Source organism: Budorcas taxicolor, chromosome 2 (assembly GCF_023091745.1).
Source record: "Budorcas taxicolor isolate Tak-1 chromosome 2, Takin1.1, whole genome shotgun sequence".
Taxonomy (NCBI): domain Eukaryota; kingdom Metazoa; phylum Chordata; class Mammalia; order Artiodactyla; family Bovidae; genus Budorcas; species Budorcas taxicolor.
The window spans coordinates 24415476-24487564 of NC_068911.1; the positions used below are offsets into that span (position 1 = coordinate 24415476).

The 72089-nt window shown below is 40.1% G+C and overlaps 2 protein-coding genes across 2 annotated transcripts; one reads left to right on the forward strand and one right to left on the reverse strand.

Annotated features, from left to right (window-relative positions):
- The first annotated feature begins 19989 nt into the window (after positions 1 to 19989).
- On the forward strand, positions 19990 to 24322 carry THUMPD1 (THUMP domain containing 1). Its single transcript, XM_052635957.1, has 4 exons — positions 19990 to 20254; positions 21516 to 21690; positions 22811 to 23059; positions 23567 to 24322. The coding sequence occupies exons 1-4, from the start codon at positions 20024 to 20026 to the stop codon at positions 23983 to 23985; spliced, it is 1074 nt and encodes a 357-aa protein (XP_052491917.1). The 5' UTR covers positions 19990 to 20023; the 3' UTR covers positions 23986 to 24322.
- Positions 24323 to 28199: 3877 nt separating this feature from the next.
- On the reverse strand, positions 28200 to 50720 carry ACSM4 (acyl-CoA synthetase medium chain family member 4). Its single transcript, XM_052652261.1, has 13 exons — positions 50520 to 50720; positions 48382 to 48592; positions 45043 to 45250; positions 39092 to 39235; positions 38206 to 38362; positions 35879 to 35958; positions 34164 to 34287; positions 33450 to 33530; positions 33211 to 33312; positions 32619 to 32746; positions 32427 to 32526; positions 29434 to 29553; positions 28200 to 28286 (listed from the first exon to the last, which is right to left on the reverse strand). The coding sequence occupies exons 1-13, from the start codon at positions 50718 to 50720 to the stop codon at positions 28200 to 28202; spliced, it is 1743 nt and encodes a 580-aa protein (XP_052508221.1).
- Positions 50721 to 72089: the final 21369 nt, after the last annotated feature.

The following is a 72089-nucleotide window of genomic DNA, read 5'->3' on the forward strand; positions in this document are numbered from 1 at the left end:
TGGTGATTAAATCCTTTTGTTTTGGTTTACCTAGGAAACTCTTAATCTATCCTTCTATTCTTTTTAATGATAAACTTCTTGGGTAGAGAATTCTTGGTTGGAAGTTTTTTCCTTTTAGCACTTTAAATAAGTCATGCCACTCCCTTCTGGCCTATAAAGTTTCTGCTTAAAAATCTGCAGATACCCTTATAGGGTTTCCCTTGCACATAACAAGTTGTTTTTCTCTTGCTGATTTTATGGTTTCTTCTTTATTCTTAACTCTTAACATTTTAATTATAGTGTGTCGTGATGTGTTTATCTTTACATTCCACTTTTTTTCCCCTGAGATTCATCTTATTTGTAATTCCAGAGTTTCCTGGTTCCAGATGTCTGTTTCCTTCCCCAGATTATAGATGTTTAGCCACTATTTCTTCAAATAATTTTTTCTAGACCTCTTCTCTTTCTCCCATCCTGTCATTCCTATATTGTGAATATTAATATCCTTGATGTTGTCCCAGAAGTTCCTTAATTTATCTTTACTTTTTAAAATTCTCTTTTTTATTTTTCTCTCTTGTCTGAGTTCATCACTTTGTCTTCCAGGTCACTTATTCATTCTTCTATCTTATCCAGTCTGTTGTTCAACACCTCTAGTATATTTTTCAGTTCATTATAACTTCTGTCTGATATTTTTAGATATTTTCTGTCTGTTTTTTAAGTTCTCACTTAAAATGTTTGTGTTTGTCCACTCATCTTCCAAGTTCAATGTACTTGCTTGGAAAGATTACCTTAAACTCTTTATTGAGTAGATTGCTTGTGCCTGTTTCACTTGGTTCTTTTTCTGAGGTTTCATTTTGTTCTTTCACTTGGACTGTATTCCCTCATCCCCTCATTTTTCCTAATTCTCCATGTTTGTTTCTATGTAGTAGATAAAGTCATCTACTTCTCTGAATCTTGAAGGAGTGACTTACGTAGGAGACGTCCTATGGGGTTCAGAAGTGCAGTCCCACCTGGCCACAGAGAGAGGTGCTCGAGAAGTATCTTTTATGTAGGCTATGTTCACCTTCCTTTGTGTAGAGTTGACACTGCTGCTGTGGGATGCTGGTGGGTGAGGATGTCCCCTAGCTGCAGGGCCAGGACATGGCTGCTGCCAGGTGCTGGTGGGCAGAATTATCACTCAGCAGGTATAAGGCCCAGCTGAGGCACAGATGTGTGCTGAGCTCTTGGCAGAGTGCAGGTACAGGTCCTAGCAGGGTTAGAGGGAGAATTTCAAAATGGCACCTGCCAGCTTCAGTATTAGCAACATAGCCTGGGATTGCAAAAATGATTTACACCAGTGTCTCAATCCCCAGGGAGCATGCCAACAGGTTCTTGACTCCCCAGCAGATGCTTCAAGATTAGTAGTTGCATCACATTCACCTATGATCCTTGTGCTTTTCAATCTGGTGTTCTTGTGCTGGGTTTTGGGTTGAGTGAACAAGCCCTTTTAAGAGTGGATTTTCTGTTCCATTTAGTTCTATAGTTTTCCTGGGTAGTTTCCCCATTGGTTTTCAAAGCCAGGTGTTCTGAGGGCTTGTCTCTTTTGTGTAGGATCAATGGATTAAGATGTCTCATGTTGAGCTCAAATCTCTAACTCCTGAGGGAAAATAAATACACTTTTGTAAGCCTTCCCATCTGTGGATCACCATGGTTAGGGTGTGGTTTTCTTCTTTGGTGAGTCTGTATCTGTTTCTCCTACCACCTTGGTACTGTCCTTTTACTCTTTGTTGTGGGTACTCTGCTTACCAAATTTTCAGGACCCTCTCAGGAGAGTGATAAAACTGCCTTAAAACTCAACAGTGAAAAAACTAAGATCATGGCATCTGGGCCCATCACTTCATGGCAAACAGAAGGGAAAAAGTGGAAACAGTGACATATTTTATTTTTTAGGCTCCAAAATCACTGTGGACAGCCATGAAATCAAAAGGCATTTGCTCCTTGGAAGGAAAGCTATTACAAACCTAGACAATGTATTAAAAAGCAGAGATATCACTTTGCCAACAAAGGTCTGTATAGTCAAAGCTGAGGTTTTTCCAGTAGTCATGTATGGATGTGAGAGTTTGACCATACGGAGGGCTGAGCCCTGAAGAATTAATGCTTCCAAACTGTGATGCTAAAGAAGACTCTTGAGAATCTCTTGGACAGCAAGAACATCAAACCAGTCAATCCTAAAGGAAATCGACCCTGAATATACCTTGGAAGGACTGATATTGAAGCTGAAGCTACATTACTTCGGCCACATGATGCAAAGAGCCATTCTTTGGACAAGACCAATGCTGGGAAGGTTAAACGCAAAAGAAGGAGGCAGCAGAGGATAAGATTGTTAGATAGCATCACCAACTCAATGGACATGAATTTGAGCAAAATCTGGGAGGTAGTGGAGGACAAGGGAGCCTGGCATGGCAGGCTGCAGTCCATGGGGTTGCAAAGAGTCGAACTTGACTTAGCAAAAGCAGTAACAGCAAACTGTGTTGTATTCATGAGCACCACCTTGAAACCCCCCTTTTGTATATTCTGTTCTCTTTCTGTCATAAATATTGGGTAATTTCTATTGCCCTACCTTCCAGGTCACTGATTTTTTTAAATGTTCCTTTCACTCTGTTTTTTAGTCCATCTAAATAGCTTTTTATTTCTCTTATTGTATTTCTTATTTGTAAAATTTCCTTTTGATTATTCCTTTTTTTTTTCATACTGAACAATTTCATTTATCTGACATGTTTGAGACAACATTACTACAGAAGTGGAAAACACATTACATAGTAGTTGTGGGGGCGCATTAAGGAGAGGGTCAGGGTGGGAGGTAAGGGATGTGGGTATAATAGGTCAACATGAGGGATCCTTGAGGTGATGGAAATATCTTTCTTGATTGTATCAAGTCAATATCATGGTAGTGACAAAATTTTGCACAATATGATAAAGTGGTAAAGGACAGTGGGTAAAGGATACATGACCTCTTACAATTCACATGACTCTACAGTTGAGTTCAGTTAAGTTGCTCAGTCGTGTCCTATGGACTGCAGCATGCCAGGATTGCCTGTCCATCACCAGCTCCCAGAGTTTGCTCAAAGTCATGTCCATCGAGTCAGTGATGGTTGGATGGCATCACCGACTTGATGGACATGAGTTTTGAGCAAGCTCCAGGAGTTGATGATGGGCAGGCAAGGTGTGATTCAGTCCATGGGGTCACAAAGAGTTGGTCATGACTGAGCGACTGAACTGAACTGATGCTTAATTCTAGGCTGAGAAATTTTCTTTCAGAAAGTACATCTTTCTAGAAATTATTAAAAAATTTATGTCTGCCAAATTACAGAATGCTAATGTAAAAAATAGTTTGTGATCATGTACTTTTTAGTTTTCATTCAAAATTAAAGATTTCTAAGAGTTAAAAATTCTAATATATGTGATTAAAGCTATTGGAAATTATAAGGGAAACATTTCCATGTGCATGGGAAGTAGGACATGTGTTTTCAGTAAAAGAAGATTTGTAACAAAGAAATCTTTGGAAAGGAATATTTTTGTGTAGTCAAAACTGGCTAAGATTGGAATTTAATTAAGTATAAGAGTTTTAATACCAAAAGTAAACTGCTGTAAAATTATCATTTGGTTTTCTCTCTGCTGTAAGGACAAAGTCTTTTGGGCTATTGGTTTGCTCTTGATAACAGATTACAAAAGGTTTTTATTTACCTTTCAAAATCATCTTCCTAAAACCAGGGATTCTGTGTTTTGTCAAATAAGTTTCTGTGTTCAGAAATCCTAATCTTCTCTAATAAAAGAGCTAAAGTTAAAAAGGAATCCATTTAACTTTCTGTATTTGCCTTAACATTTTCTGTTGTCACTTTAGTTGAATGGGTAACTAAGTGCTGTTTCATAGTGACCTATGATCCTATTTAACCAAGTATTTTAAAACCTTTGTTGAGATCTTGTGACAAATTTCTCCAAATCAAATTCTGTATGTAGTCCTTTTTGACCGCAAAGTATCTTTGAAATTTTCCAAAGGGTCTCTAAAACATTTCAAAAGATTTGTTCTCTCTCCTTATGAAAAGGTAGAGAGCTTTTTTAGGCTTATTTGGTATGTTAAGGGGCCTTCTCCTGATTCTTGGACAGCAATACCATAGAAATGAATATTGCTTCCATAAGACTTTAAGACAAGCAAAGCTTTTTATTAAAAGAGATAGCATGTGCTCAAAGGAAAAAGTGGGAACAGGAGTGCCAATTCGAGGGATAGAATGGGCAGGTTGCTTTTATAACAAAAAAGCAAGTCTGTCTCATGATCACTGATAATTTCCAGAAACTGTCAGACTTCTTGATCAGTAGTAGATGGCTTCAAGGTGGCTATCAGGAATAGGGAGTGTTTCTATTAGGGGAAAGGAGTACATGAGAATTTTCTGCAAGAAAACATCAAAAGACATAAAGTTAAAGTTTATAGTTGAATTTCTAGGTACACTCCTTAGTGTAACAGAGATTAAAGTTAATATTTTATTTCTGATTCTTGTCTCTGGGACTCAGACCCCAGGGCCTCTGTGCATTAGCTTCTAAGGCCTGTTTTGCCCAAGCCTGTTTCCCAGTTCTTTTCCAAAATAGCTATACTCTTGTCTTCCTGTCTCAAAATTACATGGGAAGTAGGGTCAAATAAGTAACACAAAGCCTTCTTCATGTTTTGTTTATATGGGTTAGATTTGTTTCAGAAACTGTATGAAATTCCTGGAAATCTGATTTGTCCTGGTAGTATCAGCCATAATTCTAGTTATCTTAAAATGTTGTTTGTCACAGATACAACCAAATTTCCTCATTAATTCCATTATAATGAACTCTCATCATAATGGGCATTTTAAACTCATTGTCATTTGCAGAGAATTATTGTTTTACTCTGATGCTTTCACAAAAGCACTCCTGAAAAAGTGCTTCATTCTCAAAGAGAATTCATGGAAAAGAACTTTGACAAGTGCAGTTTTCTGCTAACTTTAAGATCATGAAACTGAACTGGTAATTCTCTTTTCTTCCAAGTTTCTTCTAGAACCAGGAGGAAAAGAGGATTCAAAAATAAGAATTAATAACATCAGAGTGAATAAGCTGAGGAAGATAATTATATTTCTTATGACTTTTTTTTGGAAACATTGCCAGTTCTCTAATATTTTCCTATTCCAGATTTAAGTAAATGTTTTCTCCTAATCTTTTTGGACTTACATCAATTTGATAAAATATACCTTTGTAAACAAAAATGAAACATTTACTTTTTCTCCCTACCTGTCTCCAATATATGGAAACTGTTTAGTGTTCTTTTCTGGCAACATAGTTATTTACATAAGTTCAATAAAACTCTGCTATCCAGTAACAGGACAATTAGAAACATTGTAATTAGAAACAATGCTTTGAGTGTAATAACATTTGAAATAAATATGAATAGACTCAGGTATGATCAGACAGCATTAAGGACTTACTTGAACTTTAGTTTGGTTTCCTGGCCTTGAAAGTTTAAATTTATAAAAAGTTCTAGCAAAGCAGTCTTCAACGAAATTTATATGGCCAATCACTATTCTTACTGTATTTATGTAGGCTAAGTCTTATGTAAACAGATTCGTTTTACTTTAATTATCCTAGAAAAAAAGAAAAAAAAAACAGGAGCAATTGAAAGAGAAAAATTATGTTTAGACTTTTTTTTGTTGATGTTAGATTATAATCCTGTTAATCAACTTTGGAGTTTTCTTTTATACTTGTAAACTGGACTGGATTCTTTCTTTCTTCCTTTCTTTGGCTGTGGTAGTTTGTGGGATCTTAGTTCCTTGACCAGAGATTGAACCCAAGTCACCAGACTGAAAGTGCTAAGTCCTGACTGGACTGCTGGGGAATTCCCTGAACTGGATTTTAAATTTTTTCAGCTTCCTGAAATCTGGCTACAACTCTCCAAACAAACATTTACATTTTTTCCCCCCATCCTTCTGATTTGGGAATAGTAAGAACTAAGACTGCTCTTAAATCTCCTTGGAAGAGACTGTTTCAGGTCCTCTTCACTATCCAGATGGCAGCCAAACTTCAGGGACTTGAACTTTGTATGTACATCTCACAGCTAAAGAAGGCTCTACCTGACATCTGATCCAATAGAAATGCTGGAGAATGCCAAATCAAATTGACTGGGAAGATAAGTAGCTGACATCAAAGTAGACAGCTTCCTTCCAAGATGCCAGATTAAGACTTGATACTTTAACTAGATATAGTTAGACCACTTCCTTCCGAGATCCAGATTAAGACATGATACTTTTACGAGATACAAAACCCTCTCTTTTTCTCTTTCTTCCTTTAGCCTGGAAAGGTGACACCATTGATTGTATCTCCCAGGCCTTTGTTAAGGAGAGGGAGGATATAGGTAATTTCTCAGACTGATGGATTTGTCATTAAAAAAAAAAAAATCGTATCTGCCCTGGCTGCCAAAGAACCCCTATCTCTGCTTAACTACTGGAAACTTGGGGAATTTTACATTCAGGATCTATACAAAGAAAGGAATATAAAGTAAGGGTAACCAGAATAAAACTACCTGTGTGGCCTACAAACCCTTATACAAATTCAAATGGAAATTACCAGGAGGCATCAAGATTCAAAATTAGCTCCCTTTGATAGATTTCTTACTTCCCTACAAACAAGGAGCCTCTCCTTAACTCTTAAAAATGTTGCAGAATCTGCTGCATTAGCAATAATTGTCTAACGAAATCTTTAGATTCTTTGGCTAAAGTCGTCCTTGATAATAGGTTAGCCCTTGATTGCCTTTTAGCTGAACAAGGCAGCTAAAAGTGCCTTGTGTCTGTCCAAAGTGTCTGTGTTGTAGCCAACACCACCTACTGCATGTAGATGAACACTTCTGGGGAGGTTAAAATTCAGTTACACAAGACCACTGAAATGATCTAACTTGGCTTAAAAAGATGACTACTTCAGAGTCTTTTTTCAACTTATTTGATTTTGATTGGTTTGGTCCTTAGGGACCATGGCTCCAAAGTACCCACAAAATGTTGGGAATTATCCTGCTTATAATAATCACAATAATCTCCCTGGTTCATTGTAGTCTTTCAAAAGCTCACAACATTCTCCAAGAATGTAATTCTAACTGGTCAATAAGAAATTTGTTGATCAGCACCAATGAGGTAATCCTTTCCATCCCCAAAAGAAAAATGAAGAAAAATGAAGTCATCTGCCACTTAGACCCCTTTGTCCCCCACAGATAAATCTGAAGTAATAGTTTTTGTCTATGATTTCCTTGTCTTGCTTTTAAACACCTTTCCCTCTCTGTAGTTCTTTGGTGTTCCTCTCTGTTTGCTAGATGGGACACCTTTCAATTCATAAATTGTTCAATGAAAACAATTAGAGCTTTAAAATTTACCCAGTGTATTTTGTTAACACCTACATCCCTCATTTTACAGGGAGATCTGTTTTCTGTGGAAGTAGATCAGGTTTTCTTCTCAAGCATGCAACTCAAGTATAATAACCACCCTCACTCCAAGTTTAATCCCAGAGGCTAACCCATTGCACTTGAGTCGTCTTCTAAGATTATTTGAAACGAAATCTCCTGGAGAATTCTAATCTAAGTGATTGGAATCATTCTTATACCCACCTGTCTTAGGAAAAATCTGAATAAATAAATGGACTTCCCAGTCAACACCAGGTTTCTGAGAGATTCTTTTAACATACCTCCTTTTCCATCATAACAACAAGAAAATGAGTTTAGTGTTGGAACTGATATCTTACAGTGAACGGTGCTGCCAGATTCATGGTCTCCAAAGAATATTTACCACTGGGATCGAAGACAGACAGTCTCCGTCACTCAGAGCTTTGTGTAGATTTTTGTTTACAGTGAAAGTGACAGAAAAAGCTACTGACACAGACATTAGAAGGGGGTAGTAGAGTACCTGCCTCACTAAGCAGGGCATTACAAACTTCTCAACTGGCTGCTGAGAATAGATAAAAAGAATACTTCAAGGTTGTACAAGTTCCATTAGACCCTTTCCCAAGGCATTAATCCTGAGATAACTTCAGTACAAGATTAGTCAGAAGGAACGGGTTCTGGGCAACGTGTTTCTGGGTGAGATATATCGTTGCTGAGAAACAGGTTCCCAGGCAAGATTTGTTACAATTATAATTATTAACACAGAATCTAAGAAAAGTATTTCCATGAGTAAGATATTGTGCTGCATGATCGTGAGCTGGGGTACTTTGCCAACAAAGGTCTGTCTAGTCAAGGCTCTGGTTTTTCCAGTGGTCTACTGTATGGATGTGAGAGTTGGACTGTGAAGAAAGCTGAGTGCCAAAGTATTGATGCTTTTGAATTGTGGTGTTGGAGAAGACTCTTGAGAGTCCCTTGGACTGCAAGGAGATCCAACCAGTCCATTCTAAAGGAGATCAGTCCTCGGTGTTCATTGGAAGGACTGATACTAAAGCTGAAACTCCAATATTTTGGCCACCTCATGCAAAGAACTGACTCATTGGAAAAGACTCTGATGCTGGGAGGGATTGGGGGCAGGAGGAGAAGGGGATGACAGAGGATGAGATGGCTGGATGGTATCACTGACTTGATGGACATGAGTTTGAGTGAACTCTGGAAGTTGGTGATGGACAGGGAGGCCTGGCATGCTGCGATTCATGGGGTTCCAAAGAGTCAGACATGACTGAGAGACTGAACTGAACTGAACTGAAAGAAAGGCCAGTTCTTAGGCAAGATACGTTGTTGCACAAGGCTTAAGGAAAGCATGAGCAAGAATGCTCACCTCCTTCTTAAAGGGTCCTAAGCTTTAATTCCCTCAGAACATCTCTTACATAGAGTGGAAGAGGATTATCATTTCTTGAATGTTTTTCATAGGCCATATAGCATCTCTGTAAGGTAAGTAGAGCTATGCCCTTTTTTTAAAAAAAAAATGAGGAAATAATGTTGAGCAGAGAACAAATAACCTTAAAATAAATCATACAGCTTGAAAGTGACTCTGTTAGAAGGGTAATATCCTTCTACTTTAATGTCAAGTCATTTGATTACATTTAGAATCAACTTGATGGGAGCAAAGATTTTGATAATGAACATGTCGAAACAGTCCTTATGTTGCCTACCCATAAAGTTCCCAAGGGAAAAGAGAAGGGGGAAAGGCAAGGTAATATAACCAACATGTGATTAGACCCCATCTTTCCATTTTTATTCTTCCCAGTAGACCCTGACTCCTATGTAGACCAACTCTGGTATACAAAACCAGAGGGAAAATGGCAGGTCTTTTCTGAGCCCCACTGAGGTTTTTCCATCATTCACAAAGAGCTGAGTGTGTGTACTTTGTGGAACTGGCACAATTAAGTCAAATAGGGGGAAATGTTACCTGGAATAGTCTCCATCTTGCCTGAGTTCCTATTGCACCAGCCAAGGTTGGCTAAATATTTTCTCAAAATGTATTAGTAAAATAGTCTGAAGTTATGAATATATTCCCTAAATAATTTAAACAACAATAACCAAAAAATTCTTCAAAAATAAAACATTTTCATAAATGGTTCTACAGAAAAAAGGAAAAAATTTTTATAGAATTGTCTCAACCATTTTGTAATCTACTTCCAGACAGAGGTCTACTTCATATGCATTTTCTAAGGAGGAAGTAAGAAGTACAGTGTGGTGTTTTGGCAAGAAAACAGAGGCCTGGCTAACAGGCTAAAATTTCCCTCTGAGACCGCCAAAGAAACAACAGAGCTGGGCTGTCTACTGAGGTCAGATCTCAAAACCCACACTCTCTTCATTTTGTTATGAGGCCTATTCTTTTAATTTATCAGAAAGACAGTGTTCATAATCACTATAGACAATAAGACTTTAACAAGAATAGTAAAGACATTCTGAACAAACTTTAGATTCCCGGTATATTAGTTAAGGTGTGCTAGGCTGTGCTGCACACAGGCTTAGACTTCCCTGGTGGCTCAGATGGTAAAGCGTCTGTCTACAATACGGGAGACCTGGGTTCGCTCCCTGACTTGGGAAGATCCCCTGGAGAAGGAAATGGCAACCCACTCCAGTACTCTTGCCTGGAAAATCCCATGGACACAGTCCACAGGTTCACAAAGAGTCGGACACGACTGACCGACTTCACTTTCTTTCTTTCAGGCTATGCTGCAGAAACAAGCCCGGAACTCAGAGGCTTAAGTCTAATGCAGAAGTTCCTGGATGATGGACTTTCCTAGATGGCTCCACTCTATACAGTAGTCAGAGTCCTTATATTCATAGATTTCACTCTCTCCTAGACTTCCTAATATTCCTCTATTGGATCCTCTAAAATCAGCAAGTTGACAAGCAGGAGAGTAAGAGCCAGAGCAAGGGAACATCACAAGAGTACATTTGTGGAGGATCTCAGGAATTTAGGCCTAGAAGCATGCATCACATCTACCCATGTTTCTCCACCCTTACCTACAGGGGGCTGAAAATTAGTCTAGCTGTATACTCAAGGAGGAAAGAGAAATACTTTGGCGAATATCTACATCAAGAAAATGGCACTTTATTTTAACTTGTAAAAAGAACGTATGCATTATACATGCTGTATAAAAGATACAGAATGACATAAAGAATAAAGTCATCACCAAATGTGTTGTGAAACAGTGTGTGTGTGTGTGTGTGTGTGTGTGTGTGTGTGTGTATTTAGGGAGTGCAAGGGAGATATATATAGATATAGATATGTAAATCTATATATATTGAATATCTATAAAAATTAGTTAATATGCATATATTTATATGTAGCTTTTCAAACGACTCTTAACTCCAAATTATTTCCCCCTCAATTTCTGTTTTCCTCCTCAATATTCAATATCCCTTTTCCATCACTTAATGACTTCTTGGAGGGGGGTTGAGCTCAATATAGTGGAGTAGAAGGACATGCGTTCACCCCTTCTTACAGAAACACAAAAATCGCAACTAACTGCTGAAAATTTATTGACAGAAAGACAATGGAAACCTAGCAAAAAAGATACCCTACAACCAAAGATAAAGAAGTCACAACAAGATTGTCGAAGGGGTATAATCACAATAAGACCGAATCCCATACCTGCTGGGTGGAGACCTACAGACTGGAGAGTAATTATACCACAGAGGCTCTCCCACAGGAGTGAAAGTCCTGAGCCCCACATCAGACTTCCCAGTCTGGGGGTCCAACAAATAGGAGAAGGAGTCCCCAAAGAATCTGGCTTTGAAAGCCAGTATGGTTTGATTACAGGTAGCCCACAGGACTAGGGGAAACAGAGATTCTACTCTTGGAGGATACATGCAAGGTCCCATGCACACCAGAGAAAATAATTAGTGACCTCATAAGACACCAGGTCAGACCTACCTGTTAGTATTGGAGGGTCTCCTGAAGAGCCAGAGGATGGCTGTGGCTCACGGTGGGGACAAAGACAGTGGTGGTGGCAGTTCTAGGGAGTACACATTGCCATAAGCCCTCCCAGAGGCTGCCATTACCTGTACCCAAGAGCCGGTAGACTTCGGGTGCCTTAGGCCAAACAACCAACAGGACAGGAATACAGCCCCACCCATCAGCAGACAGCTTAAACTGCTTAAAGTTTTCCTAAGCATGGCCCAGCCCTTCAGAGGGACAAGACCCAGCTCCACCCACCCGTGGAGTCCCTCCCATTAGGAAGCCTGCACAAGCCTCTTAGACAGCTTCATCCAACAGAGGAAAGACAGCAGAAGCAAAAAGAACTACAACCATGCAGTCTTCAGAATAGAAACCACAATCACAGAAAGTTAGACAAAATGAGATGGCATAAGAATATGTCCTACATGAAAGAACAAGATAAAACACTAGAAGAAACGAAGATAGGAAACCTGCTAGGGAAAAAAATTCAGAATAATGATAATAAAGAAGATCCAAGACCTTGGAAAAAGAATGGAGGCAAATATTAAAGAACAAACAAACAGAGATGAATAAAACAATATCTGAAATGAAAAATACACTAGAAGGAATCAATAGCAGAGTAACTGAGGCAGAAGAACGGATAATTAACCCAGAAAACAGAATGGTAGAAATCAAGGCCCCAGAACAGAATAAAGAAAAAAGAATGAAAAGAAATGGAGACAGTTTAAGAGACCTCTGGGACAACATTAAATGCACCAACATTCACATTATAGGGGTCTTAGAAGGAGAAGAAAGTGAGAGAAAAAGGACCTCAGGAAATATTTGAAGCAATAATAGCTGAAAACTTCCCTGACATGGGAAAGGAAACAGTTACTCATGTCTAGGAAGTGCAGAGTCGCAAGTAGGTAAACCCAAGGAAGAACACACCAAAACACACAGTAATTAAACTGAGAAAAATGAAAGACTTCTTGGGATAGTCCTACAACTTTCCAATCACTTTCAGTTGTTAAAAGTTTGTCCACTCAAAATTTAAATCTCAAACACAATGTACCTTGTACCTGTTCCTCTCCCTTCAGCACAGACTTGCTCTGTGCTTCTAAGGACCAGCATTGGACAGGAGGGCTGACCACTATTTTTGCTGCTCCTCCAAGTCTAGCGCCTAGAATAGAAACAAGCAGTCTTGTCGATCTCCCACTTTTTCTCCCTTGCCAATTGTAAACTCTAGATATTCTCTTGTTGGGGATAAGGAAAAAATACTAGGGTAACAGGAGTTACCATGACAATGTGACTTTAATCCTCTATCTGTTGGGTCTACCTGTTTAAGCCCAAGTACTTTCTGGGAGTCTACTTGACACAGATAACTCACACATCTTTAGAATACTTTGTCTTGGGCTACAGTCCTCTCCTCTGTTGCTGTGTCCCTCCCCATTCTCCCTCTCTGTATCCTGCCACCTATCTCTTCTTGCCATCCTGGCTCATTTTCTCACTTAACCAGGTGGAAGGGTACATCAACTCAGGAATATGATGCCAGTTTCTTTTTCTCCCAAACACCTTTAACCTTTATAAGGGATTCCCTCTATGTCCCTCTCTGCAAAGGAGGTGAAAACATTCTTAGCAGCATTGACTAAAGTGGAAATAAGAAGTAGGAAAGGGAAGTGAAAGCACTCTCTTCTCTCCCCTCACCAGGCTTTGATGTAAATTGAGAAGCAGAGTGGTGTGGATGTAGCAGGGCTAATTAAGCCATCTTTTTCCAAACTTGGAGAGATATACCTAACTTAGTCTTTGTTTACAGTTTTTTTTACTCGAAATGGCTGAGACAGTGCCTCTCAATTCTTAGCTTTGAGCTTTAGTTGAGAAGAGCAAAAGTCTAAGCATCATTTTTAGATATACACACACACACACACACACACATGGATATAGATATATAAATGACACCTATGTATCTATATCTATATATATGTATAGGACTGCATAAAGGGCAAATAAGATATGACACCAAAAGATGCATCCCCCAGGTCTGAAGGTGTCCAATATGCTACTGGGAAAGAGCAGAGGAGAATTACCAATAGCCTCAGAATGAATGAAGCATCTGGACTAAAGTGAATGCGACCTTCAGCTGTGGATGTCTCTGGTGACAAAAGTAAAATCCAATGCTGCAAAAAAACAGTATTGTATTGGAACCTGGAATGTTAGGTCCATAAATTAAGGAAAATTGGATGTGGTCAAACAGGAGATGGTAAGAATAAACAGTGACATCCTAGGAATCCATGAATTAAAATGGACAGGAATGGGTGAATTTAATTCAGATGACCATTATATCTACTACTGTGGGCAAAAATCCCATAGAAGAAAAGAGTAGCCCTCATAATCAACAGATGAGTCCAAAATACAGTACTTGGGTGCAACCTCAAAAATAACAGAATGATCTAGGTTTGTTTCCAACACAAGCCATTCAACATCATAGTAATCCAAGTCTATGATTCTACCACTGATGCTGAAGAAGTTGAAGTTGATGAGTTTTATGAAGACCTAGAAGACCTCCTAGAACTAACACCTAAAAAAAATGTTCTATTCATCATTGGGGATTGGAATGCAAAATTAGGAAGTCAATTTATATCTCAAGTAACAGGCAAGTTTGGCCTTGGAAAACAAAATGAAGCAGGGCAAAAGGTAACTGAATTCTGCCAAGAGAATGCCCTAGTCATAGCAAATACCCTTTTCCAACAACACAAGAGACTACTTTACACATGGACATCACCTCAAATTGACAACATTCTTTGTAGCTGGAGACAGAAAAGCTGTATACAATCAGTGAAAGCAAGACCTGGAGCTGACTGTGGCTCAGATCATCAGCTTCTCATAGCAAAATTCAGGCTTAAACCAAAGGAAACCAGAAAAAAAAAACAAAAAAACACTAGGCCAGCCAGGTGTCACTTAAATCAAATCCCGTATGAATTCACAGTAGAGGTAATGAACAGATTCAAGGGACTAGATCTAATTAACAGTGTGCCTGAAGAACTATGGACAGAGGTCTGTAATACTGTACAGGAGGCAGTGAATGGAACTATCCCAAAGAAAAAGAAAAGCAAGGAGGCAAAGTGGTTATCTGAGGAGGCTTTTTGAATAGTGGAAGAATGAAGAGAAGAGAAAAGCAAGGGAGAAATGCAGAGTTTCAAAGAATAACTAGAAGAGACAAGAAGGCCTTCTTCAATGAACAGTGTTTAATAATAGAAGAAAACAACAAAAAGGCAAAGACTAGAGATCTCTTCAGGAAAATCAGTAGCATCAAGGAAGCAACCCGCCCAAAGATGGGTACAATAAAGGACAGAAATGGTAGAGATCTAGTAGATGCTGAAGAGATCAAGAAGAGATGGAAAGAATACTTGGAAGAACTGTATAAAAAATATCTTAATGAACTGGATTATTACGATGCTGTGGTTAGTCACCCAGAGCCAGACATTATGGAGTGCAAAGTCAAGTCGGCCTTATGAAGCACTGCTGTTAATAAAGCTAGTGGATGCGATGAAATTCCAGCAGAACTATTCAGATACCTAAAGGAGAATGCCATCAAGGTTTGCATTCATTACATCAGCAAATCTGGAAGACCCAGCAGTGCCCACAGGACCGGAAAAGGTCAATCCTCATCCCAATTCCCAAGAAGGGTAGTGCCAAAGAATGTGCTAACCATCAGATAATTGCACTTATCTCCCATGTTAGCAAGGTCATGCTGAAAATCTTGCATGCTAGGCTTCAGTATCATGTGAACAAAGAACTTCTAGATGTCCAAGCTGGGTTTAGAAAAGAAAGAGGAACAGAGATCAAATTGCCAACATTCACTGGATTATAGAGAAAGCAAGGTAATTTCAGAGAAACATCTATCTTAGTTTCATCGACTATTTGAAAATCTTTGAATGTGTGGATCATGAAAAACTGTGAAAAGTTCTTAGAGAGATGGGAATACCAGACCATCTTATCTGTCTCCTGAGAAACCAGTATGTGGGTCAAGAAGCAACAGTTAGAACCCTGTATGGAACAACTGATTGGTTCAAAATTGAGAAAGGAGTATGACAGGGCTGTCTGGGGTCACCCAGTTAATTTAATCTATACGTTGAGCACATCGTGAGAAATGTTGGGCTAGATGAATTACAAGTTGGAATCAAGATAAGTGGGAGAAACATCAACAACCTCAGATATGCAGATGATATCACTCTAATGGCAGAAAGCAAAGAGGAACTAAAGAGCCTCTTGATGAAGGTGAAGGAGGAGAGTGAAAGAGCTGGTTAAGACTAAATATTAAAAAAAAAAAAAAAACTAAGATAAAAAGAAACACAAAAAACTAAAATCATGGCATCTAGCCCTATTCAGTTCAGTTGCTCAGTTGTGTCCAACTCTTTGCAACCCTGTGGACTGCAGCACACCAGGCCTCTCTGTCCATCAATGACTCCCAGAGCTTGCTCAAACTCATGTCCATCTAGTCAGTGATGCCATCCAACTATCTCATTCTCTGTTGTCCCCTTTTCCTTCTGCCTCAATCTGTCCCAACATCAGGGTCTTTTCCAATGAGACAGTTCTTTGCTTCAGGGGGCCAAAGTATTGGAGCTTCAGCTTCAACATCAGTCCTTCCAATGAATATTCAGGACTGATTTCCTTTAGGATTGACTGGTTTAATTTCCTTACTGTCCAAGGGACTCAAGAGTCTTCTCCAACACCACAGTTCAAAAGCATCAGTTCTTCGGTGCTCAGCTTTCTTTATGGTCCAACTGTCACATCTATACATGACTACTAGAAAAATCATAGCTTTGACTATATGGACCTTAGTCAGCAAAGTAATGTCTCTGCTTTTTAATATGCTGTCTAGATTGGTCATAGCCTTTCTTCCAAGGAGCAAGCATCTTTTAATTTCATGGCTGCAGTCACCATCTGCAGTGATTTTGCCTTGTCTCTCATCAACATACAATTTGAAAGGTTTCTTTAAGTCTGGTAGTCCTAAGGCCAGAGCTCGGACTAATTTTGTCTTTATGGTAAAAGAGTTGATGATCAGGTAGGCCTCCAGGGTCCCCAAATGAGCAGAGGAGGGAAGGGACAAATGCGGACTTTTATTTTCCCCCTCTACATTCCTTCACTAGGCCTTAGTCATGTAGGAGGCTCCTTTAATCCTGTGTTGCTATGGCGACTACCTGAAACTAACTTTTTCAAACCATGAGCTTCAATTGCTCAACAAACCCATATATCTTGTTAATGAGAATGTCCAATTGTCCGTATGTCCTTCTTAAGCTATGTTAATGAAACAATGTATCTTGCTCTGGAAGACATGTTTCTCCTTCTTAACAGAAAGGGCTCCTTCTGGCTAATCTTGCTATCTTAAAATTTATGTTTTGGGAATGGGTTTGGTAAGACCTTTACAACCTTGAGCTATTATTAGTAACCAACTGAAAAAGTATATAATACCTTGCTAAAAACTAGCAAGGCGGGTTCTCTCCTTTCCCCTTCCAGTGCCTCTTGCTGGATGCTTTTTTTTTTTTTTCCTATTTCTTTTAATTGGAGAAGGCAATGGCACCCCACTCCAGTACTCTTGCCTGGAAAATCCTATGGACAGAGGAGCTTGGTAGGCTGCAGTCCATGGGGTCGCTAAGAGTCTGGCGTGACTGAGCGACTTCACTTTCACTTTTCACTTTCATGTACTGGAGAAGGAAATGGCAACCCACTCCAGTGTTCTTGCCTGGAGAATCCCAGGGATGGGGGGAGCCTGTCTATGGGGTCACACAGTAGGTCACGACTGAAGTGACTTAGCAGTAGCAGCAGCAGCATGGCATATTGGTGCAAGGCAAATTGCCCTGCTCCAGAAGTGGCTCCCATTCAAACTGGGTTCCCTACAGGGTCTTGGATGGTGATGCTAAGCCAGGCTCCTGTGCCCTGGGTGTTAACATAGAAACCCCTAACTGATATTCACAAGGAGGGGAAACAGGAGCTAGGGCAGTTGGAACACCTGCCAATGCAACATGCTCGGCCCCGTGGAGGAGTTGGGTTGGTCAGAGAGCGTTTAAGTTCTGAAACAACATATCCTCACTCTCACTTTCTCCCTCTCCCTCTTGTAGAATAGGTATTTCCTTGACCTTCTTTCCGGATTGCTGCACCATAAGGCAGCACCCATTTGACTTTTCTTCCTGATGTAATACCATAAATGTCTCCACCTATGGAATCTCATCATTTTTACCTGCCCTTTCACAAAACAATTTTAATTGTGAGATCATATAATAATTAATTGAGCCATTTAAGGGCCATCGATTCCCTGATTCTAGTGTATATTGGGACCACACACCATCACAACAGGCTATCATCTCTTTCTTAGTCAGAGGCCCACAGCTATATCTTGCCCATTTATTTAGGATACAGCCCAAACAGCCTTCCTTAGGGACAGATGGAGTATTTCCCCTATTAATAAGTTCAAGAATCACAAAACAGAAATTTAATGCCAAAGGCACGAACAGACTCCATTATGAATGGACACAAAACCAAAAGCAAATGAACCAGTTCACAAAATCAGGTAAATTCCACAAGGTACCCTTTGTTGAAAGGGTACTCCCTTTCAAAAAGGTACCCCACAAATTGGCTTTTCCTTTAAAGGAAAAGTCCAAATTGAGAGGGGAATATGTTCCCAGCTGTACACACCAGAGCAACTTACCCTAGGATATGGAGCCCATCAGCTCCCAAATGTCAATTCCTTGCTCCAACTGCCAAACGGTGGGGCAGCCCATGCCACTTCAGGAAATTCTGCAGGGAAGATCCTCAGGACAAATGTCCTGGCAGCTGCTAGGGCCTTTCCTGAAAATTCCCCAAGTGGGGCCAGCTCACCATGAGCAGCATGGCTCCTGGCTGGCTCACCAAAATTTATTACTGAGCCCAAGTTCATTCTGCTCACCACGCAACAGGTCAATAAATCAAGAGACAAGTTGTTGGAGCAATGAGTGATGAGTTATAGGAAGGCTAGCAGACCAAGAAGATGGTAGACTAGAGTCTCCAAAAACCATCTCATCTCAGTCAGGATTCAGGGTCTTTTTATATACAATAGGGAGGGGGAAGGGGCTTTCAGTGGCACCAACCAATGGCAAAACAGGGCTATAAGCTAGTTGCTGGTTGACAGTTGCTCACTTGGTTGTGTGGGAGGGGTCGTCCCACTGGGGTGCCCTGACCAACTGCTGAGTGGGACTGTTATAGCTGGTGTCTGTCTTAATGGAGCATGCAGACCGGAGCCAGGGAGGGAAAGGCCCCTTATGCCTTAGGTCCCATGTGGGACCACTGCTACAACACCACAGCATGGCAAGTGTAATGTGACTGCTTTTCACAAGCAGCTCAGGATCTCAAGAAATATATGCTATGCAAACTCCACAGATGACATTCTGCAAAGTAAAGGTGGAAGCAAAGGTGAAAGCAAAAAGTAAGATGGTGGTAAGATTTTTTGAAATAATGGTAAACCTGGGGTTAAAAAATATTGTTTATCAATAATAAACAATTATTGACTAAGTTCAGTGCACCTTTTGCAGATTACCTCCTTTAGGGTTTGTGGCAACTCAAATCTGGCAACAATTTTGTACCTGAGTAGTAACTGTGGGTGAGTGTGAGAAGCACTTACTCCTCCTGAACACATACCTCAAAACGGATATCTTTTCAACGATTTTTAAAGATAAATATATTAACATGATAGTTGCTGAGCCTATGGATAATCACAGAGATAGCAGCGTGAAACATTTATGCAACCCACCATTCCTGGTTGTAAGTCATACAGAAACATATACTGGCAAATATAGGCTAAAAAGGAATTTATTGGAAACTTTTGGAAAGCTGATAGAATTATAGGGAAGGCTGGAGGTGCCAAAGATGCTTGGTGATAGGGTCTGCATGGGGCCTCATTGTGCTGACCTCGCCAACAAAAGATAAAGTCACAGTGACCCATGAAATTGATCACATTGCTGAAGCAACATCCTAGTTTCATCGCTGGCACTTACTTTCCCAAGACTACCCGATCACCCTACCGTGGGACACCTCTGACTCTCTCAAGACTACGTGACTGCCGAGCTCCACTTGCAGGCTGAAGATAAACTAACCACCCCACTTCAGGGGACCCAGTTTCCCTCTACTGGGTATAAGAAGGATTCTACTGGGTTTCTTTTGGAGAGCCAGTCACTTTCATTTCGCTTTAATAAATTTCCTTTTCTTTGCCTAACTGCCCGGCTTGTTCTCTTCTCCGCACTGGCCTTACAGTTGGGAAACCTTGAAGGCTTGAACCGGCATTAACGTTCTGGAAACTGCCACTACCGCCACTTCTGAAAGGGCTGCCAATTTGCTGATACTGGATGCAGTAAGCTGCTGCCACCTGTGGCCGGCCCCTACACCAGGGAAACAGCTTCTTCCCGAGGGTGGTGAGGCTGAGGCGAGTGGCTGTCAGTCCTGGCGAGGGGCGGGCCTCACGCCACCTCGCCAGAGCCTTCCGCCCTTTAGTACCGGCATTAGGACCCGACGTAGCACGGAATGAGGCTCGGGGGAGGGCGTAGGGGAGGTCTTCGCGCACAGCTGACGTAATCAGCCCGCGCCAGCAGTGGCCCGGGCTGTGCGCAGTGGCCCGGGCTGTGGAGAAACACGTTTCTCGCTGGCCTCAACTCTAACCTACCATGGCGGCCCGCATACAGCAGTCTCCTCAGCCTGGCGGCGGGAAGCGTAAAGGCAAGGCTCAGTATGTGCAGGCCAAGCGGGCTCGGCGCTGGGATGGCGGTGGGCCCCGCCAGCTGGAGCCCGGGATACAGGGCATTCTCATCACCTGTAACATGAACGAGCGCAAGTGCGTGGAGGAGGCCTATAGCCTGCTCAACGAATACGGCGACGACATGTATGGACCTGAAAAGGTACCAGTCCCAGGGAGGGCGGGCCTTTGAGGGAGAAGGGAAGCGTGGCAAGCTAGTTGCGTGAATTTGGCCGCCAGAGTGGCGGTGAGGAGGCGTGGCCTCGCCTAGGAATATTTCCCCCCGCCCCCGCCCCATCCCTACCTGGTCTTGTACTTGAAATACTTGCACCTCCTCGTTTTCCACCCCCATCGTTAATCACGGTGGCTTCCAGTATAGACTGCTTTCTTCGGTTCGGGCGTGGTTTCTGAAGCTCTTTCAGAAACACATATTTCTCATCGTAGCTTTGGGAAGTATTGCTCACCAGGACACTGGTTCAGGTTCACACTTCATTCGTACTTAAGGTTTTTGCCACCATTTGGAACCGTATAGCTGTAATGTACAGTGTTTGTCTTAAGCACTAACATCTCTAAAATAGTGGTTTGGGTTCTAGTGCTAGTTTCTTCTCAAATGCATATAAAAATGCATTTCAAGCAGTAAAAATATTTTATAACAATACCGTATGAAATCTAGTTGTTCAGTTTTGGAAATAATTATATTATTGGTTTAGGATTGGGACCAATACACACACATGCACACCCCAGGGAATTAAATGGAGGAGCGTAGTACAAAGGTTATTTAATATAAATTCAGGTAAGCTACTGTCATTTACTAGCTCAAAGGATGAACATGTTATTTAATTCTGCTGAGCTACATAAAAAGAATGTTTTAGGACTTTGGAAATGGCTAAAAAAATTGCATATGTACATAAAATAACATCCCTGTAAACAAAGCCCCATAAATGTGTAAGATTAGTGCCTGATTGGTAACCACATTCATCACTGGTGGAGCAGAGAACTGGGCAACAAGTGTATGTCCTGTCTATATGGATACCTTGAGCAAGTTCTATTTCAGTAGTACAGTTGTAAAGGATTTTTAATTTCATAACTATTTGGTTTAATCTTAGGAAAGCAGAGTGTAATATCAGGCACAGAGCTATCTACTGATAGGGTTAAAGTCCACCCTGAAATGATTCATCTGGTGAGCACATTTCCCTCTGTCCCAGACTGTCAAGATGCTTTAGAAAACATTTTCAAATGATATGTATGGTAGTCTGAGGAAACTCCCTTCTTTCTCCACATTTTGGAGGAGGTGGTGTCTAAATAAATAGTTTTATTGTTAATGCATCTTCTGCCCCTGGGGGCGGGGTTTACATAAATAGTTAATTAAGAGCTTCTAACATGAGCTGTTGTGGCATTTCTGCTCATGAATTTTATGTAAGCAGTTTGCAGACAAGGATCAACAACCCTCTGGAAGTGAGGGAGAAGATGATGATGTGGAAGCTGCCTTGAAGAAAGAAGTTGGTGACATTAAGGCATCCACAGAGATGAGGCTAAGAAGATTCCAGTCAGTGGAGAGTGGAGCCAATAATGTAGTCTTCATCAGGACACTTGGAATAGGTGTGTCTGACTAATACACTTTAAGATTATTGATCCTATAATATCAGGACATCACCCTGTCTCTGAGAACACTGCCTACAAAATGGCTTCATGGGCATGGCTCAGTTAATCATTTGATTGCATCCTCTCTGTGTTAGCACTGTGTTGGCACTAGGCATATGGAAAGGCGAAATGGGGTGGTGGACTAACCTGGGCATAGGAGTAGAAACCTGTGTTTGCCACTTCCTTTGTATTTAACTTTAGGCAAAGCAAGAGTACATGGTTCTGTCTAAAAGGAACAGATGCTACTCAGCTCTCCCAGTTTGGAATGGCTCCAGACATTTGGGAATGTAGTCTTAGGAGAGCCAGATATTCTGATTTTTTAAAAGAAGTTGGAAATCTGGAGAAGTTTCTATGTTTTTAAGCGTAGTTAATTTAAAAATATTGAAAACACTGCACAGCCCCAAATAGAATTGTATGTAGTCAGGATGCTTCCTAAGGACTACATTATGATCCTGTGGCTCAGGGATGACTCTTGAGGTCTGAAATCTAGACTTCTGTACAGACTTAGCTAATGGGTTGATTAAATCTTAAGTGACTTGAAGATATTTGTTTTGTTTTTTGCAAAACATGTTCTATTTAATATTTATTAGTTTGATTATTGCTGCTGTTACAGGAAAACAACAGTATGACATTGTCATTAGATAAATCAGACATCATGAATAAATTAACTCCAGAGCCTTCATGAACAATTGTTTTTGATAAAAGTAAAGTTATTAGATACAGTATTATCTGTACTATTTCCTTTTTGAGGAAAAAAGGGCTCTTATTAACTTTCTCAGGATTTCATTTGTTTTTATATATTGAAAGCATTCAGAGAACTTGACTCAAGTGCATGTAAAATAGTGGACTAGTATATGCATTTATATATATAGTATAGTATAACAGTGCACCAAAGAAATATTGGTTGGAAGAAACGATTGGTTAAACTTGTTTAAAATTTATTATGATAAGTTTTTCTAATCTACCGTCAGTATATGTTACTGCCAATGAAAAGTCTTTATAGAGAGTCTGAAGAGTTTAAAATGTGTGAGGACTTTGAAATTTACGTGTTTGTTTTGTGCTGATTTTTTTCTTTTAGAACCTGAGAAATTGGTGCATCATATTCTCCAAGATATATACAAAACCAAGAAGAAGAAGACTCGGGTTATTCTACGAATGTTGCCCATCTCAGGCACATGCAAGGCTTTCTTAGAAGATATGAAAAAATATGCAGAAACATTTTTGGAACCATGGTTTAAAGCTCCAAACAAAGGAACATTTCAGATTGTATACAAATCTCGGAATAACAGTCATATGAATAGAGAAGAAGTTATCAAAGAGTTGGCAGGTATGTTTTCTTAGTGATTTTGCAAAGATGTGCCGTGGTAAATATTTGCTTTTAAGATTTTTTTTTAATATTTAGGGCTTATATTTTTGAGTGAGAGCAAGTATTTTAAAATGTCATTAAATAATACCAAGCCTAGCTTCAATATGTTGGGTATGATATTATTTTTGGTAGTTAGATACTAAAGTCTTTTCCAAATCAGAATTGAATTTTCTTTGAGGAAAAAAGGGCTCTTACTAGCTTTCTCAGGATTTCATTTGTTTTTATATATTGAAAGCATTCAGAGAACTTGATTCAAGTGCGTGTAAAATAGTGGACTAGTATATGCATTTATATATATAGTATAGTATCGTATAACACTACTAGTATATGTAGTGTTTCAACAACTACATTTCTGATAAGGTTAGTTATAAATTTAACAAATTCTAGATAGAGGGAGGTGAAAGATTGTTTTTGTATCCAGCAAGCTTAATGGCATCTTTTTTTATCTTGTTTTCCTTTTTGTTACAGGAATAGTAGGCAGCCTCAATTCAGAAAATAAAGTGGATCTTACCAATCCACAGTACACAGTGGTAGTAGAAATCATTAAAGCTGTCTGTTGCCTGAGTGTTGTGAAAGATTACATGTTGTTCAGAAAATACAATCTCCAGGAGGTGGTGAAGAGTGCTAAGGACTTGTCACAGCTTAACCCAAAGCAGGTGGTACAAACAGGAAATGGGAAAGAAGCTAAATTGGAATCTGGTGACAAATCAAGTGAAAATGACCCCGCAGAAGGAAAAAATAACCAACAAGTGGTACCAGAGAACAGTGAGGAGCTGGGTCCAACAGAATCAATATCTGAGACACATCTGGTGAATGAGGGGGTGGCTAAACCTGAACTTGCAAGTCAAGTCACAGAAGGATCTGAATCAAATGAAAATGATCTCTGAAAGGAAAAGAAATTGTTTGGTGTTGGAGGTGGATTTTTCAACTGCAGTTTTGTGAGATGTTCCTGGGATTCCATATAAAATTGTGACTAAAAATACTGTTTTTGATATTGTGTTCTGCATAATTGTTTACTTATAGTAGTGGAGCACCTCTGCTAATAGTTTTGTTAGAGGTCTTTCAACCCTATATGGCAGTGTGCAGTAGGCCCACATGCATTTGGTTGGGTTAGAAGAGACTTTGGATAAATTGGTGAACACTGTTGCACAGAGCAGAGGGTGGCAGGGGAATGATGTTGGCCTCTCCCTCATGATTACCTTCCCCACCCTCCCCTTCTGCACTACCAGCTGACTGACAGGAGTGAACAGGCTCTGTGAAATCAAAACTCAAGAGGGAAATTTCCATTCTAAGAAAGGAATTTTTGTGTATTGCAACTCAGTTGTCCCCTGCTACTTTGTTGTAAACATTGGACAAACATGGGTTGTATAGGTTAGAAGTGAATTGTTTTGTGAATTTTTTTACTTTTGGGGATTTTTCTTATTTTGTTTTTATCCCTCTCCCCAGCCCCCCTTTTTTGACAATGCCATAGGGCATGTGGGATCTTAGTTCCCAGACCAGGGATCCTACCCATAGCCCCTACAGTGGAAGTTATGCTCATTTTTATGTTTTAATAACATTTGTTACAAACAAATCTGATGGTGCAGTGGTGCAATTTTTGAAGGCAAGGTTTGAAAGAAAAATGTTCCATTCTAGGCATAGAATTACAGACATTTCTGATAAGGTTGGTTATAAAGAATGTGTCTTCTGAGTCACTGCAATCTACTAGTGCAACAGGGACTCAAATTCTTTATATTGTAAGCTACTTTACAATGTAAAGGGATTTATAATCCAAGCTGTTGCATTCCATTGTATATCGTTTGTGAAATGCAACTTACAAACTGAATATTTGTTTTAGCAGTTGTGACTATAAATCATAGTCCCTTGACAAATAAAGATGATTATTTTAATGGCTTTGGAATACCAGGACAGTAAAACTTTTGTTCAGAAAAATCACATTCAATGAAAAACTTTAGAAAGCAAATTATTTAGTGGTAGAATTTTTTCCAGAAAATAAAAATTCACATAATTGATAAGAATCTAATAATACCAACAGTTAGCTAGATCAAGAAGGAGTACAAGAAATTGGAAAGACTTTACTGTCAGTATGATAAATTGACTTACGTGATGCTAAAGAGGTTTTGTATAAAAGCAGCAGCTTCTCTGTGCGAGCTGATGATCAACAGATTTCATGAATATTTGTCATGCTATAGCATTTGTAGGATTTGTAAATGATCAGGAAATTCAAGAAAACCTTTAAGTTGCTAGGAGCCTCTCCAAACAATGGTCAGTAAAATTTAGTAGGTCTTCATATCTGAAAACCCAGTGATCTGTCATCTGTACTCCTAGTGCCCCATCGGTGGCTGGCTGCATGACAAGTTTTGCATCACTTTATTAAAAGAATATCCTGACTTTCGTAATTACAGCACATTGCTTTCTTCACAGTGTGAAAGAAAAGCTTGGAGATGAAAAAAGTTCTAAATAATGCTACAAAGGTGGTTAACTTAATTAAAGATACATTTATGTTTTTAAAACAAAAGAACCAACTAAAACCTGAATGAAGAACATGTAAATCTCTTACATAGAGAAATCCAATGCTTATCTGAGAAAGAGTTATCCACAGGATATTTGACCTGAAAGGTGAATTACCAGTAAGTTCTAAGTACAAGAAAACACTAGGCCAGATTTTGCTAAATGCTTTGAAGATGAAGAATGGTCTCATTAGACATTTTTTCATTGCAAGAACAAATGAGCTGTTTTTATGAGGGCCTGGAGAAAAATATTTTCTTTAAAGTGACAGTCTTGGATTAAAAGAAACTGACTTTGGAATAATTATGTTGCATAAGGCACTCTTGGTTTCCACAGACAATTGGGTTTGAGAATGAAGAAAGCAATGTCTCAAGCCTTATTTAAACTCTCCTTGAAGAATTGCAAAACCAAATTAAATAGCATTTCCCCTCCTTTTCCCAACACTGTGACTGGGGGAGGAACCCTTTCTCAAAATCTCAGGCTGAGATTTTGTCCTTGAGAGAAGAGGAAGAACTGAGAGTCCTATTCTCCCAATTGTGGATTTCTGTGAAACATGAGTATCCTTCAACTTGGTGTTCACACACACATACTTTAGTTTTTTCAGGGTTTCCTCTGGGGTAAAAGTGAAAAAACAGAGATAACAAAGAGGATTGCAAAATAAAATATCTGAATTGAGAATACTGAGGGGTTGTGAAATTAGCTTTTGGAGTTGGCTTTATTTTTTAAGCAATTTGATAGTATAAGTGTTAAGTCTTCCTGCACCAATGGCTGTAGTTGTTTATTGGCTACTGAACATGGAAATAATTTTTATCTTTCTAAGCTAATGATTCTGCTGGTTAACCAGACCAGAAGAATTTGGGATGAGGCAAAGAATAGCTTCCCAGGTGGCTCAGTGGCAAAGAATCCACCTGCCAATGCAGGAGGCAGAGTAGACGCAGGTTCAATCCTTGGGTCAGGAATGTCCTCTGGAGAAGGAAATGGCAAACCACTCCAGTATTCTTGCCTGGAGAATTCCATGGACTGGGGAGCCTGGTGGGCTACGGTCCATGGGGTTGCAAAGAGTGAGGTGAATGAAAGGCCAACCCATGCTATATGAATAGAAAGGACCTTGTAATGCAGATGAGGCTGGCACTTCCTTATATATTTTTAGAATGTTAACTCTTAATAAGTTGAAGTTACTTTGAAAGGATGATAAGAGCATTCTAAGTATCATTGGAGGAATGTGAATAATAGGATTTTGGTGCCTTCATCAGACTTTTTCCAAGACAAAGATAATTTTATTTTGATAGTGCAAGACTCTGGGACTCTGGGAATAAAATTGGCTGTATGCATACAATTGTATGGAACTAGGTTTGTTTTATTTTGTGAAAGCTGCTACTCTACATAAAAGATTTTGATATAGTAGTTTGTTTTAATCCCCTTTTATATTTGTATTTGGTAAGGCCTAAGTATGGCAAAAGGTCTTCTGTAAATACAAGGTAGTACTGTGTTCTGTTGGAATCTGAGTTCATTCATTGAAAGATTTATTTTCAAGTTTACCAATTGTTTATTTCCACTAACGTTTGAGTATATTATTTTATATATGATGGGATTCCAGGGTGGGAATGGAGTACTTTTTCTCTTTTGATTTTTATTTTAAAAAATTACTTAACTCCACTTCAGTGTTGTGGTTTAGTAAACTTGTTTTGCTTTATGGAGGAAAGTGTTAAATTTTATATTTTAAAACATATTTCTCTATGATTAAATATGATTTCTGAATGTTATTTTTACTTGTATTTTGCTTTTGATATGGCCAGATATTCAGCTTTTTTTGTGGGTGTGATAGTTCCTAATGTTTTCAGAAAAATAAAATTAGTTCCCTAAAGACTAGTGTTCTCTGTCTCTACTTTTTCTTTCTGCCTCTTAGTAAAGCTCTTGCTTTATAATTGTAATTATAAAGTAGTTTAATCATAAAAGATGTTTTTATGTCAAATTATGTATTAAAAGTCATGTGCATTGTCCAAAAAGTAAAGATACAAATATTAGTTTCTCTTCAATAACTAAAAACTTTTAACCGTTTATGTCTAATTCAAATGTTAGATATTTTACAGTAAGTTTGCTTCAAAATGAAGTATATAGTACAGTACTTAATTAAGTTCATTTATTGACTTTTGAATTCTTTAGAGTCCTTACTTTAAGAGTAGTATTTTGATTCACCTTAAAGAATTAGTAGCATATAAAGATTTTAAGTAGAAGAAATTGTGTCTTGAGCATTTCTCTTAGAATAGCTCTAATCTTTATTTTGAAAAGATCAGGCACAAGATAAATTCATTGTCCATTATGCTTTTCTAATTAATCATTTGACTCCTGTTTTAAACACTACAAGCCATTTATCATTGCCTTTGTTGTTTGGTCATCATCATTTTCTTCCCAAATATTTTTAGATTTTTACTTACTTATTTTTTGGCGAAGTGCAAAACAAAAACTCAGTAGAGTTTTTCAACCAGGAAAGATCGTAAGCATTTTAAGAGAGTAGTCACTCAAATCATTGGGAAGCAAGGACTAAAAGAAAGCAGCCCTGTTCACTGCTTAATGCCGCTGTGTTCTTGTCAGGCTATGTTCGACCCCATTCATGGTCTCTTAAAACGTTGCGTTTGATTTTCCCAGTGATTGTCTTTGGGAGTTCTTTAACAAATTCCACCTAGTTAACAGAAAAACATATTATGAGACACTTTATCATTTACTATCTCCACTAGTAAAGCATGTGACTTTTAAGTGTCTGATCAACTGTCTGTTGACTTTCAGTGTCTGTTGTGTGAAGCTAATTGAATGTCTTGGTCACCAGAAACTGTTCTGTTTATATATAAAGGTGACAGTGGAACTCCATCATGCTGGTTTTTAATGCTGGTTTGCTTTACAGGACAGTCCCTTTATTCTATTGCTTTCCTCTAATTCAAACCAGACTTAGGTCTCTACTTCCCCAGGGAGATGGAGGCCACAGCTAAACGCAAAGAGAAACATCAAGTTAATTCTCTTTTTTTTGACCTTTTAAGAACTGGGTCCTGGAAGTTCTGGGGAGGTTTTTTAAAGATAATTTTGAGTATATACAATTTTCTACTTAGGCCCTGACTTGACAGTAAAATACTTTTTGCTCTCCCTCAAGATATGACTGCTGTATTTTAAAATGTCCTCAAACATTTATGAAAAGAAACTAGGCACTGATTAAGTGAACTGAATGGAAATTAGGTTGCTTAGGTTGAAATTACCTTTTAGCTGAAATGATGCCAATTGAAACTGAATTCTCATGTAGAGGATCAGTCAATATCAACTAATAGGATTCTAGGACAAGAAGGAAATTGTAGTGCCATCTGTGTGTATAGAGTTGTCCTTAAACCCCTCCTTTGGAGAAGGTTTCAGGAAAAATTCCCCAGTTTCTTTGGATAATATTTTCTTCCTGTCCCTTGAATTTGATCCCTTAATATTTAAAGTCACATGCTTTGAATTTAGAAAGGTATAATGGGCCAAAAGTACTATGATAGATAAGTCATGTGCTGTCTTTGAAAACAATTGGCCACTATTTTTTTTCCTCATATGAAATGGGACTGATTAGTCTGATAAGGATCTTTAGTAGTTACTCAGTATTGTAGAGATGACCAAAGATTCTACTTCTTCAAACATCTGTAGTATCCTAATATAAAGTATTTTAAAGCAAAATTCTTAGAGCTAAAGTTGAAACAGGTGTCTTCTACTTGTATAATGAGTTACTATAACAGCAAAAGCTAATATATGTACTTACTGGTTTAGATACTTATTTGGTAACACATTTAACTTTTGGGCACAATACTTGCCTTTCTTGGATACTTGTAAGGTGCAGTTGATTTCTTTACATGATCCTGAAGTTCAAGAGTTAATTTCTCTGGGTTGGATGATTTAAAGGGTGCAGATAAAACAACAAAAGCTTTCACTACCTGTAGGGGGGAAAAATCAATTTATATCAATATATTTCTTTTTCAGACACATCAAAGAGTTTGGAATCAATGCTGAACACCAATACTTAATTGTTTGTCAATAGTAGGTTGAGTAATGCATGCATATGCTGGAGATCACCTATGAACAAAGCTTGAATACAACTATATAGTGAGGTTTTGAGATCTAATTCCAGATAAATGGTTTGAGAGAGTGAGGAATGCAGTGGTTCAATAAAGCTAAAGGCTTCATTTTATTTTCATGTCACACTAGTATTTAACATTTCAACCAGACTAACCCTGTTTATTAAATAGGCAGTCCTTGATTGACAGGTAGCCACTTATTCCATCATACTTAAGAAGTAGTAGAGGATTGTTGGAGGTTTAGAGAATATGTGTTTTGAGAGGGTTTTGAGGAGGCCTGATGGAGAAAGTGTGTATGTTGAGAGATTGACTCAGAGAGGACTGATCTGCTATAAAAAGTCTTTCTTGCCTGATACTTTTTGCTTCTCTTTGTAATACTATTTAAAACCCACTAACTAGATAATTACTGAGGTGAATATAAATTATTAACAATTCATACATTGATTCTAATTCATGTTTACTTCTGATATTCAGCTGAAATAAGTTAGTTATATTGAGAGAAGGAGAATTTGGTGACAGGAGAAAAGTATTTTGGACAACAGGATCCATTGATCATGGAGGTGATACTGGAGGTATGAGTATGGGATCCACAGAAGGTCACGTATAATTTGAGCCAGGAATACAGAAAGAGATGTGGGGGAATGCTGATAAGCAAAGTGTTTTTGAAATTTTGACATAGAGTATATAGGAAACTTCCATGAAGAAAAGAAAATTCTCTCTTCCATACTATTTGACTTCCTCCTAGAACTAAGGCTGGAGCTTCCCTAGTGGCTCAGATGGTAAAGAATCTGCCTGCAATGCAGGAGACCTGGGTTTGATCCTTGGGTCAGGAAGATCCCCTGGAGAAGAAAATGGCAACCTACTCCAGTATTCTTGGCTGGAGAATTCCATGGACAGAGGAGCCTGGTGGGCTACAGTCTATGGGGTCACAAAGAGTTGGACACAACTGAGCTGTGGAAAATTCTTAAAAGAGATGGGTATACTAGACTACCTTACCTGCCTCTTGAGAACCTGTATATAGGTCAATAAACAACGGTTAGAACCAGACATGGAGCAATGGACTGGTTCCAAATTGGGAAAGGAGTCTGTGAAGGCTGTACCCTGCTTATTTAACTTATATGCAGAGTGCATCATGGGAAATGCCAGGCTGGATGAAGCTCAAGCTGGAATTAAGATTGCCAGGAGAAATATTAATAACCCCACATATGCAGATGACACTACTCTAGTGGCAAAAAGCAAAGAGGAACTAAAGAGCTTCTTGATGAAGGTGAAAGAGAAGAGTGAAAAAGCTGGCTTGAAACTCAGCATTAAAAAAACTAAGATCACGGCATCTGGTCCCATCACATGGCAAATAGATGGGGAAACAATGGAAACCATGAAAGACTTTATTTTCTGGGGCTCCAAAATCACTGTGGATGGTGACTGCAGCCATGAAATTAAAAGACACTTGCTTCTTGGAAGGAACAATATGACAAACCTAGACAACATATTAAAAAGCAAAGACATTTCTTTGCCAACAAAGGTCCATATAGTCAAAAATATGGTTTTTCCAGTAGTCATGTATGGATGTGAAAGTTGGACCATATGAAAGGCTGAGCACTAAAAAACTGATGCTTTCAAATTGTGGAGCTGGAGAGGACTTGTGAGAGTCCCTTGGACAGCAACAAGATCAAACCAGTCAATCCTAAAAGATATCAACACTGAATATTCATTGGAAGGACTGATGCTGAAGCTGAAGCTCCAATACTTTGGCCACCTGATCGGAAGAACCAGCTTACTGGAAAAGACCCTGATGCTGGGAAAGATTGAAGGCAGGAGGAGAAGGGGGCAACAGAGAGTGGGATGGTTGGATGGCATCATTGACTCAATGGATCTGATTTTGAGCAAACTCTTGGAGATAGTGAAGGACAGGGCAACCTGGTGTGCTGCAGTCCATGGGGTCCCAAAGAGTCAGACACAACTGAGTAACTGAACATCAAAAACTAAGGCTACTTCTGTCATTCCCTGAAGTCCCTTTCATTGGGTCCTAATTAGGATTGTGGGATTTGTTTGGGAACTTGGTCACAATCTCCTATTTGCACTGTTTCTGTGAGAAAGTATAGTCTGAATTTCACGACAATCATACATATAGTAAAATCTGCTTTTGCTTGTGCAGTATCTGGTCTTCCCTTTTCAGTAACAGCACCCTGATTTGCCTGTGAAGGATTACTTTACCTCTCTGATGGGGTTGACACAACTCCTATGTCCAATGACTGGCATATGATCCAGGTCGAGCCAGACAGCAAAGAGTCTTTGCAAAGACAGCAAAAGGCTGTCTCCTTTCCTGGGGTTGTTAAGATATAATTTGTTAAGTATATCTGGAGTTTGTTACCATCAGGTGGGAAGAACCTGCCCAAATAGTGCCAACATAAGGAACAGCAGAGCAAGAAATAGAGACAGACTAAGTTTTGCTAACATTACATGGACCCTTGGATTTGTGAGCCAATAGATTTTTTTTTTTAAAGAAATATAAGTCAGTTTGAGTTGAGTTTCTGTCATTTGCTACTAAAAGAATCTTAAAACATTCCCTTTGGTACACAACTCACTTGTAAAGTTGATTGCCTAGTACATACCGCTGTGTGTGTGTCTCATAATGAGTATTACATGACTACTTTTGATTCATTCTTTAAAGTGGCTAGATGGGCAACTTGAAAATACAAGATTGCCACTTTAATGAGTGACATTCATACTACCTCTCCTCTGACTGGATCTGGACTGCTGACAACAGCTGATTCAACAACCGCTGGGTGCTCAATTAGTGCACTCTCCACTTCAAATGGCCCAATACGGTACCTAGCAGGGGAAAAGAAACCTTTGATATCTACACCTAAGTAGAAGATTCCCTTGGTAAACTGTGACTTTCTAAAAGTACCAAATGTACATACCCAGAGGATATGATGACATCATCAGCTCTGCCAACAAACCAGAAATAACCATCACTGTCCATCACTCCTCTGTCTCCAGTGACGTAAAAATTCCCTTTTATGGTGGCAGCAGTTTTCTCTGGATTGTCCTATGGATCAAACATGACACGGGATTAGTTTGAGCAGAACAGAAGAAGGGGTATGGCACCCATGAAGTGACTAATACATTTCATATTCTATTTGTAAAAAAAATTTAAAAAGATAGTTCCTGGTAAAGAATACAAAATAATACAAGAGTATAGTAAAAAATATTATCTATGCCACCATAGATATGCACCCCATATCTACCTCCCCTCACCCCCTAAAGCCTATCCAGGTGTCCTTTCTGAGGACAACCAAAGTAGCTGGTTTCTTTCACATAGAGTTTAATCTTTACAAAATCCTTAGGAGAGAGATAATATATATATTTTTTCATTTTACAGCTGATGAAATAGACTTGGATTTTGTGACTTGTCCAAGGTTACATAGCAAAACATGTGGGACCCAAGTCTATATGAATCCCTATTATACCACCTTTTCTATTAAAGTCTATTAAAGTTCTACATTCTTGTACCACATATTCAGAGAAGAAACAGAAGGGTCGTGTAGATGTTAGCCTGAGGGCAATTTCCCCTTCTTTTCCAGGTGGTAGGATGTTGCCATTTTCATCTATAATCTAGAATGAAAGAAACAATTTAGGTACCAAAAACTTTCTTTTCACAAAATGAAACTGGGTTAGTAATAGTTATGTAACAAATAGCAGAAATCTGAAATAGTCTCTCTTCTTTGTTGAACCAGTTCGGTATTACCCACCTGGACATCGTAGGGTAGTACTCCTTTCCCCATTGAGCCTGGCTTAATTTCTTGTCCTTTCTGATTGGCACAAATTATTCCCTTTTAAGAGAATATATTTGATGTCACTATGTAAAAATTCATTTTTTGTAGCTATTAATATATCATGACAATGAAATCCAAGACCCAGTTTTGACTGATTTTTCAAGTATTTGAGCTCATCTTCCAAAATATATTATTTGAGACTAATAGTTCTCAAACTTGAGTATGTGTCAGTTAAAACACATTGCTGGGGCTCCATCCCAGTTTCTCATTCATAGGTCAGGGAGAGGCTGGGGTATTAGAATTTGTATTTCTACCAAATTCATGGGTGCTACTGATACTGCTGGTTTGGGGACTATACTTTGAAAATCACTCCTTTTGGCTGAGTACCATTAAGTGCACCTTAAGTTCTATTAAGCCCCACTGGGACTCTCTGGGGTCCTTTCCAGTGCATTGGAAAGATGAGCTATTCAATTTTGAACCTCTTCAATCTCTAACACCTCTGAGACTTAGCCTGTGTGAGAAGGGGGCAGGAAAGCCAAGAATAATCATAATACCCCTTCAGTCAAATCTAGTCGGGCAATTTAGAAGTTTTAGGAAATACCATCACAATTTAGAGCATGATGGGAACACTTCAGGGGCTGAGTTGACAGTCCTGGGGTTGAAAGGCTAAACTTTTTCCATTAAACATACCACTTCTGTCTGTCCGTAGCCCTCATACAGCTCCAATCCAGTTTGCACTTTCCACTGTTCCAGCACCTCTGGATTGAGTGGCTCCCCTCCTGTCAAGCAATGCCGCAGCTTCTTGAATTTATATCTGGAGAGAGAGTTTCACTGGGGTCTTTGGGGAGCAAAACATGAGTGACTTTCATTGCCAGATAACTAGGACATTGGAAACAAGCAAACAGTGAGGAAGGGCAAGTCTTAGGAAAGTTCACTCAGAGAATATTTGTTGAGCACCTACTCTTGTCAGACGTTGCTCTAGGCACATGGGGTATGTTATGATCAAAACAGTTTCTTGGTAGAGTTTACATTTTAGCAGGTTATTCAAGAGAGGAAAGTGTTGGAGAAAATGCTAATAATGATATTAAGCACTTATTAAGAGCCAAGAACTATGGCAGCTAATATTAATTGAACATTTATGACGTTACAAGGGCTTGCGGAGCACTCTCATGATCTTCACAAACTCTGTTTTACAGATGAAAACATTGAGGTTGAAAAAAGTTAAAGAACTTGCCCAAGCCCTCCCAAATGATAAACAGCAGAGTTGAATAATCTGTACTCTACACTTATCACTTGTCAAGTATCTCATTCCACAAGCGTGCTGCTGTTGTTGAATTCTTACCACAACCCGTGAGGTGGCTCTTAAATACCTCTTATGGATGGAGTTAAGGGAGCCTTAGCAAGGTCCTCTTGAGTGATTGCGATCCACTATTAGGAGCAGAGTCTTGCCTGTTTGACTTGGTAGCGTGAGCTTTTAACCAGTGGCTTACTACTCAATTGCCCAACCAGGTTCAGGTGAGAAAGCTTGGAACAGCTCAGTTCTAACATAGTGAGGTCCATAATGGGAGGGAGGGTTTGGTATATGAATTGTGCCTATTCAGAATAGAAGTCCTTGAATTAATCTTAAAATTTGAGCAAGACGTTCACATTCTGAGGGCCACAAGGAGTTGATTAGGAAAAGGGAAGATTCATGTTTCCTTTATTGTTTCTCATAGCTATCTCGCTCCTAGACATCCACACCTAGGGGGAACAAAGGATGCCTTTTTTCTGTTTGTTTTGTCCTTGAAGGATCCAGGTTTAGGGGAGAAGCAGGTGACTGTAATGACTTAAATTTTTCTTCCTTTCTCTCTCCTTATGTATTAAATTCATGTTAGTTAAATAAATATACTTTGCAACTTCACCTAACGTTCAGGTGATTTGGCTAAGTTGAATATAAGCTTTAAGTCATAAGACTTTATTAACTTCAAGGCAGTATAAATATAGATGTGTGTGTGTTTTTGTTTTTTTTAGGGCGGGGTGATGAAAGCGCTGGGATTACAGAACTCTTGTTGTCTCTGGAAAAACGTTCTGTTGTTCCTACAGGGTTTCCCAGTGATTCTTAAACTGGGGATGTTGGGGGCCAGGGGTGGGAGGTTGCCCTCTAGGACACTCTTGGTAATGTCTGGAGACATTTTTGATCATCACCACTGATGGAGAGGGAAGTCCTACTGATACAGATTAACAGTAGGTAGAGGCGAGGTAGAATGCTACAAAGCCAAGGACAGCACTCCATGACACAGAATTATTTGGTTCAAAATGTCAGTAATGGTGAGACTGAGAAACTGTCTTGTACTGAAAAGGGGAGATCTGTGTTGCTGGATTATAACTTTTGTTTGTGGTTCAAACGGAGATTTCTGCCCAAATACCTCTTAAGGTCTTTTTGCACAAGCATCCGGTACACGGTGGGAGCACTGCAGAGGGTCGTGATGGGATAAGTGGTAAGCGTCTGGATGATGGAGAAAGACAAAATATCAGCAGTGGTTAATTAAAGGCAATGACTGGAGCTGATGTCTACAACCTCCTCTTTTCTTTCATTGACATGCGATCATTTCATGGAAAAATACCAATAACCTCAGATATACAGATGATACCACTCTAACAGCAGAAAGCAAAAGGAACTAAAGAGCCTCTTGATGAGAGTGGAAGAGGAGAGTGAAAAAACTGGCTTAAAACTCAACATTAAAAAAACTAAGATCATCGCATCTGGTCCCACGGCTTAAAACTCAACATTAAAAAAACTAAGATCATGGCATCTGGTCCCATCACTTCATGGCAAATAGATGGGGAAACAATGAAAACAGTGACAGACTTTATTTTCTTGGGCTCCAAAATCACTGTGGATGGTGACTGCAGCCATGAAATTAAAAGACACTTGCATCTTGGAAGGAACGCTATGACAAACTAGACAATGTATTAAAAAAGCAAAGACATCACTCTGCCGACAAAGGTCCATATAGTCAAAAATATGGTTTTTCCAGTAGTCATGCATGAATGCGAGAGTTGAACCATCTAAAAGGCTGAGTGCTAAAAAACTGATGCTTTCAAATTGTGGTGCAGCCTTGAAATTAAAAGACACTTGCTTCTTGGAAGGAAAGCTATGACAAACCTAGACAACATATTTAAAAAGCAAAGACATCACTTTGCTGACAAAGGTCCATTTAGTCAAATCTATGGTTTTCCCAATAGTCATGTACGGATCTGAGAGTTGGATCATAAAAAAGGCTGAGTGCTGAAAAACTGATGCTTTCTAATTGTGGACTCTTGAGAGTCCCTTGGACAGCAAACAGATCAAACCAGTCACACTTAAAGGAAATCAACCTTGAATTTTCATTGGAAGGACTGATGCTAAAGCTGAAGTGCCAATACTTTGGCCGTTTGATGTGAAGAGAAAACTCACTGGAAAAGACCTCAATGCTGGGAAAGATGGAAGGCAAAAGGAGAAAAGGGTGTCATAGGATGAGACGGTTAGAGAGTATGACTGACTCAATGGACATGAGTTTGAGCAAACTCTGGGAGATAGTGGAGGACAGGGAAGCCTGACATGCTGCAGTCAGTGCGGTAGCAAAGGCTCAGACACAATTTAGCAACTGAATGAGAACAATTTTAATATTTGTATTTAATATTGCATGAAACATATATCAATATTATATTAATATATAATTTGTCAATGACATATAAGATATTTAAATCTTACACATTTAATATTTTATAAAAAGAATATTTTACTTTAATATTTATTCTCATTTTGTCTCACTGAATATACTAAATAAGAATACTAATAATGTTATATATAATTATATGTGATGTTATATTAATATATTGTTAAATATTTCTATTACATATTATAACACATTTAATACTTCATGAAAGAGAATATTTTGTAAATAATAAAATGTTCTTATTTTATAAATGTTGGTTTTAAAATTCTAAAATTAACTTATCTACTTCAAGTCACTTTACAAATCTGATGTAGAAACCCAAGTTCTTATGTTACTCTAAATTTCTGTGAAAACTCACAAACCATCTTGTCAAACCAGTTGGCAAAATAACAGGGTGAGCATAGCTTTTAGTCACACACAGGTGTGGTGTTTTTAATAATAAGTATTTTGTTAAACTTGATTGATCATTCATGGGGTTGAAAAATAATTGGCCTTGAATCACATTTTTCTAAAGGCTAAAGAAACTGGAGCCATCTGATATCTCATTCTAGCTGTTGCTGGCTAAGAATATTGGGTTCTGAGAATTAGCAAAGTGAGAAGCACAGGGTGGAAGGAGAATGAAAGGCGCTACTTTGGGAGAAAGGTGACACCACCCTCAATCTCCTCTACACAGGAATTCGGATTTATCAACTATTGTCTTTGTTTCACTGAAACAGAAACCAAAGATTTATTTAGACTTGAGACTTAATCTGTTATTTAGAACCAGACTCTCAGGTGGCCACTGATTTAGTGATACTAGCAAATCCTGAACAATTTGAAGCACAAGAGGGGTTCTTATGCTTAAGAGCGTTGTGGGTGTTCCTTCTTCACTCTGTTAAATACATTTTAAAGCCAAGTCTCTGGAGACTTTACTTCTTAAAAAAGAAACGATTTTCTTAAGCCCAAGAAGTCCTGCATTCTGAGGAATCATGTCTCTCCGGTTTGGGGAAAGATGAGAGAAACCTAACTATATGTAATTTGAAGTAGTGACTTACATCCAGGAAAGTATCGGTGTCAAACTGGGCCATCCGATGCACAAAGACACAAGCTCCTTGAAGCCAGGAGGAAAACACACTGCCAATGGCAGCCTTGATCCAGCCAGTGTCAGACATGTTCCATATGATATCTGTGGACTTCAGGTCTAGCCAATACCTAAGTGATATGGGGAAGCAACAAGAAGACCAAGCTGAAATAAAACGAAGAAACAGGAAAGTAAACAAATTTGTGTCCTTAAGGAACAGCCTTGCCTTGGAACCTCAATGGCTATGGAGAAGGGTCGAAAGAAGCCCCACGGCCGGATGAGCGGTACTACCTCTCATTCTTGTTAGAGGACTTTTCAGAATCTTAGGTAGTCTGAGAGTAGAGTGGGAGTCTGGGTTTGGCATGGTTTTCCGAGTTTGTCCACTGAGGTGACAACTATTTACTGAGCAAATATTATATGATAGACATTGTTCTATAGCAGAGGGCAAGGAAGACCAGATTTCTGCCCTTGTTTTAGGGAGATAGATAGTGAATAAGTATCTAAGTAAATATCATAATTTCAAATAGTGATAAATCCTATGAGGAAAATGAAATAGGGTAATGTGATAGTTTTATGACATCTTGGAAGGCCTTTCTGGGTGGGCAAATTTACGTGGCCCAAAGGAGAAAGAGCCAGACATGCTGTTGTGGGGACTGAATCAAGGTCAGTTTCTAAGTTCTTGCTTGACCAGTTGGTTAGATGGTACAATTTCCTGAATTAAGACATTGAGAGTTCTATTTTGTAGATGTTTCATTGGAATAGCTAATAGCCATCCAAGTAGAGGTGCCAACTAGGCAATTGGATATACATGTTGGCGACTCGGGGTATAATTTTAAAAAAAAACCAGTTTTCTTCCTTACCTTCCACAGAGGGTATACCCAATTCCCAGGCTGCTCTGAGAGTGTTGAGCCATCTTGGGAGAGCCTGTGGTCCCACTGGTGAAATAAATGGCCACTGGTTCTTGACTTCCTGTCTCCACACAACTATGCTCTGCAGAGGCAGTTCTGTAAAGTATGGGCCCCAAGATGATGACTGAACATGGCAGAACAGTTTAACTCTGATATTTCTTTTGCTTTGCTGCTTATGCCTTTTTGACACCAGAACGTAATCCAAAGCCTCCCTGAGAGAAATTTCTCAGGAAAACTGAAAGGGTCTTCACAGCTGTGCTGTGTGGCTTGTGAGATCTTAGTTCTACATCCAAAGATTGGACCTATACCCTTGGAAGTGAGGGCATAAAAACTTAACTGCTTAACCACTAGACCATTAGATTCTCCAGGCAGGAACACTGGAGTGGGTTGCCATTTCCTTCTCTAATGCATGAAAGTGAAAAGTGAAAGTGAAGTAGCTCAGTTGTGTCCAACTCTTAGCAACCCCATGGACTGCGGCCTACGAGGCTCCTCCGCCCATGGGATTTTCCAGGCAAGAGTACTGGAGTGGGGTGCCATTGCCTTCTCTGAGTTACTGAGTTAGGAATGGGCATATGATGCAATTATGTCAAAGGGATTTAAAGGCTTTATGAGACATGTTTCCTTGTTCTAAAGAGTGACGAGGGAGGACTACTGCCTGCCCCTACCCCATTCATCTTGCTTTTTGACCTTTGGATATTGTTGCAAGAGTACTTAATGCCTGGAACTAGCCTAGCCATGTTGGAATCACAAGAGGGATTATCATCCACACTGAGGATGGCATGATAGAAAGATGAATGAATTTATGTCCATGCTATCTTCAAAAAAACACTGAATTAACCAACTCTCATTCCATTCTACCTCTGTACTTCTTATTTGTAATATAATAAATTTGTATTGTTTAAGCCATGCTTACTTGGGCCTTCTATTGCGAAAGCTAAGAGCATTTTAACTGATAATAATATCTGTGTAATATTGTCTGCATAGACAGCCCCATCCTTCCATCCAGGCATGCCTCATGGAGCCTGTGTCCTCTCTTCTTAAATCTGGGCCTGTCTTAAGATTTGCTTTGACCAACAGAACATGAGAGAAGTTTTGCAACTTCTCAGCCTAAGCCACAAAGGCTTTGTAGTTTCACTTTTCACTGGAACACAGCCACCACATAAAAATGTTCAGACTGTCCTGCTGGAGAGACAGAGCATGCGTGGGAGAAGAGAAATGTTTAGCTAACACCAAAGTCTCAGACTTATGAGTGAACCCACTTGGCTCTTCCAGCTCCAGTCAAGCTGATATGGAGCAGAGATAAATTGCTTCTGCTGAGACTTACATGAATTTCTAACCAACAGAATCTTGAGCAAATAAAATGATTGTTTTTACGTCACTAACTTTTGAGTTGGTTTGTTACTCAGTATTTGATACCCAATTCTTGAGAGTCTCTTGGACTGCAAGGAGATCCAACCAGTCCATTCTAAAGGAGATAAGTCCTGGGTGTTCTTTGGAAGGACTAATGCTAAAGCTGAAACTCCAATACTTTGGCCACTTCATGCGAAGCGTTGACTCATTGGAAAGGACTCTGATGCTGGAAGGGATTGGGGGCAGGAGGAGAAAGGGATGACAGAGGATGAGATGGCTGGATGGCATCACCGACTTGATGCACATGAGTTTGGGTGAACTCGGAGTTGGTGATGGACAGGGAGGCCTGGTGTGCTGCAATTCATGGGGTTGCAAAGAGTCAGACATGACTGAGCGACTGAACTGAACTAGAACACCTATGAATTTTTGAAACTCACATATAATCTTTTTAATATCTCAAATTGAAGCAAACAGAGTTGAGGATACCATTTCAATCCATCCTAATTAAGATTGCCACTGAAATTTTAAAAAAGTAAGGATTAAAAATAAAAAATAAAAAAAATAAAACAGTAAGGATTAATGATATAAACACACACTATATTGTCAAATATAGTTTCATGAAATATTAATGTGGTTTTCTTGGTAACTTGTCTATCCCACCCCTTGTCCTCCCTCCCCAAATAAAAATAGACCATTCAATTGTATTGACTTTTTCAGTAAAATATATGGTGAAATTGGTATGTGTTGGACTGCAGAAAGGGGAATGTCATCACAGTATCTGATACAAACAAGCAAACAAAAACAAACCAAAAATTCCCAGCTCATCTTTGAATGCTTCTTAACCTAGTATGTAAAACTTTTGATATAAAGCTTTTGATTTTTAAAACAAAGAAACATAATTTGTGAGTGACAAGTAGATTTTCAAGCAGTGTTTCCACTGTATGACTTGTGTCTTTCTTTGCATACCTGAGTTATATATATAATCAGTTTTTGGGAACTGATTAAATGCTGATAATTCCAGATTTATATCCTTACCTCCTTGAACCTGAGACTCAAATATCTACCACTTGCTACACATTTGTTTGTTCTTAGTCCCCTCAATCCGGTGGCTCAGACAGTAAAGAATCTGCCTGCAATGTGGGAGACTGGGTTCGACTCCTAAATTCGATCCCTGGGTTGGGAAGATCCCCTGAAGGAGGACATGGCAACCCACTCCAGTATTCTTGCCTGGAGAATCCCCATGAACAGAGGAGCCTGGCAGGCTACAGTCTGTAGGGTCTCAAAGAGTCAGACATGACTGAGCAACTGAGCACACAACTTTAAACTCTTTCTCCAGCTGATAGTATCCCACCCACTAAGTCATCCGAGTTAAAAAGTAGAAGATTCCTGCCTTCATTCTTCACATCCAGTCAGTCTCCAAATCCTTTTAGTTCTTTCTTTAGCGTGCCTCCTTCTCTCAGTGCTACTCATCAGAGCTTGGACTTAGAATCTCATCATTGCTCCCCTAGATAAGCCTTTCAGATGGTCTCTCTGATTCCAATTTGGTTTTATTTAAATTTATTTTTTATGCAGTTGCCAGAGCAATCTATTTAAAACTGGAAACTGACCTTGACACTTCACTTCTTAAAATTCTTCATTGGCTTCCCTTGTTCATGTGTGTATTAGTTGCTCAGTCGTGTCCGACTCTTTGTGACCCCATGGACCACAGCCCACCAGGCTCCTCTGTCCATGGAATTCTCTAGGCAAGAATATTGGAGTGGGTTGCCAGTTCCCTCTCCAGACCCCTTGTTCATAGGGTCAAGTTAAAAATTTGGCATACATGTTCAGTCTTTGGGCTTCCCTGGTAGTTCAGCTGGTAAAGAATCCACCTGCAATGTAGGAGACCCTGGTTCTATGCCTAGGTTGGGAACATTCACTGGAGAATGGATAGTCTACCAACTCCAGTATTCTTGGGCTTTCCTAATGGCTCAGCTGGTAAAGAATATGCCTGCAATGTGGGAGACCTGGGTTTGATCCCTGGGTTGATAAGATCCCCTGGAGAAGGGAACAGCTACCCACTCCAGTATTCTGTCCTGGAGAATTCCAGGGACTGTATAGGCCATGGGACCGCAAAGAGTCAGCTCTTTATATGAGAGGCCAGTGTCTGGCCTCTGCTTGCTCTTCTGACCTCCTCTCTGACTTCATGTTTCCTTTTCTAGCCACCCCAAACTGCTTGCAGTCCTTTCTTTGCACATTCTGGGATTTTCTTTGCCTCCATGCTTTTGTTCATATAGTTCTTCTTCCTGGAACACTGTTTTAAGCCCCTTATGATCAGAATCCAGGGTCTTGAGCTGAAGGGAAGGGTCCTTTTCATTAGGGCAGGAAAAGAGAAATATCAGTCAGGCCCATAATTTTAACTGTTTCCCCATTCTAGTATAATATTCTGAAAAATGTTCATGAACGTCTATCCATGGGAGACAGAAGTTGAGTGAGAAGCCTTAAAGTGAACTCCCAGAAGATTGACTCTAACCAAAGGAAACAGTCCTAATTATGGCTGTGTGTGGTTTTCTGAGAGAACAGCCAGTTGTAGGCAATTTATGGCTCTCTTTTCCTTAGCTTTCAGAGAAACAATCCATGTCGGTTGTCAAGTTATGACACTCCAAAGCTGTTGGTTTGAAGTGAGGATTCCCTTTACCTGGAAAAACACTCCCCAAATGTATAAATTTCAATTTGAAATTCATGTGAGTTCAAAGTTCTCTGTCTCCTGTGGATTTTGTGATGCTTTAAAGCTTTTCTGGGGACTCAACAGAATGTGGCAGAGTTGTTTAGGACAGGAGTCTTGAAAGTGGGGGAACTTGCTGCCTAGGAGTGTATGCAAGATGACTGGGATGAGAAGAAAATAGAATTTCAAATTACATGTATTTTAGAATTCATTCTTTAAATAATTATTTTTTCTGTTTGTTTGGTGCACAAAAGTACATGTATATAATTTATAAATAAATAAATACATATGTATTAGGGGAGTGTGTTACAAATATTTTACTGAGGAATATGAATATTCAATTGAATAGCACTACCTTAGGGAATTACTGCACTGCTGAATGGCTTTGTTAACTTGAGACTAATAATAATTATAATTACTATAAATGTTACAGAGTGATTACTCTGTGCTGAGCATTATGCTAAAAACTTCACATGCTTCATCACATTTGATTTTTATACAACTCATTGGGGTAGATACTATACTATCTTTATTTTATGGATAAGATACAGAGTTTTAGAGATGTTACTTGACTTATCCAGAAGTACTCAGTTTATGAAAGACACAAACAACATTCTCTGGCATAGCTGTGGGAAAACATTTTGGGTTTGACCAACAGGGTTTAGTTTTGATTACTAGTAAAATTTTATTCCAGCAATGGAAACTACCTTTATTCAACAGAGTTTATATGTCTTCTTTTCATAAGCTAATCAAAAGTATTTTTTTAAAAAACATAAGCTACTTAACAGCTCTTTGAAAGATAATAGATTTAATAAACATTTTACCCCCTTTTTTACAGTTTAGGAAGCACTTTCTTGCTTATTAGCTTATTTTATCCTCAAAACAACACTTGAGACATGTGCATCCCTATTCTACATATAAGGAAAACTGAGGTTAAGTGTGCTGTTTTGTTCAGTCCTCAGCAAGCATTTCTTAGGGCCCAACTAAATGGTAGGAACTAGAAACAGAGTGATCAGTCAAACAGACAAACAGTGCCTTTGCCTTCTTGGAGCTTACTGTTTAGAACAGGGATGGAAATTTTTTTCTGTAAAGACCTAGATAATAAACATCTTAGGCTTTAGGGGTCACAGAGTCTCTGCTGTAGCTACCCAACTCTGCTCTTATACGATGAGAGCCATTCTAGACAATATGTACAGAAATGAGTGTGGTCATGTTCCAACACAACTTTATAAAAGTGAGTGCCATGCCAGAACTGGCCTATGGGTCATCATTTGTCAATTGCAGAGGAGGAAAACAGATAGTAAATACAGGAACAAATGAGTGGATATGATATTTGGATAGTGATGAGTACTATGAAGAACCCAACAGGATGATGTGGTAGACTAGCTTGGAACTCTGCTCTAGACATGGTGGTCAGAGATAGTCTCACTGAGGATAAGACATTTGAGTTGAAATCTGATAGGACGTCATCAACTGTGAAAAGGACTGGGGAAGAGCATTCCAGATAGAAAGAAACAGCAAGTGCAAAAGCCCTGAGGTAGACCAATTTAAGGAAAGAAAACGGTGGCCCGAGTCAAGGCAGTGAGAGTTGTGGGAGACGTGCTCCAGGACTTAGGCAAGTGCTAAGTCAGGTAGGACACTCATCTCAGGCCCTGGTGAAAAGGAGGGAAATGGAAGCAGAGCTACAGCCCTTTCTCTGTCCTTAAAACGTTTTTATTAGGTGATTTTTTCCTGAGAAGGAGCCTGGATCAACCCACAGTAGGCAAGAGTCCTTGGAGGCTAGGAGACTCTGAGATATAGTTGTGACTGGTGTTATTGCTGGCACTGCAAGTGATGTGGGGAAAATACTCACTGAAATAACTCTGGGAAGCTGAGCCACCCATTCTGGCTGTGTGGAGACACCAGGAGTTTGGTCTTCAAGTCTGGACACTCAGACACAATGGATTCCACTGCTGGGATCACCTCCTCACTGGCCACAACGCACTTGGCCTTGGATGCACGCAGCCGATAGAGGATATCTTTTGCTGTCAGCTGGGTTGTTCCTGGCATGAAGACAAGCCCTGGGAAAGAGACAGGCCTCTGGATAGACCATGGACTGTGGAAACTTGGGCTTCGTGCCTGCGTGGCAAATAGCTGCAAAATCTAACCTTCAGCTACCCTTGTCTTGGTCTCCAGGGACATCCCACAGGACCCTGATCTCTGAGAGATCCTTAGAGCACTGGCTTCAGAGTCCGACAGTCCCTGGATCTAATCCCATTCTTGCAACATACTTGCTTTGTGACCTTGAACTTATTGCTTCATCTCTCTGTGTCTTCCTCTCCTTCTTTGTAAAATAGGGAAACTAATAGTAAGTCTGGCATATAGTAAGCATTATGCTGTTGTTGTTTAGTTGCTAAGACATGTCTGCCTCTTTTTGCCACTCCATGGACTGTAGCCTGCCAAGCTCCGCTGTCCACAGGATTTCCCAGGTAAGAATACTGGAGTGGGTTGCTATTTCCTTCTCCAGGGGATCTTCCAGATCCAGGGATGGAACCCACATTTCCTGCATTGGCAGATGATTCTTTACCATGAGCCATCATAATGGTGAGCTATTATTATGTACCATTTTAGTCATTGTCATATAACACTTAAACAGTACTTTACATTTTACAGCACTTTACAGGTTTACATTGTCATGAATATCAATTCATCCAATCATCTGAACCTATGGTTTCCAGATGAGTTTGGCAAGATAAGCCACTAGGGATAAGAGAAGAAATTAGAATTTTAAAAATTTATTGGAGATATGGAATTCTGCTTATGACTTTATCTCATTTTTGTATATGTTTTATAATATACATACTGTATTAGCAAAGTAGAAACTTAAATAACTATATTCAGATGGGAGTATATGTGTCCCAAGAATTTTTTTGATAGATTGTATAGCCAAAAATACTTGGAGACCACTGTTCTAAGCAACCATGTAAATCAATCCAGTTGTTGCCATTTGACGGAATATGAGCCAAGCATGTGGAAGAGTCAGCCCTCAAACCTGGGTTTTCTCAGTGGTCTGTGTTCATTGATGTGTGCCTACACTACTTTGGCAATGCTTAATTTATTCCACAGTTTCACATCATTCTAAACATCGGCCTGTGATGGGCCTGATTTTAAAGCACTAGTTCCTTATGAGAAGAACATATGTGGGGGGATTAGATGAAAAACAGAGGGAAAGTGGTTTGCACTTTCTAAAGCAGATCAATGGCAACAAAGTGGAATGTATGTAAAGCATTACAAAGAGTCACTACCATTTATTGAGTATGTAATATATGCCTGGTATCTCACTTAAAATTAATCCCACCAGACAGATGACAACTAGCCCAGGGGCTGTAAAGTAAGTGGCAGAACCAAGATTCAAAGATACACTTCCCAGACTCCTAAGACCTGTGTCATAGACCAGACTCCTTATTTCTTGGTGAGTTCCCTGAAGTAGGCTAAATAGGAAGATATGGAGTTGAATTCCTAGGAAGGAAACTTTAATTACTGAATATATTTTAAAAGCTCTTACATGTCATCCCCTCTTGAGAAGATGAATAAATATTTGATGTGATAAGGAAGTTAATCAAGAAAATATCTCATCATTCACTCAAGATAAAAATATAAGATTATTTTGCAAACCACTTGTTCTTAGTGGCTCAGAAATTATTAGTACTCTTGGGGGATTTGTGATGTGGATGTATTCAATGGATAGCTTGGGGGTCAGGAGAAAGTTCTCTTCTAGTGAATTTCAGATTTTCACGCTTTACAGCAAAAACAAAGTATTTAGCTATGTGGTGCATAGTACTAGTATCTCAGTGTTTACTGAGATTTAATTATTCTGAAGTTGAAAACATAATCCTCAGGTGCTTGTTTAACATTTAATTAATTGTATGGTTTTGACCATTCTGCTTGTGGTTTTGTTTTTAATCTCAGCATTTCACAAATGGCATACATTATGTTAAGTAATATTAGTATATTTTTATGACAAATAAAACCTTTAATCTCTTTCCAACCCATAACTGGTTTCACATTTGCAAATTCCTTTTTATAGTGAATGTAAAAAGAATTTTATATATTGCTATTTTTATGTAATATTGGCAATGAGAGCATTTTTCAACACTATTATGAAATCCTTATAATTATTCTTTTAATGACATTCCAGCAAATTGAAGCATCATAATTTCAATTAGCAATAACCACACCTCCACTAAACTTTATTCTCAGCTAGTTTTTACGTTATTTAATAGTTCCTATATAGTTGTTTCCATTTTTTCCTATTATTAATGATATTGCAACAAGTGTTTTTGTGTTCTGTATAGTAGCATATCCTTTGGTATTCTTGTTTGTTTTTGATTGACTTATAAACATTTTTGTTGTGTGTGCAAACTTTTTCAGTAAAAGGCCAGATAGTAAACATTTTAGGCTTTGTGAGTTGTACCGTCTCTATTTCAATTAGCAATTCTGCTGTTGTAGTGCAAAAAGAGCTATAGACAATATGTAAATGAGTGAGCATGGCTGTATTCCATTAAAACTTTAAAGCTGTATTTACAAAAATAAATGGCCAGCTCATTGACCGTGGTTTCTTGAACTCTGTCCTAGAAAGGAAAAGAGTTCTGTAGAAATTTTACTGGGGTACATTATAAATTACTACTGTGAGAGAAAATGTGTCATTTAATACATTAATTTCCTGGAAAGAGGCAAAGGTTTTCCAGCTGGAATCTACAACCTTAGTCTTAAAAGTCATTTTGTTATAAAGCCCTTTTTTCTTCCTTTTGTACTGCTATGTCAGGGAGAATCCACATGTATTCAGAGAAGTAAGTTCTGGAGCATCTGGATGAACACATCATAACCAGCACTGCAAAGAGGTATTGGTACACACATTTGCTTTAATAGAGTTTTGTGTTTAAGCTCCAATTGCATAGCTTTCTAGCTGTGTGACTCTGGGCAAACTTAACCTTTCTGAACATTAGTTTCCTTTCTCGCAAAATGGGCATCAATAATACTTACCTCTTGAGGTAGTGTTTTATTATTGCATCATGATTGCTTCTAATTTCAACCCAGTTTTTCTGTTCTTTGTAAGCATAACTTCAGTCAGGACTAACAATTCAGAAAAACCTCTACTTTCAGTCTTTTTCTGTTTCTGCATGATTTAGAAATGTTAAATATTGGCACTGACCTGTTCTCATACAAGCCACGTTTATGAGCCACCACTCTGGGATTCGGGGAAGAATCACAGCTACTCGGTCTCCTCTCTCTAAACCACAGGGCTTGGTGAGCACATTGGCAGCCTTTCGGGACAAGGAGCCCAGTTCTCCAAAGCTCCATTTCACCTCATCCCCTTTGCCATTCACCCACCACAGGGCTGGGTTGGCTGGTCTCTCTCCTGTCTAGGTATGCATAGGCACATGGGAAAGAGGGGAGAAGGCTTGAATGAGTGGTCATCAAACAGATGGGACATATTCGGTATCTTTCCCTCAGCACTTGTGCTGGTGGAGCCCAGTAACAGAACCCAGTTTGTCTGTGGGGGAGCCACTGTTCTATCAAATACCGCCTTGTTGAGACAACCCACCAGGGTGCCCGTCCTTCCCTGATCAGCGTGTGGGCCTGTGACCCAAGTTGGGCCAATCACACCTTCTGTCCCTGATTTAGAGTTTTCTGAGAAGAACAAAAAGATAGAATATGGTTGGAGCAAAATCTGTCTATTGGCTCTTGGTGCTTGTGCATCTCTCCTGCTTCCTGTCCTTGTGAAAACTCCAGCTTCCAACCCAATTTTGTGACCTCTCCCACATCCCTTTGATAAATTTCTCTCTTGTTTAAGTTAGACTCTCTTCCAACCAAAAGCCAAAATGAATGGACCAAGACTGATTAGGAACTTATCATTTTTTTACCCAAAAGGCCAAGCTATGGCTTTCATAGGTGACCAAGAACAAGATGGAGGGCCTTTGTGGAAGGACCTTGATTGCTTTCTGGAGCAAATTTCTTATACATGATTCTAGAAGTCTGTACTGTAAAATCTCTTTGCTTTATGTATTACTTGGGGGAGATATTACTCCCCTTTTCTTCCCCTATCTGGAAGGCTCCCTTTACCTTCCCTAGTTGGAAAATACTTCAAAGCCCAGTTCTCATTTCACTTCTTTGGTCAAGTCTTTTTTTCTCCCACTTCTCCTGACTTCTCTGGGTTCCTGCAGCTTTGTATGCATGTTCCCATTTATTCCATTAAACTTTGTGATATCATAGAGGCATCCCTATCCAATGGATTAAAGCTCTGTAAGATCAGAAGCTGGCTCATTTACCTTTGAACTGGTGAACTTGGACAAATAGCTTAACTTCTGTGAGGTTAAGTTCCTTATCGGCAGCCCCCTTATCTGCAGGGTGGTGATGGGGATTTGATGAAATAATACAGATCAGTATTTCTCAATTTCGTCATTTGAGTATCACTATTGTTCCGGATCTGTCTACACTTGGGCTATTGTTCTTTGTATTCTTCTTTACATTGTTGACTCATTTTCACTTGAATACTTTACTTAAGAAGGAAAATATGTTTAATTATTAATACCACCATAATGGGAAAATCAGTACAACTTGCTAAAAATTACTGAAAAATAAGTATGTATACTGAAAACAAAATATGTCCCTACATTTTAGCTAGAGATTTTCATCTTCTACCTGTGCTGTCTGTTCAAAAGTGAGTGTATCAAATATAAGAGAGATGCTGAAAACAATGGATTTGAAGCAAGACTGTCCATTCTATTTACTAGGAAGAATTAACTCTACATATTCAGTACCTTGTACATCTAGTATATATTCCGAAGCACAGGCCCTCGCAGTGCACTTTGGTAAGCATTGGTAAGTAAAGTGTTCAGTTTAATGCCTGACTGGGGGTGGGAGGTCAGTATGCAGGGACCCTGACCTGGGGATACACTAAACACTTCATAAAATGTATCGCTTTTTCCTTCTCAACCTCTGCTTCTGCACCAACGACTATTCATAAAAACAAAGCTCAAATTACTGTTTTTTGTGACCAACCCAAACAGAAGAAATGGAGAACAAAGAGCTGCTATGTTCAACTTGGGGAAAACGAGGGGAAAGAGGCGTAATCCCTTGAGTAACCATGATGAGGGGGGCTGAGGATGAAGACAGCCATACATAGTTGTGGTGCAAAGTTCTTCCCTGGAGAGAGAGCAGGGCAATTGGAAAACAAAGGAAACTAAAAGGTATGACAGAATGGAATTAAAAATGGCCAGAGAACAAGGAAATGGAAAACTGAGAGATAGGTAGACACCGAGCGTTTAAAGGAGGCCCGTCATCTTATACCTTCTCTTTTTGGGACCACTGGTCCAGCACATCCCCAGCAAAGTTAAAGTTCTTAGGCAGTGATCTCTCACAGCGATTCATGGCTTCGAAGTCGGCAAGAGTCAGAGGCGCCCCCAGCTGGTGACTTCTGTGAAAGCGCAGGCCAGATAGCTTTGTGAGCCAGATGAATCTGAATGTCTGGTAGCGGAAAAAAATCTTCATGGTTCCAAAGGGCTTTGTTAGCTTGTGTGGATGTGGAAATACTGCAGTCTGTGGGGAAAGATTGGTGAGGAGTGTTAGTCTCTCCCCATGCTCTGGGGTGAGATTGGGAAGTGGACCTGTAGCTGTGACCCTCAGGAGTTTGGAAAATACCTGAAAACACCCCATCCTTCTCTACAGCTGAGGATTTAGCCCCTGATCAGTCCTCTACTACTAGACTCTTCCTCTTCATTCTCTTTGTTACCAGGCTATTCTTAAAAATAACAGCAACAACAACAGCCCACAACTATAGAGCTGTCAAGCTCCTATCTTCTGTTCCTATCTTCTTCCCAAACACATGATAGACAAAGCAGAATATTTGCTACCTGGATCGACATTCCAGACCTCCTTCTCTCTGCCTCATACTCTGTTCTAACTCTGTCCGCTAAGTCCTCTCTCGAATTTCCTCTTCCACTAAAGCAGCCTACTCACTTTTCATAAATGTCTGTTCCCGCCACTTCGATTTAACCTGTCATTCCCCTAGTTTCTGGGCCATGCTACCTGCTTTCATTATAGCTCCTTAGAAACCTTGGTTTAAGTACTGGATCAGCCATTTTCTGGCTGTAGGGCTTTAGGAAAATTATCTTTCTTACACCTCAATTTCCTCACGTGTGAAATGGGGAAAAATACAGCACCTCTCTCCTAGGGTTATTATGAGAATTTAATAAGATAATGTCTGTAAAATGCCCAGCGTGTAAAAAGTGTCTTCAAAGTGTTAACTAATGCTATTGTTAAGATCATTTTCATTAGCATAGTTCCATGAAACAGTCTTACAATATGAATCAGGAAACTTGTGATTTACTCTCAACTCTTGCAAAAGTAGCTTTACAACATTGGTAAAGTAACCTTCCCTTTCTGTACTGCCATCTGTATTCTAACGTTTTTTCCCTAATTCTCTGATTTATTTTTTCATTTGAATTTCCGTAACATGCATCTATACTATTCATGCAACAGTTGTCTACCTTATGTCATTAACTCTTGTTTTTAACATATGTGCCTTGTCTCCTAACCTATCTTGATGATGTGAGTAGAGGCTATGCTTTGCACCCTTAGCACTTAACATGTCTCATACAGCTATCTTCAGTAATAGAGACTGGAGTACCAGACCACCTTACTTGCCTCCTGAGAAACCTGTATGCAAGTCAAGAAGCAACAATTAGAACCAGACATGGAATAATAGACTGGTTCAAAATTGGGAAAGGAGTGCATCAAGGCTGTATATTGTCACCCTGTATATTGTTTATTTAACTTATATGCAGAATACATCATGCAAAATGCTGAGCTGGATGAAGCTCAAGCTGGAATCAAGATTGCCGGAAGAAATATCAATAACCTCACATATGAAGATGACATCACCCTGTGGTAGAAATCAAATAGGAACTAAAGAACCTCTTGATGAAGATAAAAGAGGAGAGTAAAAAGCTGGCTTAAAATTCAACATTCAAAAAACTAAGATCACGGCATCCAGTACCATCACTTCATGGCATATAGATGGGGAAACAATGGAAACAGTGAAAGACTTTATTTTCCTGGGCTGCAAACTGCAGATGGTGACTGCAGCCATGATATTAAATGGTGCTTGCTCCTTGGAAGAAAAGCTATGACAAACCTAGACAGTGTGCTAAAAAGCAGAGACATTACATTGCCAACAAAGGTCTGTATAGTCAAAGCTATGGTTTTTCCAGTAGTCATGTATGAATGTGAAAGTTGAACCCTAAAGAAGGCTGAGCACCGAAAAATTGATGCTTTCCAATCGTGGTGCTGGAAAAGACTTTTGAGAGTCCCTTGGACTGCAAGGAGATCAAACCCAGTCAATCCTAAAAGAAATCAACCCTGAATATTCATCAGAAGGACTGATGCTGAAACTCCAATACTTTGGCCACCTGATGGGAAGAGCTGACTCATTGGAAAAGACCTTGATGCTGGGAAGGATAGAAGGCAGGAGGAGAAGGGGATGACAGAAGACAAGATGATTGGATGGAATCACCGACTCAATGGACATGACTTTGAGCAAGCTCTGGGAGATGGTGAAGGACAGGGAAGTCTGGTGTGCTGCAGTCCATGTGGTTGCAAAGAGTTGGACATGAATGGGGGACTGAACAACAACAAAATGATCATGTTTACTTCTTTTTTGACTAATATTTATAGTTTTATGTATGAAAGTATGAAAACTTATAAGAAAAGATCAGCATAATTTAGCCATGCATCCGTGCAAGCTGTCGCTTCAGTCATGTCCAACTCTTTGCAATTCTATGGACTGTAGCCTGCCAGGCTTCTCTGTCCATGGGATTCTCCAGGCAAAAATACTGGAGTGGGTTGCAATGCCTTCCTCCAAGGGATCTTCCCGACCCAGGGAAACCTGGGTTTCTGGCTTGGCAGGCAGATTCTTTAGCATCTGAGCCACCAGGGAAGCCCAATTTAGCCATAGTTACACTGGTGGCTCAGAGGTTAAAGTGTCTGCCTGCAATGCGGGAGACCTGGGTTCTATCCCTGGGTCGGGAAGTTCCCCTGGAGAAGGAAATGGCAACCCACTCCAGTATTCTTGCCTGGAGAATCCCAAGGACGGGGGAGCCTGGTAGGCTACAGTTCACGAGGTCACAAAGAGTTGGACACGACTGAGCGACTTCACTCACTCACTCACTTACACAAAATTCAGTCTGGCAATATCATTGATATTAAAAAATCTTTATTATGTCCAGGTAGAAAGGAGAAGGGTCTTTCTGCTGAAAGTGAGAACCCATCCCCCTCCTAAATACACACATGCACACATGCACATATACTACACATAAACACACACACACATACCACACACCACACACTATCATGCATACGCACTTGCCTCTCTGGATGACCTTGTCAAGGTGTTTAATATTTCTAAGTCTCATTTTAACTGTGCAATGAGAGTAATAATTGTACCTTCTTCATTAGCTAGTTATGGGGTTCAAGTGAGTGCCTTAGGATAATGCAGGTATATGACTAGGACTCAATAGATGCTGCACATTAAAAAAAAATCAAACCTCAGAATTATTTTTGGCAGAAGGCTTTAATTACTTGATGTATAAAAACCCTAGAAAAGTATTAGGTTGGAGCCACCAGCATCTCGGTGCCTTATCCTATTTTTGCCTCTTTTAATGCACGGACAGGCTCTTGGGGCTAAAATGAGCCCTGATCCATCTGAAGCATTCTGGCCTTCACTTATTAATACATCATTTTGACCTTTCTTGGTTCCATTTTAATGATGTATTGGAAAGATGCTTAAGATATGGGACACCAGGAGTATTCTTGCTTCCCACAGAAAATAGTCCAGAAAATGTAGTGAATATTTTTAATGCAAATTTCCTCTCCATCTTCTCCAAATTGAAAAGTAATTTTTCATGAATTGTTCTATTTTCCATATCTCTATGAGCAAATTTTCCATGTCTTAATAAATCATCAAATTAACATATCAAAAATCTAAAACCATGTCATAAAAAGATTGGATCTGAGTATATGTTTCAGCCTTCCCTATGTTATGTGAGTAAACAGGGTGAAATGGCTTCACATATGCAAACATGATCATTACTGATAAAGACAAGTCAAGATATATAGAGTAGGATTTCTTAAGTGAACTTAAAATATTTTGCCAATAATTTTCTTTTTATCTCTTCTGTCTGCTTTTGATTCTCTTAAAGGTTTAGTGTGGACAAATTTTTAAGGAGACCACAAAACTCTGAAGAGCTGCCATTTTGCATTGAAGAGACCCTTTTTCTGACTTTGTATTCTGTGGAAAATTAATATGATTCCAGGACCAAATCTGAGGAATTACTGACTGTTTTGGGTCAAGACATTATCTCTGTAGAAATCTGTATGTAAATATGTTTAACAAAATATCTCCAGAAGATATCTGTAAAAGTGAGAGTTGAACTAGGTGATTTTTGAAGTCTTAGTTATTTCCAATGTGTTAGGGGAAACGAACAGTGAAAAACATGTATTGAGCACTGTGTTAGGTATTTCCATCCAATAACTTGTTTAATTTTCTTAACAGGCCTACAAGGCAGGCAGTTTGCTTTATATATAAGATGTCTGAGGCACTGAGAGGTGAGCAGTTTACCGAAAGCCATACATCTAGTAAGCAGCTTGCACTTGTCTCCAAAGCCAATGAAAGGAAATACTATCACAGATTTTTGTAATATTTCTACTAAACTTCACTAAATAGAAGAACAGCCCATTTTTCTGTCAAAGAGACATTCTTATCCAGAGTCTGCAGTAATTTAGTTAAGACAAGGCAATGTGACTTTTAGAGCTTTCTATGGATTTAAATACACTTTCACAACTTCTCATTTACTAAAGTCACTTTCATGATACCACATGCATTTTTCTCCTTACCAGAAAATAGTATTATTGATCCAGAAAGGCCTTCAGCTTCTTCACAAAGACTCCACACTGTATCTGCCAGAAATTTGCTTTATTCCTTCTTTCCTCTTGGTGGTATCTATGCCATTGTAGCCCCAAGTCTCTGGTGTGCAGCCGGGAGGATCACAATCCCCTGGGAGGAGGGTTCTTATTTCTCTGCACAACCTGTGGTTAAAGGGATAGCAACTTATAAGACACAGTTGGAGGAGGAGGGAGGAAATGCAGGAGCAACCTCCTCATGGTTCAGTGCCAAACAATGGCTTACCTCTACCACTTAGATTGAAAGTGAAAAGTGAAAGTTGCTCAGTCGTGTCTGACCTACCCTTTAGACCCCATGGACTATACTGTCCATGGAATTCTCCAGGCCAGAGTACTGGAGTGGGTAGTTGGTCCCTTTTCCAGGGTATCTTCCTGACCCAGGAATCGAACCAGGGTCTTTTGCATTGAAGGCGGATTATTTACCAGTTCAGCTACCAGGGGGAGTGGGGGTGGGAGGCCCACTTAACAGATTATCATCATCCATTGAACTGACAATATCAAGATTCATACTACTCAAGTGGACTATATTATCAGGACTTCTTGACACGGCTATTGAATAGCCCAGGAGTATTGGGGGCATAATGGATCTGGCCCGGCAAACCTGCCCAAGGAGAGCCAGAGAAATCATACTGGAACTCTCAACTCACTAATTAGAGGAGATTATGAGAAATCCTCCAAACTCTTGACTTTCACTGGGCATTGACTGTGTGCTACCACAGGACTAGCTGCCTGTCCTAATGTTACCTCACTAGAACTCATTTTGAGACAATGACATCGATAGTTTGAATGTAAACTCTGCCTGCCTGTGCCTTTTTGAATGTCAATTATAGGTAACAAGGATTGGATTGCATGAAGTCTGTGCCTAAATGTTGCTTTTTGGAGGCAATGGTGGTGACAGTGACACTTTTCACCTTGTGTTTTTTGATACCTCATGTGATATCCAGAAGGCAGTATATCTTCTGGGCTCAGACATGAGCCTTAGTCGTTTAATAAATGAACTCCTTTAATAAATGAACTCCATTGTGGTAGACTGAATAAAGCCTCTCCCTGAGAATAGGTGAATATGTTACTTAAGTGGCAAAAGGGACTTTGCAGATGTGATTAAGTTAAGGATCTTGAGATGGGGAAATTATCCAGATTACCTAAGTGAGCACAAGTGTCCTTATAAGGGGAAGGCAGCACCTGGCAAGTAGCTAGGGGTAAACAATGACAATGCTCATTAGGAAGAGGCCTCCTTCTCCTTTGCTCATTCCATCTCCCTGTGGGAGCTCTGATATAATACAGCTCACTGCAGGCTGAGCTGCCTGAACAGCTTCTTAGAAGAGGTGGGTCTTGAACTGGGCTTTGGAGGATGGCAAGACTATAGGTAGAAAAGAGAGCTTTTAGTGGTCAGGAGACTACAACATGGAGAAAGACATGGAGGTAATAATGAGTAGGCCTAGTCAGGGATGGTAAATAGACAAGTTCCTAAAGCAAAGATTTCTCTTAGGGAATGGTGGATGACAATATTGAAAAGGTGAGTTATGTACAATACCCTGTAATGGCCTGCATGGGAAAAGAATCTAAAAAAGAATGAGTATATGTATATGTATAACAGATTCATTTTGCTGTACAGCAGACACTAACACAAAATTGTAAATCAACTATCCTCCAATAAAAAAACTTTTTTTGGTCCAGTTTAAAGCTAAAAATTCAGTCAACATACTGACCTTCCCTTCCATCTCCTGGGGTGCAGTATAGAAGTCAGAGGGCTAATGTGTCATCCTGGAATCAAAGAACAGAATCAATCAAAGAACAGAATCAAGGTTATTGACATCCTCCATGGTACTCCTGCTGAAAGGTGCAACTGGTCTTTAACCCTTGCAACCCTCACTGATCTTTAATCCTTGCACCCTTCTGCTTCATCCACTGTGAACTGTCCCCATCATTCTTTGCTCTATAGCTACCAGAGTTGAAAGGTCCTCTTTATAGTCCTGCCTGCAAGTCTTCCACCTCTTCTCAGCACCCCTCTTGGAATGCTTTTAGATGCTCTTCTATGTCATGTTGGGGTGCTAGGGACATCTAGGTCTTCTCCTCCTCACCATCATTTCTTTCTTACTCATCTGTATATGTGGGGGCACATTTCTATATGGAGATGTACAGCTTTGTGGGCTTCTTTCCTGAAATGTGTCATAAGGCCTCTTAGGCTGTGGCTCCCTCAGACTAAACGTGCACTATTGGAGTGTGTGTGTGTGTGTGTGTGTGTGTGTGTGTGTGTGTGTGTTTGTGTGTGTGGTGTTCTGTCCCTGGGTAGAGAGTCTTTTTGTGGGCAGGCACACTGCCCACTCTCCAGTTAACCTTTATCTTCTTCAGGGCAAGAATAAAGGTATTTACACATTCTTGCCATCTTTTCCCACCCTATGTTCTGAGTTATCCAGAGTCTTTAGTTCTTCATATGCATAATTAAGCTCCTGGATACACACAAACACCACAATGAATTATTAAAAAAGGCACAATGATTTATAAAAGCCTGGCTCTTCAGTTGAAAACCTGTTTTCAATATTACTGATGCTGATAAGGGTTTTGAACACATTTTGGATCTGAAAACAACCTCATTTAATATCTGCAAATGCCATCCAATTCAATCTTTAAAAAGTTGCTGAGGAAAAAGAAAATAGCTGTGAGTATATTTATAAAAAAAAGATTCAGTAAATAAATGGGGCAAAAGTATTCTGAAGAATTTATGTAGGTGCCAAATGAAGGAAGTGGAGCTTAACTTCCCTCCCCTTGGGTTTAGGCTGTGCTTAGCAATGTGATTTAAAGAGTAGAGTACAGAAAGTATCTTTATAGTGGAGAAAGTTTGAAAATGGCACCTTGGCCAGGTGATCAAGGTTAATATCATCAGCGACAAGTCAAGATAATAGCATGCACCCCTGATATGGTACGATGAGAATGGCACTTCACCTCTGCAGGCTTCCTTCCTGAAACCAATAACCCCAGTCTGACCATGGAATAAACATCAGACAAATCCTGATTCGACAGACATTCTACAAAGGACTCAACCAGCACACCTCACACCTTAAAACTGTCAAGGTCATCAGAAATAAGGAAAGTCTGAAAAACTGTTACAGACCAAAAGAAACTAAGAGACATGATGACTAAATGCAATATGGTTTCACATTACAACATGAAAGTGATCTTCGAACAGAAAAAGGACAATACAGAAAAACTAGGGAGATCATAATAAACTGTGGAGTTTAGCTAATACTAACGTACTAAAATTGGTTTATAATGGGACAAATGTGCTAGGGTAGTGTTAGAGGTTAACAATGGGGAAATTGGGTGACAGGTATATGGGAACTCTCTGTACTGTTTTTGCAACTTTTCTGTAAATAAATAACTATTCTAAAATAAAAATTATATTCAAGGAAATGGGATAAAGAATGTATTAGATCTCTTACTTAAAAAGTACTGTATGAAAATCAGTGTGGAAGAGAAAATGATGTTGATTGTTTCCAATCTGATTCCAAGGATTGAAAAATGGTGCAGTGCCCAACAGGTGGCTACATCAGTAAGTAATTGTGGTTATTGGAGAACTGCACAAAATGTTTTTCTTTTAAAAAAGAGAGATGAGGAAATACAGGTAAGTAAAAAATAGAGCAGGAGAGCAAGATACAAACCAGAGTGAGAGAAACAGACAAAACACATGCCACAAGGACCTATTTCATTTGCTGGAAGTGTGACAGAAGTTTGGCAAGAGCTTTCGCTAGAGGGGAATATGATCAGGCGCATGTAGTGTCCATAAAGGTAACACAGACCAGTTGTGCAGAAAAATCTCACTTTTCCCTGATACTGAGACCAGAGGGAGAATTTTCTTTTGTATCTTACTGTGACCATCATCTTTACTGTCATTCCTACAGTAAATTCAACAATGAGGTTTCTCTTTAGTTCATTTCTGTACCCAATCCATAACATTTCAGCAACATACAGTAAACTATGAATGTTTGGGAGTAGAGTATTAACAAACACAGAAGTTAAGAGCAGGTCATCAGCTGGGATGAGGGTTAGATTAGTATCTTTCAGAAAGTCAAGCAGCCTGGTAAGGACCATATCAACTCCACATAGAGACAGGCCAGGGAAGCAAAAAATCATCAGACACTAGAATGTTTTATGCCCTATGCTAAGAACTAGGGTGTCACAGGTGAAAAAGATGTGGATGGTACCTGTTTTTTTGGGTATTGCATCCTGGCTGAGAAGAGCTAGTGCGCATGTGACATGTAAACAGGTTTATAGAGAGGGTAGCCCTAGTGGTGGTGGTGAAGGAGATGTGGGAATCAGAATATATTTACGAACAAGAGGTATTTAGTATGGTTACTCTGGTGGTGTTTAGCAAACGTGTAGGAAGGAAGTGAAGATTCCAGATGCACACAGAAGTTGGAGGCATTCCAGAGGTGAAATAGAAAGACTGCTTGGATATTGAACTCTGTTTCTGGCCCATATGAACTTCATCTATTGGTCAAGACCATTTTGGTTGGAAGTGACAGAACCCAAATTTACACAGCTTGAGGGAAAGGAAGTGCTTGTTAGCTTGTTGAATCAAGAATGCATTGATCAACCAAACGATAGGACGACCAGAGTACACATGGGCCTTGGGAAACCAGAGACTCTTGAATGTCATCAGTCAGTTCAGTTCAGTTCAGTAGCTCAGTCGTGTCCCACTCTTTGCAACCCTATGAATCGCAGCACACCAGGCCTCCCTATCCATCACCATCTCCCGGAGTTCACTCAGACTCACGTCCATCGAGTCCCTGATGCCATCTAGCCATCTCATCCTGGGTCGTCCCTTTCTCCTCTTGCCCCCAATCTCTCCCAGCATCAGAGTCTTTTCCAATGAGTCAACTCTTCACATGAGGTGTCCAGCGTACTGGAGTTTCAGCTTTAGCATCATTCCTTCCAAAGAAATCCCAGGGTTGATCTCCTTCAGAATGGACTGATTGGATCTCCTTGCAGTTCAAGGGACTCTCAAGAGTCTTCTCCAACACCACAGTTCAAACACATCAGTTCTTCAGCGCTCAGCCTTCTTCACAGTCCAACTCTCACATCCATGCATAACCACGGGAAAAACCATAGTCTTGACTAGACGGACCTTAGTCGGCAAAGTAATGTCTCTGCTTTTGAATATATTATCTAGGTTGGTCATAACTTTTCTTCCAAGGAGTAAGCGTCTTTTAATTTCATGGCTGCAGTCACCATCTGCAGTGATTTTGGAGCCCCCCAAAATAAAGTCTGACACTGTTTCTACTGTTTCCCCATCTATTTCCCATGAAGTGATGGGACAAGATGCCATGATCTTCGTTTTCTGAATGTTGAGCTCATAGGAATCTGTAATTTCCTTTTCTTGTCTCTATTTCTTTGTGCAGTTTTTGTTGTTGTTGTTCCATTTCATTGTTGTTTTGTGTGTGTGTGTGTTTTGTTTGTTTTTGTTTTATTTTTTTGGCCTCGCCTCTGGCTTGTGGGATCTTAGTTCCCCAACCAGGGATCAAACATGAGGCCGGGGCAGTCTAGATCACTGAATCCTAAACCACTGGACCACCAGGGAATTCCCTCTCTGTGTGTGGAGAGATTGTTTTATTTCCCTGAAAACCGGCTTTCTCCACGCTGGACACTGGCCTTTGTTAACTCGAAGGTTTTTCATCTTAAGATCTCTGCCACTCAAGAGATTGACTATTTATTTATAATTTGAAAACCTCTGGAGAAAAGATTTGGGTTTGGTTAAGAACTAATTAATAGAAGCCAAGGTGGGGATGGGGTCAAGGAAAAGCACGAAAGCTATCCTGATAGACATACAGCTGAGGGGACAGGCTACTCCAGGAAGACAGTTGCTGGATAGACAGTTTTAGATATCTGTCTTGCTTATTAAATTCTTATTATAAGAGCCTCAAGGCCAGAGCTGGGGATATGAGACAGTATTCAATATTCTCTCTCAGGAATACCCCTGCCCCTGCAAAAATCAGTGGCTCCTGGATAACCTGCTCTCAAACTCCACTTCTCACATGTTCCCTCCTGTTAGTACTTTCATCCAAAATTTGGGGCGCAGTTATCCAACTGTGATCTTGGGATCCATTTGGCTCCTTGAGCCTCTCTGAGGCCTTTGAATGTTTCTTTTGGGTTGTAAGAACTGAATTCTCCCTCCAGCAAGGAGCAGCATGTACTCTGTGCTTTTTTACTTGGTTATTCAGGTGTCCTGTGGGAGCCTCTTGCAGTAACTAGGAAGGCCAGGTAATAAGTCACCATCATTAGATTGCCACCAGGCCTCTAATGATTCTTTTGGAAGGACCAATATTTCTTCCACTGATGATAAACATCAGGGACCTTGTTATGCAGTAGACCTCAGGGAGTATATGGACATGCAGCTTGGACCATTGGCTGAGACCTTAGGGAACATACTCCATCCCTGGTGAGTGCGGGAATACAGCAGTTGTAACCCATAGGTTTATAGGGGACATTGGAAATCATATCATAATAGAAAATATACACTTAACCCCTTAGGTGAGCTGTTTGAATCGAAGGCTAAGAACGTTGAATCGCTCCTCAGGGATAAGCACGCCAATCCAGATTCTAGGAGTTTGTTTCATCTTCAGAGATTTCTTTCATTTGGAAATCGTTCACAGAGTAGTAACAGCTATTTTAACATGAATACAATACTTCATAATTTCCTGGGATCCTATGTGCTATTATCTCATTGTGCTGCTGCTACTGCTAAGTCGCTTCAGTCGTGTCCGACTCTATGTGACCCCACAGACGGCAGCCCACTAGGCTCCTCCCTCCCTGGGATTCTCCAGGCAAGAACACTGGAGTGGGTTGCCGTTTCCTTCTGCATTGTGATCTTTACAAAATTCTTATAAAGTAGGCAGTAGTAGTACCATTGTTTTACGAATGAGAACTGGAACTTTGAGAGGTTAAGTTGTTGCTGAGGGCAAATTGGAAGGACTGATGCTGAAGCTGAAACTCCAATACTTTGGCCACTCCAATGCTTTTGCAAAGCATTGACTCATTGGAAAAGACCCTGATGCTGGGAGGGATTGGGGGCAGGAGGAGAAGGGGACAACAGAGGATGAGATGGCTGGATGGCATCACCAACTCGATGGACATGAGTTTGAGTGAACTCCGGGAGTTGGTGATGGACAGGGAGGCCTGGCGTGCTGTGATTCATGGGGTTGCAGCAAAGAGTCAGACACGACTAAGCAACTGAACTGAACTGAATTGAAGGATTATTTTAATGCTTGATTATAATGTGACCTTTTGACAAGACTCCATTGTGGGGGACTTCCAAGATGGCAGAGGAATAAGATAGGAAGATCACCCACCTCCCCAAAAATACATCAAAAATTCATTCGCATGTGGAACAACTCCTACGGAACACCTTCTGAATGCTGGCAGAAAACCCCAGGTTTCCGAAAAGGCAAGCCAATCTCCTTAGAAGGAGGTAGGGCAAAAGACAGAGATAAAAAAAGAGACAAAGGATTTCAGGATAGCGACCTGCACCCCAGGGTGTTGTGAAGGAGGAAAAGTTTCTGCACACTCAGAGTCCAGGGTAGGGGGTTTGGGGGGAGCTTCAAAACTTCAGAGGGGAATGCAGCCACAGTTGCTCAGAAGGCAGAACGGAGAGAATTCACCATACAGATGGTTGCTGAACAGCATTTTCCAGCTGAGAAAGGGCTTGAACTCTCGCACCCATCACGGAGAGTTGGGGCTGGGTGCTGAGGCTCAGGCTCATGAGGGGTGGGGGGTGGGGAAGGGACCACAGGGAGAGGATTGGGGTTGACTGCCATGAAGATACTCTGAGGGGGCAAATGCGACAGCTGGGGGAGTGCAGGGAAGATACTGGGGCTCCCAGAGACAAGAGATCATTGGCATCAGGGCCCTTTAACTCTGCCCACTCCCAGGCAGCAGCTGTATTGTATACCCAGTGGAGGCCACTAAAACAGGCAGAAGTACCAGTGGTGGAGATAGACGTGACTACAGTTTACAATCCCAGAGGGGGACATGTAAGTCACTAGCCACTGCCAAATCCAGGGAGAGTGCCTGAGGCAGCAAACAAAATGCCACTGCTGTGGTCTTGAACCCAAAGGTGGCAGCTGCCACCAAACTGTGAGCAGGCACCTTGCAGGGAGCCTAAGCAGCTTAGCTCTTCCAGTTCAGTTCAGTTCAGTTTAATTCAGTCGCTCAGTAATGTCCTACTCTTTGCAACCCATGGACTGCAGCACGCCAGGCCTCCCTGTCCATCACCAACTCCTGGAGTATATTCAAACTCATGTCCATTGAGTTGGTGATGCCATCCAACCATCTTATCCTCGGTTATCCCCTTCTCCTCCTGCCTTCAATCTTTCCCAGCATCAGGGTTTTTTTTTCAAATGAGTCAGTTGTCTGCATCAGGTGGCCAAAGTATTGGAGTTTCAGCTTCAGCATCAATCCTTCCAATGAATATTAGGGCTGATTTCCTTTAGGATGGACTGGTTGGATCTCCTTGCAGTCCAAGGGACTCTCAAGGGTCTTTTCCAACACCACAGTTCAAAAGCATCAATTTCTCAGCACTCAGCTTTCTTTATAGGCCAGCTCTCACATTCATACATGACTACTGGATAAAACCATAGCTTTGACTAGATGAACCTTTGTTGGCAAAGTAATGTCTCTGCTTTTTAATATGCTGTCTAGGTTGGTCATAACTTTTCTTCCAAGGAGCAAGCGTCTTTTAATTCCATGGCTGCAGTCACCATCTGCAGTGATCTTAGAGCCCAAGAAAATAAATTCTGTCATGGTTTCCACTGTTTCCCCATCTATTTGCCATCAAGTGATGGGACCAGATGCCATAATCGTAGTTTTCTGAATGTTGAGCTTTAAGCTAACTTTTTCACTCTCCTCTTTCACTTTCATCAAGAAGCTCTTTAGTTCTTCTTCACTTTCTGCCATAAGGGTGATGTCATTTGCATATGTGAGCTTGTTGATATTTCTCCTGGCAATCTTAATTTCAGCTTGTGCTTCATCCAGTCCAGCATTTCACATGATGTACTCTGCATATAAGTTAAATAAGCAGGGTGACAATATACAGCCTTGGTGTACTCCTTTCCAGATTTGGAACCAGTCTGTTGTTCCACATACAGTTGTTTCTAACTGTTGCTTCTTGACCTGCATACAGATTTTTCTGGAGGCAGGTCAGGTGGTCTGGTATTCCCATATTTTAAGAATTTTCCAGTTTTCTATGATCCACACAGTCAAAGGCTTTGGTGTAGTCAATAAAGAAGACAGAGATGTTTTTCTGGAACTCTCTTGCTTTTTCAATGAGCCAACGGATGTTGGCAATTTCATCTCTTGTTCCTCTACCTTTTCTAAATCCAGCTTGAACATCTGGAAGTTCACATACTGTTGAAGACTGGCTTGGAGAATTTTGAGCATTACTTTGCTAGTGTGTGAGATGAGTGCAATTGTGTGGTAGTTTGAACATTCTTTGGCATTGCCTTTCTTTGGGATTGGAATGATAACTGACTTTTTCCAGTCCTGTGGCCACTGCTGAGTTTTCCAAATTTGCTGGCATATTGAGTGCAGCACTTTCACAGCATCATTTTTTAGGATTTGAAATAGCTCAACCAGAATTCCATCACCTCCACTAGCTTTGTTTGTAGTGATGCTTTCTAAGGCCCACTTGACTTCACATTCCAGGATGTCTAGCTCTAGATGAGGGATCATACCATCATGATTATCTGGGTCGTGAAGATCTTTTGTGTATAGTTCTGTGTATTCTTGCCATCTCTTCTTAATATCTTTTGCTTTGTTAGGTCCATACTATGTCTGTCCTTTATTGTGCCCATCTTTGCATGAAATGTTCCCTTGGTATCTCTGATTTTCTTGAAGAGATCTCTAGTCTATCCCATTTTATTGTTTTCTTTTATTTCTTTGCATTGATCACTGAGGAAGGCTTTCTTATCTCTTCTTGCTATTCTTTGGAACTCTGCATTCAAATGGGTATATCCTTCGTTTTCTCCTTTGCCTTTCACTTCTTTTCTCAGATATTTGTAAGGCCTCCTCAGACAACCATTTTGCCTTTTTGTATTTCTTTTTCTTGGGGATGGTCTTGATCACTGTCTCCTGTACAGTGTCATGAACCTCCGTCCATAGCTCTTCAGGCACTCTGCCTATCAGATCTAATCCTTTGAATCTATTTGTCACTTCCACTGTATAGTTGTAAGGGATTTGATATAGGTCCTTCCTGAATGATCTAGTGGTTTTCCCTACTTTCTTCAATTTAAGTCTGATTTTGGCAGTAAGGAGTTCATGATCTGAGCCACAGTCAGCTCCCTGTCTTGTTTTTGCTGACTGTATAGAGCTTATCCATCTTTGACTGCAAAGAATATAATCAATCTGATTTCAGTATTGACCATTTTGTGATGTCCATTTGTAGAGTCATCTCTTGTGTTGTTGGAAGAGGGTGTTTGCTATGACCAGTGCATTCTCTTGGCAAAACTCTGTTAGCCTTTGCCCTGCTTCATTCTGTACTCCAAGGCCAAATTTGCCTGTTACTCCAGGTATTTCTTGACTTCCCACTTTTGTATTCCAGACCCCTATAATGAAAAGGATACCTTTTTTGGGTGTTAGTTCTAGAAGGTCTTGTAGGTCTTCATAGAACCGTTCAACTTCAGCTTCTTTAGCATTATTGGTCAGGGCATAGACTTGGATTACTGTGATATTGAATGGCTTGCCTTGGAAATGAACAGAGATCATTCTGTAGTTTTTGAGATTGCATCCAAATACTGCATTTTGGACTCTTTTGTTGACTATGATGACTACTCCATTTTTTTCTAGTGGATTCTTGCCCACAGTAGTAGATGTAATGGTCATCTAAATTACATTCACCCATTCCAGTCCATTTCAGTTTGCTGATTCCTAAAATGTCGATGTTCACTCTTGCCATCTCCTGTTTGACCACTTCCCATTTACCTTGATTCATGGACCTAACATTCAAGGTTCCTATGTAATATTGCTCTTTACAGCACTGGACTTTACTTCCATCACCAGTCACATCCACAACTGGGTGTTGTTTTTGCTTTGGCTCCATCTCTTCATTCTTTCTGGAGTTAGTTCTCCACTGATCTCCAGTAGCATATTGGGCACCTACCAGGCTGGGGAGTTCATCTTTCAGTGTCCTATCTTTTTGCCACTACATACTGTTCATGGGGTTCTCAAGGCAAGAATACTGAAGTGATTTGCCATTCCCTTCTCCAGTGGGCCATGGTTTGTTGGAACTCTCCACCATGACCCATCCATCTTGGATGGCCCTACACAGCATGGCTTGTAGTTTCATTGGATTAGACAAGGCTGTGGCCCATGTAATCAGATTGATTAGTTTTCTGTGATTGTGGTTTTCAGTCTGTTTGCCCTCTGATGGCAGAGAAGGCAATGGCACCCCACTCCAGTACTCTTGCCTGGAAAATCCCATGGACGGAGGAGCCTGGAAGGCTACAGTCCATGGGGTTGCTGAAGGTCGGACACGACTGAGCGACTACACTTTCACTTTTCACTTTCATGCATTGGAGAAGAAAATGGCAACCCACTCCAGTTTTCTTGCCTGGAGAATCCCAGGGACTGGCGGAGCCTGGTAGGCTGCCGTCTATGGGGTCGCACAGAGTTGAACACAACTGAAGCGACTGAGCAGCATCAGCAGCAGCCCTCTGATGGAGAAGGATGAGAGACTTATGGAAGCTTCCTGATGGGAGAGACTGACTGAGGGGGAAACTGGGTCTTGTTCTGATGGGCAGGGCCGTGCTCAGTAAATCTTTTATCCAATTTTCTGTTGAAAGGCAGGGCTGTGTTTCCTCTCTGTTGTTTGACCTGAGGCCAAACTATGGTGGAGGTAATGAAGATAATGGCAACCTCCTTCAAAAGGGCGCATGCACACACTGCTATACTCAGTGCCCCCAACCCTGCAGCTGGTCACCACAGACCTTCTTCCAAGCTCTTCCAAGGGACTCGTGATCCAGGGCCAATTCCTCTAGGAGCCTGCACAGCCCACCTCAGACTGTAACAACATCCAGCAAGTCTCTACTACCATAGGCACTCCCTGATACATCCCAACTGTGGCTGCCATACCCTGCCCTTTCTCTGGCCTGACTGAGCAAGTGAGCCCTAATAAGCCTCAGCCTTCGCCTGCTCTTGAATGGGTGGGGAACAGACACCAGAGTGCGGTCTACAAACAGAGTCTGGCCCCAAAGCAGAAATCCAGGGGCTGTGTGACTAAAGAAGAGGAAGGGAATTAGCACCTGCCATTGCAGGTGCAGCCGCTTAAATCCCTGCAATTAGCCTGAGACTTTAGGGGCAATTGTGGACTTTGGGAGCAAGTTCAAGCTGGAGTAAGGTAAGATCTGAGTATGAGCTGACCCCACATGGCCAACAACAGGTCCAGAGATCTTCCTAAAAATATTGGAGGACTTTCTGAGTAGGCAGTTTGTCTGGAGCACACTGTATGAAGTGGAAAATGGAGGAATCATGAGGACATTCTTCTACTACCTTTCTGTGTATTTTCTATTTTTTCTCTTTTGCATATTGTTCTAATATTGTCCTTTCTTTATTATTCCTTTAATTTTTATTTTTTGTAAACTACTTATTGCTTTTTTAAAATCTTACTTTTAGATATTCATTTTATTTCCTTAGTTTCACAGTTCTCTTTAGTTATATTGCATTTCCCCCTGTGTTTTTGATTTTGTATTTTTATAGTTCAGGTTTTAGTTTTCATTTTTATGGCTTTGTTTATTGGCTTGAGTGGTCTCTTCCTTTTGACTCCATTTTTATCTTTTTTTCCTTTTTCACTCTTCTCTTGGTAGGCATTGCATTTCTTTGGGTGTTCTTGGTTGTCGAATGTTGCTTTCACCATTAGTCTTTGGGTTTTGACTTCTGTGCTGTATGGCCTGGGAAGTCTTAGTGATACAGTAAGGGGTTGGGCCTCAACAACCAAGGTGAGGGAACCCAAGTTCAGGACTTTGGACTACCAGAGAACTCCCAATCCCAAACAGCATTAAGTGGCAAGAGCTGTCCCAAAGGCCTCCATTTCAGCAATAAGACCAGATGCCACCCAAAGTCCAGCAAGCTCAGATGCCTGATGCCGATCCTTCAGCAAAACAGGAACACAACCCTGCCCATCAGCAGACAGCCTGCCCAGAGCAATACCAAGCACATAGACAACCCAAAACACATTACTGGACACAGCATTGACTTTCAGAGAGGCAAGATCCAACTCTATCCACCAGAATACAGACACAAGTTCCCCCAATGAGTATTGTTCAAAATGCACTAGTCCAACCCTACCTATGGGGGGCAAACCCCACAAATTAGATAAACTATGAGCTTTCCAGCCTGCAGAAAGGAGACCACAAACACAGTAAGTTAAACAAAATGAAAATACAGAAGAAATGTTTAACAAGGGCCTAGAAGAAATAAGTTATTTAAAAGATGGAATCAAGACTTCCAGGAGAAATATCAACAACCTCAGATATGTGGGTGATACCACTCTAATGGCAGAAAGCTAAGAGGAACTAAAGAGACTCTTGATGAGGGTGAAGGAGGAGAGTGAAAGAGCTGGCTTAAAACTAAATATTAAGAAAACTAAGATCACGCATTTGGTCCTATCACATCATGGCAAACAGAAGGGGAAAAGGTGGAAGCAGTGAGAGATTTCCTTTTCTTGGGCTCTAAAATCATGCAGGTGGTGACTCAGCCATGAAATTAGAAGACGATTCTTCTTGGCAGGAACCCCATCGCAAACCTAGGCAGTGTGTTAAAAAGCAAAGATCACTTTTCCAACAAAGGTCCATAAATTCAAGTCTATGGGCCTTCCAGCAGTCATGTATGGATGTGAGAGCAGGACAATAAAGATGGCAGAGCACTGAAGAATTGATGCTTTCAAACTGTGGTGCTGGAGAAGACTCTTGAGAGTCCCCTGGACAGCAAGGAGATCAAACCAGTCAACTGTAAAGAAAGTCAACCCTGAATACTCATTGGAAGAACTGATGCTGAAGCTGAAGCTCCAATACTTTGGCCACCTGATGCGAACAGCCAACTCATTGGGAAAGAAGCTGATCCTGGGAAAGATTGAATGCAAAAGGAGAGGAGGGCAACAGAGGATGAAATGGTTCGATGGCATCACCTGGTCAACGGACATGAACTTGGGAAACTTCGGGAGATGGTGAGAGACAGGAAAGCCTGGTGAGCTGCAGTCCATGTGGCCACAGAGAGTCAGACGTTGTTGCTGGTGACTGAATGACAGCAACAGGAAGAAATAAGGAATAGGCAATCAGCAATGAACAACATTATAACCTAGATTACAAATACACTAGAGAGAACCCAGAGTAGATTCTCATGGAGGAATCTCCCCTTAAACCGCACTCATATCTTCAGAGGTGCCTAAGCGGATGAAGGCAACCCTAGATGCCAGATGTAGGATCAAAACCTCAATTCTACTTCTTTCTGCAGGAGAATGGCCAGGTGCAGCTAGAAGAAGAAAGAACTGTTGTTTCCCGTGAAGGGAAATAAAAAACCTGTATTTAAGAGTTTAAGACAAATTAATGACCTGCATCTCAGGGCCCAAAAAGATGTAGGTTACATTACCACATGTATTGCTTCATAATTAACCCTAAATATTGAGGCAAGAATGCAGTTGTTGGCTTTCCACATTTCTCCTTTATTCAGACCATATGAGAAATAAAAGTTTATACTGGCACAATTAAATGTTTTTGAATCCATGCCATTATCTTCCCTCACTCCACTGTAATATAAACACCATGAAAAGAAGAATCTTTGTCTGTTCTGTCCACTATTCTATCTCTAGAACTCTGAACAATACCTGAAATCCAGTAACTTTGTCAATAGTTGCTAAATAAATTGATGTAGTTCTCCCACTGGAACATTAATATGTGTAGGTTCTTCTTTTGGAGACTTTCCTTTTATCCTTGTTTGGTTCATATGTACGTTTTCTGTCCAAGGAAGGATTTGTGGTCTGAATGTGGCTTTTATTAATCTTCTACTCAACTGCCTTGACAACTGATTTTTTAATACTGAAAAAATATCTCAAGGAATGCTTTCCACTAAAGGACTTGGAGTTTTAAACTTCATGTAGATTTGGCAACAAAATAAAACACACACACATGCTTTAGGGTATGTGTCCTACATAAAAAGAACTGGTAATTTGTCATCCATATAAAACACAGATAGAGGATCAAATTTGTATCAGGATAAATGATAAAGTGTGCTATGCTGTATAACAATCCCACAGAACTCAGTCATCGATAAAAAACCAAAAATTCCTTTATTTTTTTGCTCTTACTACTTGTCCATCACAGTTCTCCTGTGAATTGGCTGATGGAACAGCTGTTATTTGAAAGATTGCTAGCAGATGTGTTATAGGGAGAAATTATGTGCTTTACCCTAGAACTTGTCACTTAACTAGATTGCATTTTCTATCACTTCATGGGGAGGTACAGATAGTTGGATAATGACTATCACAATGATCACTTAACAAGAGTGTCTTAGATTCATTCTATATCTGGAGGTTTTCATAAGAAACTCAAGAGAATTTTCCTGGAGAAGCAGTGTTTTGAAAAAAAATAAGATTGACCATTTTGTAACCTTCAGTTCAGTCGCTCAGTTGTGTCTGACTCTTTGTGACCCCATGGACTGCAGCACGCCAGACCTCCCTGTCCATCACCAACTCCTGGAGTTTACTCAAATTCATGTCCATTGAGTTGGTGATGCCATCCAGCCATCTCATCCTCTGTCGTCCCCTTCTCCTCCTGCCTTTCAATCTTACCCAGCATCAGGGTTTTTTCAAATTAGTCCGTTCTTTGCATCAGGTGGCCAAAGTATTGGAGTTTTGGTCCTTCCAATGAATATTAGGACTGATTTCCTTTAGGATGGACTGGTTGGATCTCCTTGCTGTACAAGGGACTCTCAAGAGTCTCCTCCAACACCACAGTTCAAAAGCATCAATTTTTCAGTTCTCAGCTTTCTCTATAGTCCAACTCTCACATCCATACATGACTACTGGAAAAAACCATAGCTTTGACTAGACAGACCTTTGTTGGCAAACTAATATCTCTGCTTTTTTTTTTTCCCCCACCCACCCTGATATCTCTGCTTTTTAATATGCTGTCTGAGTTGGTCATAACCTTTCTTCCGAGGAGCAAGCATCTTTTAATTTCATGGCTGCAGTTACCATCTGCAGTGATTTGGGAGCCCCCAAAAATAAAGTCTGTCACTGTTTCCATTGTTTCCCCATCTATTTGCCGTGAAGTGATGGGACCAGATGCCATGATCTTAGTTTTATGAATGTTGAATTTTAAGCCAGCTTTTTCACTCTGCTCTTTCACTTTCATCACGAGGCTCTTTAGATCTTCACTTTTGCTTTCAGCTAAGGCTTTGTAACCTTAGCAAACCAGATCTTGCATACAGCTCAGGGTGACAATCACAGAGGTTTTGGAATCAGAGAGACATGAGTTCACATTTCCACTCTGCCGCTTAACGCGTGGCATTATGTAAGACAGTTAATCTCTCCAAGATGAGTATTATCATCTTTAAGATGGATCTACTTCATAGGTAAAGTGAAATTGTTGTGAAGATAAAATGAGATCCTATAAAGAAGTGCCAAGCACACAATGTCTGACACATGTTAGAAATTCAATACACATTAGCTTACTTGAAAGATGGATTGTCTTGACATTTTATTAGTTGGTGTCTCTTGGGTTAAGTTTTCTCGGCAGAGGATGCTTTTATGTTCTTAGGAGGTCTAGCAATTAAGACTGCTCAGAGTTCTCTGTGGGCAAATGTTCTTGAAAGAACAATTCTTTGGAAATGATTCTTTAGCTCACTGGGGTTAGCCTTCAT

Bases quoted from the DNA above. Each gene is read 5' to 3' on its own strand.
- THUMPD1 (XM_052635957.1), top strand. From the start codon at position 20,024: ATGGCGGCCCGCATACAGCAGTCTCCTCAGCCTGGCGGCGGGAAGCGT. The intron at 21,691-22,810 runs GTGTGTCTGACT...TTTTTCTTTTAG, and splicing joins CATCAGGACACTTGGAATAG to AACCTGAGAAATTGGTGCAT. The intron at 23,060-23,566 runs GTATGTTTTCTT...TTTTTGTTACAG, and splicing joins AGTTATCAAAGAGTTGGCAG to GAATAGTAGGCAGCCTCAAT.
- ACSM4 (XM_052652261.1), bottom strand. From the start codon at position 50,720: ATGAAGATTTTTTTCCGCTACCAGACATTCAGATTCATCTGGCTCACA. The intron at 48,593-50,519 runs GTATAAGATGAC...ATGCATACCTAG, and splicing joins AGTGGTCCCAAAAAGAGAAG to ACAGGAGAGAGACCAGCCAA. The intron at 33,313-33,449 runs GTGGGTAATACC...CTTTCATTCTAG, and splicing joins TACTACCCTACGATGTCCAG to ATTATAGATGAAAATGGCAA.